The sequence below is a fragment of the Opisthocomus hoazin genome, chromosome 35 (assembly GCF_030867145.1).
Source record: "Opisthocomus hoazin isolate bOpiHoa1 chromosome 35, bOpiHoa1.hap1, whole genome shotgun sequence".
NCBI lineage: Eukaryota > Metazoa > Chordata > Aves > Opisthocomiformes > Opisthocomidae > Opisthocomus > Opisthocomus hoazin.
The window spans coordinates 12,018-82,915 of NC_134448.1; the positions used below are offsets into that span (position 1 = coordinate 12,018).

General features: G+C 52.5%; 2 protein-coding genes across 2 annotated transcripts; one reads left to right on the top strand and one right to left on the bottom strand.

The window, feature by feature from the left end:
• Positions 1 to 7,079: 7,079 nt before the first annotated feature.
• Positions 7,080 to 13,615, bottom strand: LOC142365320 (E3 ubiquitin-protein ligase RBBP6-like; the record flags this gene model as incomplete). The annotated part of the gene is made up of 3 exons (XM_075446048.1): positions 13,450 to 13,615; positions 7,941 to 8,040; positions 7,080 to 7,149 (listed from the first exon to the last, which is right to left on the bottom strand). Coding segments are annotated over exons 1-3 (336 nt in total), but the record flags the coding sequence as incomplete, so codon positions are not given.
• A 992-nt stretch (positions 13,616 to 14,607) lies between these two features.
• LOC142365276 (MAP kinase-interacting serine/threonine-protein kinase 2-like) lies at positions 14,608 to 51,192 on the top strand. The gene is given in 17 exon segments (XM_075445932.1): positions 14,608 to 14,645; positions 14,825 to 14,895; positions 15,020 to 15,140; positions 43,253 to 43,304; positions 45,399 to 45,459; positions 45,577 to 45,678; positions 45,825 to 45,922; positions 46,920 to 46,999; positions 47,526 to 47,599; positions 47,689 to 47,793; positions 48,125 to 48,180; positions 48,332 to 48,427; positions 49,950 to 50,150; positions 50,244 to 50,408; positions 50,515 to 50,558; positions 50,828 to 50,976; positions 50,979 to 51,192. Coding segments are annotated over 17 exon segments (1,632 nt in total). The 3' UTR covers positions 51,098 to 51,192.
• Positions 51,193 to 70,898: the final 19,706 nt, after the last annotated feature.

Genomic DNA, 70,898 nt, shown 5'->3' on the forward strand with positions numbered 1-70,898 from the left:
AAACAGATGCCCCAAGGCTGGCTGCAGGTAAACAGACGTTCTATGAATAGTAACCAATCATAGTCAAGTTCTGCCTATATAATCCGGGTGTTCTATTAATAGACGCTCTATGAATAGTGACCAGTCACAACCGAGTGCTGTACCGAGTGCTGTCCATATAATAAAGATTCTCTGCTAATAAAGGTGACTGTTATGGATCATATTGGTCGAGTCCTCGTTCCCACCGCAACAGTCCCCCACCACCTTACCCCACTTGTCGGGCAGTTCCTTCTATAGTGGCCTGGTTTTCCATAGTAACGGCAAGGGAATGATGATGGAGGTGGACCCACGGGTCTTTTCATGTAACTGGAGATTTTTGGGGAAAAAAAGAAAAAGGTATGCTTTGTCTCTCTTGCTAAAACAAACATCTCTACAACCTTTCCATAATCTCCAAAGAAAAGATTTGGCATTCTCAACACTTACTTGATGGGATCGTACTCCTGGCAAGACTGCACCATCATGGCCTTTATTTTATCCTCTTCAGAAGCATTGGCCGCAGCCAGGTTGGCAGTCTGTTGAGCAGACAGTTATTGGCACACACACTGGAAACACATTTCAGCCCACACAGCAAAGACAACATCACTCATCCCATCCTGCAAAGAACAGCACAGCGCTAGGTGGGGGGCATGAAGACAGCTGCTTCTACAAAAGAGAGTTGTCCTGGAGATGTTCTGGGGAGTCCTCACGCCACAGCATGGTCTTTGTGTACCTGTCAATCTACTTGACAGGAGCATTCTTGGGCACTCCAGTCCTTAGGCTCTGTTCGGGCCTTACAGAAGGACTTGTGTAACCAATCCAATTCTATTCCGAGTGGACTGAACCTGTGCGTAGAAAAACCTGTAGTATTCAGTGTTTTTAAACCGGTTTTTAAGCCCCAGACTATTTGAAGGAGAAGACATCCACTGCACATTTCACTGAGAAAGACGTATGCAAGTATCCTTATTTCCATTTTACGGCATTGAAAGGACACCCAGCTGAAGAGTCGGGGCAGTTGTTTCTGCTTGATGAAATTCAGCTTCAGACACGGAAGCATTAAAAACAATCAAGTTTTTTAAAGTCACTCAGCAAGACAAAAGATTCTTTTCAGTAGAAATTTGACCAAGCTCCCCCCCTGCTAACTTCTTGAACTACTGTAAGAAAAACATGCACTTTCTTCCAGTTGATTGTGCCCTTTTAATAGACAAATTGTAATAGAGCCCTATGCAGAACTAGATCTTCAAATCAGTGAAGCCAGCTGATTTGTTTTAAAGTCCTCTTTGTTCAAATATCTGAAGGGTGGGTGTCAGGAGGATGGGGCCAAGCTCTTTTCAGTGGTGCCCAGTGACAGGACAAGGGGCAATGGGCACAAAGTGAGGCACAGGAAGTTCCGTCTGAACACGAGGAAGAACTTCTTCCCTCTGAGGGTGACGGAGCCCTGGAACAGGCTGCCCAGGGAGGTTGTGGAGTCTCCTTCTCTGGAGATATTCCAGCCCCGCCTGGACAAGGTCCTGTGCAGCCTTCTCTGGGTGACCCTGCTTCGGCAGGAGGGTTGGACGAGATGACCCACAGAGGTCCCTTCCAACCCCTACTATTCTGTGATTCTGTGATTCCAGATACAAGCAGGCTCTAAGGGAGCGACTGTAAATGGTCTGGACCTTCAAGCACCTATCACTGAGATCAGTCACTCGTGGGTTTGGTTTTATACACGTTCATTCAGAAAAGTGCCCACTCGTTTCAGCGTTGTATTAAATGGTTGTTTCATACACACAATTTTTTCTGAACAGTAACATAATCCAGACCAACATCTTTGAAATCATTTCCATGAACTCTTACAGAAAACTTTATGGATACCTGACTAATTTGTTGGAACCCAAAGAGTTTCCAGAAGACATCCAAAACCCACAAAATATTTCTAGGAATAGACCACAATTCAAGTATGCCCTTTAATACACAGTAATAATAAACCAGAAAACTTTTGACTGTAACACACTGCCTCCATGCTAAGCCGGTCTGCACTGAAGAGGTCAAGTACGTAACAATTTTGAGCTGCTTTATCTTATGTTCCTGCACTTTTTGGAAATATTTGCGTTTTCCAGAAAGCTGAAATGTGTACACCACTTGGGCAGTGTTTCACATTTTAGAGCCAAACTTCACAGGAGTTTACAGAACCACAGACAGGTTTCGCGACAGCGCTGTTGTCTGTGTTACAGAAACGCCTCTGTTTTGGTTCTTGCAAACCCCACTGAAATGTCCACAACTTACAGGAATTGAATTCTTCGCTGAGAATTGTGGTAGTTTCCAATGCAAAATTAATGAAAAGTGTTAGAAACGGTAAACGGCATCTGAGGTTCTTCTTCTTTGTGTCTTGAAGATGAGTAATAGTGCCACATCACGTTGAGTCTGACAAGGTGCTCACCTTCTACCTTCCCAAAGTGGGAGCTTCTCTTTAAAGGACAGTGTCAAAAGATACTCATATTTTAAGATTCAAATAAATATTTTAAACTATTATAAATGAAAGTAATGTTGTGTTCAGATTGAAACAGTGATCCAGCTATAGATCACAGTATAAGATTTAAAAATATGAAGGAAACTCTTTTGATTTTTAAGGATTTGACAAGAATATATATGTACCTTAATAAGCTGGGCCAGAGGAAGAGATGCAGAAGAGTCATCAACCTGTTCACAAAAAATGAAACACATTTTGAAGTTCTACAACCAAAACACAACAATAGTTAACCTCTGCTGTAGTCTGAAAGTCTGCACTATATCCTCTGAGCGTCACTGAAAGAGGCATTTCCAACTTGGTGTGATTTGTACTTGTTCCAAACAAAGTCCAAACCTTTGACAGCCTGAGAGTGCCGATGTGATGAAGGAGAAGAAACTAAAACAACCAAAGCCACTTGAGATCTACTCATTCCTCCAGAATATCTCGGAGAGAGACCCTTGCCAAATGCTCAACACTGCTTAAAAGTCAAAGGAGTAAGGCAGCTGTCAATATTCAGCTAAAAGGGATTTTAAAAAAATTAAGTTTATTTGAGAAGGAAGCGTCACTTCAGGAAACTTTTTTTCAGTGTAGTTTTTAAATGAATCGGTTAATGTCTCATCATTCATAAATGCACAAGGTTAGGCTTCTAAGCACACAGTAGCTGCCTGTCAAAACAAAGTCCAGGCATATCAGCCCTGAGACATGAACGCTGCCCCTCCTGCCAGTAAGTGTAAAAATGCCAAACTCACCGTACCCCACAAAACCCCAATAAAAGCACCAATCCGAAACATTAGCCATAAAAGTAACCCACCACTTTGTCTAGAAAAAAACAAACTGCTCGAAGTGTTGAAATAAATGTGTTTCCCATGACAGAGTAGCCTATAAAAACTGAGAAAACTGATTTCCTGTATTTTATTAGACCACGGGCCATACTGCCCAAATTGGTTTGGAAAGTGTGAGAATTTAATCTTATTCTCCTTGCTGTCAGACCAAAACCAGTTTTTAATGATGATGAAAGCATGGATTCAGAGCACAATCCTGGAATTTTTCTCTCCATTGCAACCACACTCCTCTCTCCCAGATACCTACTGGAGCAGCTGCAGGAATGAAGTCCTCAGGCCGCTTGAGGGCTGCGGTGTTTATTGAGAACTAACATCAAAGTGCAGTTTTTCCAAGGGTAACACTTATCTGGTTGTTTTTCCAGGATATTGAATTCCATTATGCCACCAGCAGCAGTACAGCTTACACTGGTAAAATGATGCCAGAAAGACACTCAAATCACATGCAGAACGGCAAAAAGAGACCGTCTTTCCATCTCAAGTCTGACCAGAGGATTCGACTTCCCTTCTCTTCAGAACATTTCGTACCTAGTTCTGTTAAAAAGGAAGCCTGATCGTGTATTTTGAAGCTTCACGCTCCACATGACACTGCTTTTTACATGTGGAAAGACAGGCCTATGTTCTCTCACGGAAGCACAACCATTATAATTCTGTGGTTTTTCAGAAGCAAACAAGAAATTAGGAAAGCTCTCTGTTGGAGTCTAGCATTGAACAGTCTCCTCTTGACCAGTAATTGAAACACAGCTGTTCATAAACTATTACCTAGTTTGCGTTTTTTGCCAGGAAGCAGTTGTTATGTGGCCTGCAGGATATGGTCTAATTTCTTAAAGGAGGTAATAGCACTCCTTTCTACTAAACAGTTCTCAAAATCAGAAAATAGGTAACTTGGGTACTATTTACTATGTTTGTCCAACAGCCATCTTCCAATGATCCCACAATCTTGTGCCTTTTTTCCCTTGAAATTTCTACTATAGTATTTCCTGCCAGTTCCTCCAATCAGTCAAGTAGAAAAAACATCTCTGCGAAAGCTGTATACAACCTTAAGAAAATACTGCAGAAGAATTTGAAAAAAAACCCAAACACCCAAAATCAACAGTCAATATATTAACTCCCATTTCCAACAGAAGGCTAAAAAGGAACTGACATAAAGCGAGTGGGAAGGGGCACAGAAAATAGGAGGAAAAGGCTAACCTCACTGCTGGAGGGCTACATTTAGATTACAGTGCTTTCCTAAAACCTGATAGCCTGACTGCACTCAAACTTCAGCCAGGAAGGATCACCGTTGTGCTTGACAGTGCTCAGACAATGGCCAGGACTCTCTGCATTTCTGCAGCCTCTGAGGACAAATACCACCTCGAGATCCTCGCAGTCTGAAATAGGAACACTAAATCAAAAAGTATCCACTTCCTCGCTCTGGCTGTAGTAACAGTGGGACAGCAGCGCACATTTGGAAGTGTAGAATGATAGCTAACAGAAGAGCAAGACAAGGAAGAAATGTTCAAAGTATAAGTTCTTGTGCATGCTCTTCTAAAAAACATCGTAACTCCTTTTAATTTTGCTGCTTTACTGTTCTACAGTAATTGACAAGCTGTCCAGTGACTTCTTCCTACCACACTAAGATGCAGGTTCTCCTTGGAAATGTGTACAGAAATATGTGTATTAAAAACAAACAAACAAACAAAAACCCCAAACCCCACACTTTAGACTAAGACCTGAGCTAACTTTAAGAATAAAGCTAGTTGTGTCTCCAGCACTAGCAGCACCTGAGGCTGCAGCGCTTTTACAGTGCAAGAGGGAGAGGGGACTTGTCAAGAGAGACGCACGGCTTGCACCTTGGCTTGACAACCCAAATCAGGGACAGTCAGAGCGAACAAGAAGGGCATGGTTTTGCTTTGTCCTTCACTACCTTTCATTAGTTCTATCTCACGCTAAGTCTTCTCTCCCGCTCCAGGATTGTTTGGTTGTTTTTTTGTTGTTTTTTTCTGAGACGTCTCTGTTAGTTTATGGGAAAATGCTCCTTGGAAAGGTAATACGGACATGCCAGGGAACACGTGAGGCTAAAAGAATGTGAACTTTATTTATGAGCTTGGGACTTGTCTTTATAGGCATGGCAGTAAACAAAGAGAAAAATACTGTTTTCAAGAAATAAAACCCCATCTGAATTATATCAAATACCATAAACGTGGTTTATGTAAATGCATGAAATTTACTACGAGGGCCAGTTCAACTTACTCAAAGTCACAATAGAGAGGCACTGATGTCCAAAAAGGAATTTGAACCCACCAGTGGTAGAATTGCAGAAGTCAGGTTTAGACTTGGTGTTTTTAGACCTACATACAAAAAGTTTTCCATATGAAGTTAATTGCATACCATTGCAAGGAAATCAGAGGCTGTATGCTTCAGAAAACATAGACCCAGAGTTCATGAGTTTCTGATTTAAATTATCCTAACAGCTAATCAAGTGATCAGATCCAGTGATCCAGGGTTAGTGTAATGCCTCACATGATTCTAGTGAAGAAAAAGCAGTCATACTTCAAATAAAGATGAAAAATACAAATCACCACATAGTAAGTTTTTTACCATAAGGGCTATTTTGACATGCATAGTTACACATAGTCGTCGAGCCAAATGGCAAATCAAGGTCTAGACCATTACCAGTTCGATATTTCCTTGTGTTACTTGTTTCTATTTCAGCAGCAGAATGACAGTGCTTTGAAACCTGAAGAGCAATGCTGCCCCTTTTCCAAATATATCTTCAAAGCGGTGGCATACTAAAGAAAGGCTGAACCTCTGGGAAATTAAAGCAGCGTCCAACCCTTAAGTCACCCACACCCAAAAACGGACAGCAGGCAGAAGTTAGGAAAAAGGACAGGGCTCTTACCCACAAAAGCACCAGGCTCTAACCTGCTGCCAGAATTTGTACATTCTGCTTTATATGCTTTCATTTGCAGGCAAACTGTGAAACTAAACTGCTTCATCAGATAAAGTGGAAAGATTAGATGCAGAACGTGATAATCCCATTTACATTCACGCCAATCTATGAAAGACATTGATGTACTCAGCGGGGCCCAAACAATATCATTTCAATTACACAGGCTTAAGAACAAATACCCACTTTTTAAGGACGTGAAAAGAAATCATTTAGCTGCAAGAACTGGCCTCAAAACATATCAGGTAAGTTGGGGTTTGTATTTGTTTGAACCCCCAAGGTAGAAGTAAGAAACAGGACACCAGGTTTAACAATAATAGGTTCTCCATGGTTTTTGATAACATTGTCAAAAAACATTAGGCAAAAAAAAAGTATTTAAAAACAAAAGCTAAGTGATACAACGTGAAAATGGAAAAAAATACACTCCAAACAATTCTTCTTGCAAGAAACAAAAAGCACACAACAAGCTATGCAAGCGTTCATTTAACCAGCTACAGACAGACAGGTGTAGAACATGGCACCACGCTCAGCTGTGCAAACCTCGAACCTATGTGATCTAAAAACGATCCTGCATTATCTGTGCAACACAAAATCATACAGGAAGTATTCCAGCATATTCAATATGAAATACAATGCATCAGTAGGCACAAATACCATTATTCACATTAGAACTGTGCCAGTGATGGCATTCCTCAGCTTTTACTATGCTGAATCGAATACAGTGCATTTACAGCATATACCATGTTTTAAGGCAATGTGTGGAAAATTAGCACAAGGCTACACCGTTTAGAATTAAATGCAGTTTTACAGAAAAAAAGTGTGAGATTGGTTTTTTACGTACTGCTTTTGATGTTCCACTCCCTGGCTCAGTTCGACTTCTGGAAGAAGAAATAAAGGTGATCAGAAGTTAAAATAAAGCACTTGTACCCAGCTTAAAGCAGTGAAAGCAGATTACAGAACCTGAAAACCAAAACAATGTGTTCTGATAGTCTAGTGAATGTCGAAATGTATTTGTATCCAGAAACTGGTCTCTCTTGGGACATGCAGTGCAACTAAAACAAAACCCCTAAGTCACATGTCTACTTCATCACAAATTACTCTAAGAGTTCTAAACTTCTTGTTTGCACGGGTCACCAGCTGGCAAGCCTTGGTCTTTCCTCTATAGGCTCGTGTGCAAAAATACCCAGATTTGGGGCGTAAGAACACTTGCCATATCCCACCCCCCTCCCCCAAATGCAAGAACTAGTCAAACACTGAGAATCAGACTCTTTGGAGGATGGAGCAGATGGTAAGTTTACACTACAATGCAAATGCCTCTCTCTCTCTACTACAAAAGCAGTAAAAGCAAACACAGAGAATAAGGAATCTCTCCACACAGAGGAAACGGGATCTACAGCTTGGGTCTCAGAACAATCAAGCCCAAGAACAAACCCAACAGCATCATCTTAAAAGTTACCATTGTTGGAGTTTGAACCCCATGTCCCAGCAGGCCTAAAAATGTCTGTCTGCTTTGGTGGACACAGGTTAAAATCCACCTCATTCCACCAAAACCTAACAGCAGCTTTAGCAGGAGAGGTACAACCTGAACGCCTCTGTGAACTGACGTCCATAAACCAAGTTAACACCCTGAAACCCCTAACCGAGCAGGCAATGCTTTACAGATACCTACGCAGCATGTGTTTTGCTGGTAGCTCTGAGTCCTCTGGCAGGGATTCTTCTGACAATAACTGATGAGTTCTTCGGAATCAGGGCATTATCATCAGTGTATTCTGAAAAAAACATGAATTCAGAAAAAAAACCTTTGTGAATTCATAGGAATGTATATTCGTATGTAATTACATAGCACTTCAGAGAATACCTTTACAGCTATGAAAGCAACATTTTATATGTAACATCACGCTTTTGTTGTCTCAAACACACTAACAGTACATTTCAAGTAATCTTTGGGTTTGATCATCAAACACAAGCAGCAAAATCTTTTTCTTTTTTTTAAAAGTAGTTTCAATGCCAACAACAAAAGGGTCTCAGAGGTCACAAAAAGAGAGTCTGCTAATGCATGAAGTTCTTTCCTGATGGAGATTCAGTTGCTTTTGCTTCTGGTAGGCTACAAAACCAGTAGATCTTTGGAGAAAAACAAGGTCTCCCCTGCAGAAACCAGATTGTAACATCTGACTGGCTTGCCCTGCAACAAAACAGGCGCTTGGCTAAAGCATGAAGCTCTGTGCCATTGCCTTCCAAGGTGTTCACTAAAAGTGATTTCCTTCTGCTGCCAGTGCTCAGGACTGACAGAACAGAGAGGAGAGCCTGCCAACTCTGCTTCTGCGAGCTTAATCCGTCAACAGCCACACTTATCAGCTGGGCAGTGCTTCACATTTCAACGGAAACTGTTGGGGTTTAACGCAGCAGCCAGCAACGAGTTCCCGACAGCCGCTCGCTCACTCCTCCCCTTCCCCCCCAGTGTGATGGGGAGCAGAAATGGACAGAAGGGGAAACTCAGGGGCTGAGATAAAGACAGTTTAATAAGACAACAAAGGAAATACTACAGCTACTACTGCTACTGAATATGCAAAACAAACTCTATACAATACAATGTTCCCACCACCTAATGACCGATTCCCAGCCAGTTCCCCAGAAGCGATCACAGAACCTGGAACTTGCAGATTTCATGAATTTTGCAAAATTCCCGCTGAAGACCAAACTCCTGCAAAAGTTCGAACTCCCAGACAGGAGAGGATGCCAACTCATAGAAAAGCGAATTAAAGAAAAAGGATGCCTACCCCCCTGCTAGCCACCCTTACAAATTGAGCGTGCCATCCCTGGCATGGAATATTTCCGCTGCCCAGCTTGGGCTGGCTGTGCTCCCTCCCAGCTCCTGCACACCTGCTCGTCAGCTGAGCATGGGAGACTGGAAAAGTCCCTGACTTCATAGCAATGACTGAAAACATCCGCATCGTCAGCACTGTTCTCCTACTAAATCCAAAGCACAGCAGCTACTGGGAGGAAGATTAACTCTATCCAAGCTAAAACCAGGACAGTAATGAAACTGCAGTGCTAGGATTTGAATCACAGAAATGTTGGGGCTTTTTTCAGCTTGCTTTCACAAGGAAGGCAGAATTGGCTCAAAGTAAAGCTGTCTCTCCCCTCTTAAGCTAATCGTCTAGTTTGAATTAACCAAAGGGATGTGAATTCTTTCGATTCACTTTTCGCAGTGCAGAGACACTCAAACTAAATCACTTGCAAAGACAGGCTTTAACAGCCTTTCGAAAACAGAGTGTGCCTGAAGCTCTCCATGCTTTGCCTTGGCTTTCACCACGCTAGTCTTCTGCAGAGGAGGGAAGCCTTGTGACCTTTTATATAAAGCCCAAACAAAAAAAAACACTACCTGTGACACTTCGACTGAATAAGCTTAAAATGCAAAGGCCTCTCCACGAGAACAGTGTTTATCTTGTTCTTACACAAGCTGGATAAGATTAAATCTTTTAAAGCACTGTCAGCAGCCATTCCCTGTAATCTGCCGACGGTCTTCAATATCAAAAGCCCTTACCCTGACAGACGAATCGGAACGATACTCTGAAAACCAAAGATGATGTATGTCTAGTCAAGCTCCGTCAGGGTGGTTTTACTCAGTGATCACACACAGAACAGGAATATTTCACAATTTACACTCCATTTTTCAGCATATTATTCCTACAGGCAGGAACCTCTCTCAGACCAAAACATACCTATCAGAAGACAGTATTTCAACAACGAAATGAAAATTTTACTTCTATTTCCAAATGATGGAATCCTTCTTCAGAAAACTGGGAAATCTTTGAGACAAAACTAATTTCCGATCTTAACCCCTACGGAGCTGAACAGCAAGCTTCCTCGGGACTTTGGAGCAGTTTCAAATCATAGGAGAAAGGACTACTAATGACAAAAACAGAAGCTTTTACAGAAGTGCTAGCCTGAAGCCAACAGCTGGAGCTCTTCTCAAAAGGAAAATCTCACCACCACACAGCCACTGTCAAGAAAGGCCTGCCCTGGGGCTGTGTGATGGAGCAGGAGCTCAAACAGCTGTCGGGCCCAGACAAACCACTGCCAGGAGATCGTGCCAGCTGCAGTTCTCAAAGCCCAAAGCAGCTGCTTCTACCTGCTGAACGGAGTCACACAGAGCACTCCTTTTGGTCCACACCACAAACCACTGGACTGAGATTCCAGAGACGGAGGATAAGCAACAGTGGCTCCACAAAAAGACAGGAGTTTGCTGTGCCTGTGCCGGACTGAGGATGGTGGTTGTTCTGCGGATGACTACAAAGGGTAGCACCTCTCCGAGAAAGAGACTGAATATATGAGGATAGCTGGATATGACTAAATATTTTAAAGCACTGTCAGCAGCCATTCCTTGTAATCTGCCTACTGGCATCTCCCAGCAGGAACCTGTTCCCCGAGGGCAGCAGCATCCCCTGGCAGAGACTTGGCAACTCCCAGGACCTACAAAGTAGCGTCCCTCGGCCTCACCACACACCTCAACCTCTGCAAAGTGAGCAGTGACCTCCTGCGCAACAAGGCGACTTTTCACACGTGTCCAAGCAGAGCTCCAACAGAAATACTCAGCAAGCTGGAGGTAACAACATGGGTGATTCCTACTCCCTTTGAGCACAAAACTTGTTTTACTGCCAGTGACGGACAGTGAGTGGCTACTGGGCTTTTCTCAATCTGACCTGAGATTAAAACTAAGGATTCAATTCAGCAAGCTTGCAAAAGCAAAGGAAGATTTGGATGTTATAGTAAAGTCAGGAGCAGAAGAGACAGAACAGTCAGGAAAGAAGTATTTCAAGGAACGAGTGGAGGCAGGCAAGTTAACAGCTACTTTGACTGCTGCCTCATGATGACTTAGAAAGCTTAAATTAACAACTGCATTAGTATCCACAACCTTCTTCCTGCAAAAAAGTACAAACAACTCAAGCCACGCTCTGAAATTTATACTGCTTCACATTTAATGCACCACTTAAAAATTCCATTTTTCAATTCACCTATAATTCTAAAAATCTGCTAGTTTTAATAATTTGGGTCATATATACGGTATAAACAGGTTACTGAAAAAAGTTCCTACTTTCTTTTATGGCCTGCTTTAATCCACCATTTTGATGCTGACAGCATTGCAAAGGCATCTCTCTGAGCACTGTCTAGAGAAGTATTTTCACTCCGATAAAGGACAGAAGCTCAGCAGAAGTCATCAGAAGGCAAGCCTACATGCGAAACGACAAAGAAAAGCCTTTATTAGGCTTGGATGTCTTGCTCACCAGCTGTTACGTGACTGGGGAAGCGATCTGCAGAGTAAGAGATCAAAATGACTGCTGACATGCCAGACTGCCTCGACCAGAAAACAGGGTACTTCCCAAGAACACATTTTCTCCCTGCTGCTTAAAAATATGCTTTCTCCTCATCTCATTTTTCAACTCTGTTCTAATCAGCACCACTTGCACACTTTGTGACAAACCAGTCCTCTGTGTCGCTGGCACTGCCTCGAAACATCCTGATTAATAGACTGGACTGCTATTTCTGCATTTTCAGCTTCCACCAAAAGAGGATCCCAACCACAGTTGGTATCTCATCCTTGCTTGAATTAGCTAGTGCAGTAGGCCAGATGCTTCATGGAACTTTGATTTGCATTATGATTATACAGTACTGTGCTCCAAAAGAGCACCTGCATTGCTTTGAAAGGATGAGTCAATAAAATCTAACATACTTTCAGTCATTAATCTGATTACACAGACTGCCTGATGCCTTAATGCCTTATTGGCATGGCTTGCCACTTCAGCGTGTGACTGGGAAAGCGAAAGCCGAGCTGGACACCCCGTGGTAATGAACTAAAAGACACCTGCCCTAAGCCCCTGGCCAAGGGACACTGACCTCGCTGACCGCACAGCCCCGAGAGGTCCCAGCCTGCTGGGGACAGAGCCCGAGCAGCTCCTTCCCAGACAGACCTTGCATGGGCTCCACTGAAACATCATGGTTTTGGAATGGGCACACGGCTTACCCTCAGCTCACCCAGGGAAACGGGGAACTCCAAACCCTTTAGGAAGGCTCCACACAGCAATGCTGCCTGGCAGCCCAGGAATTAATTGCACGCTGAGGCGTAACCAAAGAAATCCCCCACACTAGCACATCAACAAAACGGCACGGGGAAGGGCAAGCCTTAAAAGCTGCTGAAGTGTCTGCTCTGAAATGCTCAGTTTGCGCAGTCTTGAAGACAGCAGCTGTGAGGCCAAATGGTTTCACTCAGAGTTAGCCTGAGGTTTTCTGAAGACATCACATCGTGGCACTACTACAGCTGTCAAGTGCGTGCTGCAACACTGAACTCCAGCAACGGCTGACTTCAAGAGACAGTCTGCCAAGAGCACTGTTCTTCCCTAAAACTATTCATCTAAGGCCAGTTCAGACACCCATTTTGGTGTTACAGTTTGTTGATTTTGCCTGATAAGCAGAACAGCACATTCTCCAAGTGTTCTGAGTCAGAATGTTACAGAAACCTGAGTCACGGAGTTTGCAGTTCTTCCACAATAATGTGAAAACATCTGTTATAAAAGACAGGTCATGAAATTCACATCAAATTTAATAGAGGCAAGTTAAAATGCATCATTCCTGAGAACAGGCTTTTGGAAGGGAATTCTGCCTTTACAGAACACGCGTCTATAGGAAGCAGGGAAGAGGGCACGCCACCCCCTCACACCCCCACTTTTTAAAACAGGTCCTGATTATCCCCACAGATATCCTCCCAAACCTTTTTAGCATTTTACCTAGAAGAATTCCAGGACACCAAAGCTTCTGTGAGCGCTAAATGTCGCCCATCAACCACATATTCCTCCATGCCTAGCTCTGCTCTAAAGCACGGATCCAAAGGCCGTCGTCAGAACAGCAACCCCAAACAAACAGCTCTGTGAGGCCTCAACACAAGTCACAGCTACCGGTCGTGGCTGAATGGCATTAACGCTGCCCACCCCGCGTATCCCCGGTGCCGCTGGCCCTCCTGATCCCCCGCACGCTGGCGGGACGAGCCCCAGGCTGACTCACGCTATGCTGAGTTGAGCTGCAAAGAGCAGAGCGGGGCTCCCGCAGGCTGCAGCCCCATGCGGTGGTCTGCAACTCCACCAGCCGGGCGGTCCCCGAGGCCCCGTGCCCGCCGCCCCACTCACCTTCTTTGCTCTGGGCGTCGGTGATCTGCAGGTCGCAGTTGGATGCCTTCAGCTGCTCGCGGCCCATGATCTGGCGCTTGAGGTCATGCAGGGAGATGTGGAGGCCGTGGAAGCTGATGGTATCAAAGTCCAGTTTGGCAGAGAACTTGTAGTGCACGCCAGGCATGGCTGGGGCCAGGCGGTGCCTGCTCCGCGACGGCGTCTGCTGGTGGGCGGGAGGACGATGGGGAGAGGCCTCCGCGGCCCCGGCTCAGCCTTGGCTCCCTCTCGTGCACCCAGCGCTGCCAGGCACGACCGCTGGCGACGGCACCAACAGAACCCCTGCCTCAGGGTTCCAGTGAGGGGTTTCCCGGCCGACAGCCGCAAGCACGTCACTGTGCACACAATGGCACACGGCAACCACCCCCCCGCACCTCATGTGACCCAGCACATTGTGACAAAAGGCCCCGTCACACGGGCGGGGAGTCCCGCCCTCTTCCTCCTAACACCTCTGAGAGCCATATTACCTAAATATAATAAAAAAGGCTTGTTGTAGTCTGGCAGGGCTAACGAGGGAGCTTCCATGACTGCTGGGTTTACATCTTTCAATGCCTTTTGGGCTGCCAGAGTCCGGAAACCCTCCGCATTTCCTCTTTAACCAAGGGATAGAGGTTTTTGCTCTTTGTGTCTGTTTGTTTCTCCTGTTAATGGGGATTTGGAAGCCTAGGTTTTCACATGGTAGCCTGGCTTATAAGCCTGTGGCGGAATACGGATTATACGTATTCATTCCAGAAGTCGGCCATAGCCACAGTCCAAACTCCAGCAGCAGAGGCAAACAAGCCTGGCTGTTGGATATGCACCAAAGCCCACCCTCTACCAGAAACCACCTCTCCTTGCTATCTGTCCCCTTAAAGTCTCAGTGGGACCAGGACAGGTACTGCATTATGAATCTTCACTGAAGAAAGCAAGCATACCGCCCTTATGCCAGGAGGGGTTTGTCTGTAGTCTGAAAGGAGACACCTGCATTTGCCTGGAAAGCCAACCTATGGACCAGCTTACCCGCTCTGCAGGGCTGCGAATTGCAAATGCCAACAGACCCTTAAAATTAATAGAATGGATGGAAAGGTACAGTTCTGGTCTTAGGAGCACACAGATGAAAAGGGGAATCTTATGCCTGGCATGTTCCACAGATCTGTTCCTACGCCTAACGGCAACGGGTACTCCTCCACAGATTTTTCCAAAACCTTGCTATGCCCCAGATCCACTGAACGTGGAAGGGAGATGCTCCAGAAGCCCTTACACAAAACCTATTGTGATAAGCCATCTCGCCGTCGATTTCTTCCTGGATGGAGTTTATCAGGCCCTGCCGACCCTGAGACAACGTGGTTATTCACAGACAGATTAACTTGGTACTCTGCAAGAGTCCATACCCAAACTCGAGACACCAAGGCCTTAGTCAGTGTGCAGGTACAGTACTAACTCAGACACGAACCCCAGCGTGTCACTTCATCCCAAGTGCCACATTCACCGCACCTTCTTCCATCGCCTCGCGCCGATGAATTGTTTTCCAGGCTCTTCCATCCCGTCGCAGCTCAGGTAGCTGCACTCTGGCTCAGGGCTGACTGGGGAACTTCTCAGTGCTTGAACTTTGCTTCGGACTTGGTACGAGCACGAGACTTCACCCCTTTGGCTTGGCCCCCAGCAGAAGGCAGGCAGGCTGCAGGTCTGCAAGAGGTTGGATAGAACTGAGCTTGTACACCTACCAGAGATTAAAAACCAATCAAAGGAAAAGCCCAGAGACACTGCGTTAGAGAGTGGCAGAAAGAAACATCGTGGCTGGTCACTGTTTACGACACAGGGTTTGGAAGTCAGGAGACTGGAGCTCCCAGCAGACTCCACTGTTTGAATGGAAACACCCCTGAGCTTTTGATCCGGACAGAAATATCACAGACTGCCCCCATCTCAACTTTGCAGTTGCCTGAAGCTTTTGGTTGTCTATGCCCAGTTCTCTTCCACGCTAACAGAGTATGTTTAACCTGCAAAACAGCACTACAAACAGGCAGCCAAACGCCTCTTCTCTCCAAGATGTGAAAAGTGCAGGTAAAGACAGCACAGGTACCATGACCAGTCTTCTGGTCTGAGTCAGGTTTTAAAAAGCAAAGTCTTCTGCACCTCTGTTTTCCAGCTGCTGCCAACAGCTGCAGAAAGGGTCTGGTGCTGATCGGCTGGAGGATCAATGCTCACTGCCAAACTCCAGAAGAGGACATTACACCTCAGGCTGCAGACTCTGAGCCCAGCCTGAAGGACTGAGTGACCTGTCTCTGGCCATCGGGCTGACTGCAGCATTGCACATGCCCTGGCTTCTCAAGCTCTTCCCCAGCAGTCCCCTCCTGGCCACTCTGCTACAGGCTGCCATAGGGTCTCAGGGACCCATATTCAGGATCCACTCTGGCATCTCCCATCAAGAACGTTATTGAGATGCTCTCCCAGCACACTGTGCTCCTCTCACCTCTTCTGGTCTCTCTGCATTGTCCGTTTCTGATCTCCTGCCACAGGTTCTGACCTTCCCTCAGATTCACACTGCTCATAACAGTCCCTCGCTTCAAGGAAGTCAACAAAATGACCACATTCTCCAGGTCCTTGTCTCTCATGGGAACTTCAGTCGGACAGCCAATACAGAAAATGGCAGTGTGATCACAAAAGCATCAAGGCTTGCCCCAGAGGTAGGCAGGGTGAGATTTTCTGGTGTTCTGCAGGGAAGCACAGCACAAAGAAACCTGGTGAGGTTTAAGCATTTACAACTTTACTGGGCTTTAACAGGCTTCTGCTGCCTTCTGCAGACCTCTTGGCTGTTAACACGCCAAACTTCCCAGCCCCCTAGGATGTGAGATGGCTTGTTTTGGCTTGGACTAGGCTATCAGTTAACACCTGCACTGCTGAACCCTCGCTGACCTGAGTGTGCTCCTCACAGCTCTGTCCCCTGCACCCTGTGGGAAGGGAGGCTCAGAGTAAACAGTGCTGCACAGATACAGGCTGATGGCAGCACAATGGGAATATATATATGAGATTGGTGGGGAAAAGGTCGAGTATCGACACTGGGAAACATGATGCCAGTTCAGTGTCTGCAGCAGGATCCAGGCAGCTGCAGAACTTAGCAGTGACTCTCTTTGGAGACCATAAGGCAACGGGGACCCTCACTCCCACAACTGGCCCTCAATGACATCCCACTTCTCATATCCCTGCTCTCCCTTTCCCCTCCAGCTTTCCAGACTGTGGGAGTTGTCCTCTAAGGGTAAGACAAGAGAAAGTGCCCCTTGCTGAACCGCCACCATTTCCCCCACTGGAACCACCCCAGGTCTGCACACAAGGACATCGGGCAGTGGCAGCAGTTCACTCCCGTTCTGCTCCCTCCATACCCCTTTGACCACTTGAATGAAGTCTGCTCCCGGGATCTTCCTCCTGCCCACAACAGCCTCCCTAAAGAACTCGACTATCGGCCACTTCTGTTTGCACAGGAGGTTATGCATCACGATGAGATCCTGGGGTGCACAAAGAAGGGGGAGCCGTCCTTCCCCTAGGGCCATAGGTCCTCTCTGGTGGTGAACACTGGAAAAGATCAGAAAACACCCTGAGAGCACCCATACCCACAGTCACTGTGCCAGCAGGTGTGACACCATCTGGGGTAAAGCAGCGCAACTCTACTGACCTGCTCTTCTCTCTCCTGTCTTCCCTTTCTTCTGAGGGTTTCCGTCAGCAGGGTTTGCTCCTGAGTTCCTGCAGATGTAACCAGAAACCCTTCTGTTACGGCCTAGGAAATAACTCACCCAGCAGCTATTTTTCAGAAAGGGCTGCGGTTACTTGTCTGACACCAGCAATGCCCAGACAGAGCTTCTGATGCACCTCCTGAGCACAGGGATGCAGACAAGGGGCTGCTAACACTTAGAGTAACCCACATCATTTAAGAACACACAACAGGGACTTGAATGTGAAAATGAGCACAAAGGCAGGCGTCTTCTCACAATCACTACCTCTTTGTTTTTCATGTCCATATTTTCCTCACCATGAGGAGGAAACACAGACTCTGCAGGCCCTGCAGTCAAATACCGTTCTGGGGGACAGGCGAGAGAAGAAAGCAGAGAGACCTGAACAGGGAATTTTCAAATGGATGATGAATCAAGTAGAAGCAATGGCAAAGTGTAGTACCAATTTACAGAAATTTAAACTTGACGGAACTGAGTAGTAGAAGTGAGTATTACAGAGAAGTAGAGGGCAGCACTGCAATCAGAAGGGTAAGCAACGCAGACAGCTCTAACCGCAGTTTTTCACCTGATTGCCTTAAACAAAACAGGCTTGAGATCCCCATTGCTCATTTCACCCTGGAACAGTCTCATTCCTCCTCTGACAGCCACTGTGCACCTGGCTGAGGACTGACACAATCCACACAAGGAGTAACCAAAGCTAAACACCGTACTTTCCTGGGTGAAATCTCACTGTTATTGCAGGAACCAGGAAGTAAAAAATCCCTGACAGGCTGACTGGAGCATCCCGGCTGTTATAAATCCACCCACCCTCGGTACCCCCATTTCCCAAGAGCTGGCAGCACAGCTTGGGTGGGGGGAAAGGCACAAATCAGACCTCGGGGCCGAGACTCAGGCACAAACATCTGCCAAGGGAGCCGCATCCAGCCAGGAGCGCTCCCCACTGGCTTCTCTGACAGCTCAGCCCTGGGGTGTGCTCCCACCAGGAGGGAGAAACCACTCCCATGTCTGGAAATCCCCGTTTATGACAGGCTGTCAGCAGAGAGGGGTGCTCCACGAGCACGAGCCCCACACGACAGCCTGGGGACAGCAGAGGCCCCGGTCTGTCACCACCAGCTGAGCCCTGGGGCGCAGGGCTGGGAACGGGGCCACGGCCGGGCCTGGGGGGAGAAGGGCTCCAGCTCCCTCCCCCAGCCCCTCCGCACGGGGAGATCCCTGCTGCTGCTGCTGCTGCTGCTGCTGCTGCTGCTGCTCCCCCAGCCCGGCCCTGCCCCAGCCCTGCTCTCCCTCGCCCCGGCTGCCCCCCCCCCCCCATCTCTCACCTCTTTCTTCTCAGGCCCCTCAGCCTCTGCCCCCCCCGGCCCTGCCCCAGCCCAGCTGGGACTGACAGACCGCCTCCGGCTCCACTGATTGGCTCAGCTGTGGCTGGTGGGCGGGCACAGACAGCCCGGGCCTCTCCTCACAGCTCCGCTGATTGGCTCAGCCATGGCCAGTGGGCGGGCAAAGGCAGCCCCAGGCCTGTCCTCACAGCTCCGCTGATTGGCTCAGCCATGGCTAGTGGGCGGGCACAGGCAGTCCGGGCCTGTCCTCACAGCTCCGCTGATTGGCTCAGCTGTGGCCAGTGGGCAGGCACAGGCGGCCCGGGCCTCTCCTCCCAGCCCTGTCAGGGATTTCTGGTTTCCTGCCCACACCTTCCCTTTTCCCCAGGGTTTTCTCTCCCCCCCCCCCGCCCCCCTCTCTCGCAGGCCATGGTGAGCTGACTCTGCACAGACCGTCCCGTGGGTGGCATGGGCTGTGAGCACAGGCTGGTCGGTGCCTCAGAGCTGCGGGCTGAGCTGTGCTGCCGCTGGAGGCCGGGTGGGTGTGGGCCGCGGGCAGAGGTGCTTTTTGCTGGTCGTTATTGCTGTGGGGGCCTGTGGCAGTGGTGGGAAGGTCGTCAGCCTGCAGCTCTGCAGCAGCTGAAGCTGCCCTGAAGGAGTTGTAATGGCAGGTGCTGCTCTGGGTGTTTTGTTTTCAGTAATGGTGTCACTGAGTTGGAATTGTGTCTGTGTGATCAGGTGCTGGGGATCTTCTGGTGCTGCTCTGCTGTTTCTGGAGCACGACCTGAGAGCCTTTGTCACCCAGAGCTTTCCTGTCTGTGCCCAGAGGAGCGATGGCCATGGCGCTGAATGACTCCCGTGAGTAATGGCTTCCCCAGTAGGCTTGGGGTTAGCGAATGCCCATGGACAAACAAATGCAGAATGTGTTTCCTCCAAGGATTTTGATGTGCTGCCACTCTAGAGTGAATCTGAAGATGTTTTGACCTCCTTCTCCTCCTCTTTCTCTTCTCTGTTCTTCCTTCTGCTTTTCCTCCTCCTGCTCCTCCTCCTCTGGTTCTTCATCATCCTCTTCCTCTTTCTCCTGTTCTTCCACATCCTGCTACTTCTGTTCTTCTTTGCCTTGTTTTTCCTCCTCTTTCTCTCATTCCTCCTTTTTCTCCTGTTCCTCTTCCCTCCTCCTCTGCCTTCCTCTTCCTCCGTCTCATTCCCACGCATCCTGTCGCTGGATCCCCAGGAGAAGAGCTCAGCACCTCCCTCTGCACATCCTCTCCTCGGGAAGCTGTGGAGAGTGGTGAGGTGGCCCCTCAGGCTCTTTTTCTCCAAACCAGACTATTGCAGTGCACTCAGCTGCCCAGCATCCATCTGCCGAGCATCTGCCCATGCCGGGCCCTTTCTCCACAGAGGAGAAGCAATGCTGGTGGCACCAAGGCTGGCTGGAGGGCAGCAGCACGGGCACCTCTCCCTGGCTTTTCCCCACCGGGCAGCCTGCTGCGTGTGCTGGTGCCTGGTGTTGTCCCTCCCCAGGGGCAGGACTCTGCGCTTCCTGGGCTGCACTTGTTGGGGCTCTGTTGGGGCAGGGTGTGACCCTGGGCTGGTGCAGAGAGCAGCACCACGTCATGACTCCGTGCAGGAGCTGGGGTTTGGGTGCCACCGTCGCGAGGCTGCACCCAGCAGTGCAGGCTGGTTGGGGAGCAGTGCCCCGAGATGTGGGGGCAGAGGGTGTGGGGAAGAGGGGGATGGGCTGGGTGGTGAGCGATGAGGCACGGGCTGGCCCTGGAGACCCCTGGGCTGGAGACACTGGCCCAGGGACCAGCCGAGAGCTGCAGGCCCGGAGCTGAGCAGCATTTGCCTTGGGGGAGAACAACAAAACACTGCCTGGCACACAGAGAAGGACCCCTCAGTATTCACATCCCACCCCTCCCTGTAAAAGAAAGCTAAAAAGGGTGAAGACAGCAATGCCATCTGCACTGTTGGTAACACTGAGGCTTTTTCTGTCGTTTTAATGAAATTTTTTTATTCGGATAATTGCATCTGGGGGGCTGGGAGCCCTTGAGGGCCAGCGTGTGCCGCAGCTGATGGCCCAGTCCCGGTTTGGTCGTCTGGTGAGGGCCCCTCCAGTGTCCCTGGTGTGGTGCTGGCCTCTTGTTGGCTGGAGAGTCCTCAGAGCTGCTGGTGCTCATCTTTCAGGGTGGCCGTGGCCCCCCAGGAGAGTTCCCTGTCCCAGTTGGAAGTGGAGAGCCTGGGCACAGCCTCCCTGGACTCCTCCTGGGGCTCTTCTTGCTCCGTGGGGATGGCAGCAGGAGCAGCGGGGTGGCTGGCGGGTGCCCACCAACAGCGGTGGATGAGGTGCCGAGGAGCTCGTCTGTGCCGGATATCGCAGGGCTGCCGGGGGAGGCAGAGACCCTCCTCAGGAGGCAGCGGGGCTGGGGGCATCTTGGTCAACGTGGCCATGATGGTGTCTTCCACCATGGCTGCCTCCAACCCCCTGTTGTCAAAGATCTGCTCCAGCTCCTGATGGACCCAGGGCTGCAGGGTCTGCAGGAGCATTGGGTGGTTCTGGAAAAGGTTCATCCCGTTCGGGGTACAATACAATACAGACAATAATAAACTGTATAGCGCAGTCCCATACCTACCATACCCACAATACCCACAATAGCTGCAAAACAATAAATACTATACAATACATACTGTACAGTGCAATGCATACTCTACATAGAGTAAACTACATGCAACATATTATAAAACAAAATACCTTAGAAAACTAAATACTCTAGAATGAATAAACTGTTATAAATACTATACCATACATTAGGACAGGACACATACAATACACACAAGGCAATGCAAGAAAAAATACAATACATGCAATACAATACCTACAATATGGTATACAGTACATACAAGACAATACAAAACAATACAAAACACAGTACCGTTTTTTCAATACAATACCAAAGCAATGCAAAATACAATGCACAGAATACTATAGAATGCACAGTGGAATACATCAAATTTAAAAAATACTGTATGATAATACAATACGTAAAATAACAAAATACCACACAGGACATGAAAATGCACAGATACGGTACAATAAATACCATCCCTTACAACACAACACATACCATACATTCCATGTCATTCACTAAACAACACAAAATATACAGTGCAGTGCAAACAACACAAAATGCATTACATACAATACAGAACACTATACGTACCATACATGCCATACAAGACACACCATACCATATGTAGCACACGGTACATAGCACACCATTCCGTACCATACAATACATATCATGAAATACATACCATACAGGACAATGCAGTGCAGTACATACAATTCACTGCATAGAGTAAGCTACGTACATACCATACCCTACAATACCACACGGTTCATAAAATACAACGCATACAGTACAGTAGATACAATCCAAGAGCACAAACAGTGCAATACAATACAATACATACAATAAATACGATAACGTCATATGATACATACGATACACAGTGCAATACACTCTGTACAATACATACCATACGGTACAAAATACAACACAAAGACATTCAATATGCCACAGAACACAATACAAAACAATAACTGCCACACCATACAATACAGTGTGTACAACACAACACACACAATGCATGAAATACAATTAATACCGTACCATACAGTGCAAAATATCATACAATACATACAACCCAATGCAAACTATAATGCAATGCGTATAACACAAAGCAAAATACCATACAGTGCCATGCCATATTGTACCATACCATGCTGTACCATACATTTCCATGCTGTACCATACAGTGCCATACCGTACCCTACCACACCACACCAGACCACACCATCCCTACCTGTGACGGATGCCCTCCTCCTGTCTGACCTAACTGAACTCTGGTCCACGCAGATGCTCAGCAAGTCGGCCTGGCCAAAGTTACTCCTGTTGTGTGAGCGGTCAGTGGGAGCTCAGCACCCAAACCAAAAAAAGTGGTTTGGCTGGAGACTTGCCTGAGAAGGGACCGAAACTGCATGAACGCAGCAGAAAATCTGACCACAAATCAACCACTTTATGCCGTTAAGTATCTGCAGTCATCAGGGTCCGCTGAGCTCTCCCTCCACAGCAGCTGGCTGCATGGCCGTGACCTCCCCTGGATCTCCCAAGGTCACTCCTCGGGGCTGAGAGGTCCCTGACCTGACCCCACACACCGGTGGCTTGGTAAGTGACATTTTGTGCATGCATGTGACATTTAAGATACACTTAGTAAGCTTACGCAATAGTCGTTGTTTCCCGTACTGACTTCCAGTGTAGCAGATGATAGCAGAGTATTGACCACCAGTCCTTCTGTATTTTATTAAATATTTTGCATACCGAAATGTAGTGATTAGAACTGAATGAATTAACTGCTAGCTCAGATCTGAGTGATCTCTGACTCTTCTCCTGTGTCAATACCATACCTACCATGCATACAATACCATACACGCCAAACAAAGCCATACATACCATAGACACCTCAATGCCGTAGCTTACCCTGAGGACCATACAATGGCATACCGTACCATACCATACCCACAGCATCACACCGTACCCACTGCATAGTACAAAAGACACCACACCTTACAAAACAAAACACTGTATGTACCATACCATGCCTCACACATACAACAAATGCAACGCAGAATGGAATACAATGCAAAATGTAACGCAAGACGTTCAAAACAATACCGTACCGTACCCAATGCCATACCATACCCACAACCAAAATACCATACCATACCGTATGTACCAGACAAACAGTAGAACATACAGTACCAGACCATGCCTACCATACCTACAAACCGTGCCACGGAAACCGCACCACACATGCAGTGCATACCAGACAATCCTACCTACCCTCACTGTAAATGCCATACCATACAGAATAACACAAAATACTGTATGAAACACGCTACACACAATGCAATAGAAACACGACGATACAAAAAATACGATACAATACAAAATACAACACGTACAATGGAGCCTATAGCCCTCCATCTCAGAACTCCAGCTGTGGGACTCATTCCGCCGTGTCTCGCTTATCCCAGTGGATCTGTGATGGAATACAGCACACGTTGTGTGCACTCTTGTACAAGACAGCCTGCAATACTGCAGGGCCATACAACACAAACCAAAGTCCAGTGCAAGCCATACACTACAGGCTGTACGGTACAAGCCACGCCACACATAAAACACACTGCAAAATACATTGCAACGCAAAATGCATTACAATACGTACAATACAATAAATATCGTACAGTAGAATACAGTATATAAAATACGATACAAAACCCCCACAATACAATACAGAATTCAATACAATTCAAAATACAGTACGCACAATGCAATAAATACAACACCATGCCCTACAGTACATACCATACAACACCACACACACAATGCACACCATGGAACACGTGCATTACAATGATGCCATAGCATGACGTACAGTACATGCAATGCAACGCAACGCAAAAACCACAGAGCACATACATTCAATAGAAAATACAACACAAGCAACACAACACCTACTATAGCACACACTATATATGTTACATACTATCAAATGCACACAATACAATACAAAATACAGTAGAAAAGAAATTACAGTACCTACAGCACAAAACACACAACAGAGAGAAGACAATACACACCGCGCAATGCAATACAAGGTGTACACAACATACAGTACATACAGTACCTACAGGCTGTACAACCTATACAGTCACAGAATCACAGAATCAGAGAATAGTAGGGGTTGGAAGGGACCTCTGTGGTCATCTAGTCCAACCCACCTGCCGAAGCAGGGTCACCTACAGCAGGCAAAATACAATACATACCATAAAATAGAATACAATCGATACAATGCACAACATAAAATACAATGCACACCATACCATACATACCATACCATACAATGCGTACCATACAACACAATTCCCACTGGACTAGAAAATACAATACAATAAATACCATGCCATGTACTACACCCAAAATAATACATAGAATACATACAATAAAATAAATACCGTAACATACATTAAAGAAAACACATAAAATACAGTATAGTACATCAAATACATAAAATTCAATGCAAAATACAGTACAATGCCATACCATACAATGCCAGACCATAAATTACCATACCATACACTACCATACCATACATTACATACCGTATGTTACAATATAATACAAAAAAATACATAAAATACAATAAAAAACAAACCATACAATACAGACAATACTTACAAAAAATAAATACCACACCTTACAATACATTGCATATAATAAAATAAATGCCATACCATAAAATAGAACACCAGACTTACAATACAAACAGTACAATGCAATACAAAAGAGAATCAAACCCCACACAATACACACAACACAACACACAGAACAGACCAAACCCAGTACAACACAAAACCCAGTGTAATACACCGCATACCATACATTCCGTACCATTCTGTATTCTACACACCATACATATAATACAATATGAAATACAATGCAAAACGAAGCACAGCATCCAAAATAAATACAATAGAAACAGTTAGACAACACACTGCATAGAGCACAACAGCATACTACACAATAAATACAGTGCAATTGCAATAGAAAAATAAAATACAAATTAGAAACATACAACATGATGCAGACAATGCCCTACAATACACAAAACACAAAACAATACCCACAGTACCGTACCATGCCTACCATACCACACAATACACACAATACACTACACAAAACAATAAACAATACAGCAGAAAATACATGATAGGATGTAATACAAAAAATAAAATAAATACGGTACAGTACAATGCACACAATACGATACACACTCTATGACACAATACATACCACACAACATATACAACACATACAGTACAATAGATACACACCACACAGCACAGACAATACGACACCATAACAAAACTTGCCTTTCGATATATAGCACACTGTTCATGCCAAACACCATACACCCCAATGCCACATCCCCAAGACCATACCCCCAACACCAAAACCACAAAATACACCACACTGTACAAAATACACAGCACAGAAACGCCGTACACACCACACCGTGCATACATTGAACGCAATGCAAAATCTGACACCACACAGAATGTAACGCAGACAGCACAGCACCATACCCCATACCATGCCCAGCGCTGTGCCACACGGGCAGTACAAAACTGAATACAATTCTTACAGTACAGACCATACCGTCCCTACCAGACAAAATACCCTACCATACCAAATAAAAAACCGTACTATACCAGATACGAAACCATACCATACAAAATACAATAATACACGATACATACCACACAATACATGCCATGGAGCACACACTGCACCATACAAGGCTTACCATCCTATAGCGTCCTGTACCGTTCAAAATGCCATCCACACCATCCAAAATGCCATCCACACCACAAATACCTTATCATGCACTAAACTCCACACCATGCAGCAGACCCAACACGCAGCAGAGGGTACAGCGCACACCACAGAAGACAGGACACAACACACACCGTCCCAAACAGCGCCGTGGCAGCCCTGAGCTCACCTCCAGCTCTCCCGTGGGTGTCCTCCGACCCCTCCATTCCCGCTTAAAGCCCTCTCCGTCCGTCCCGCCGGTTGACCGGGGCCGTACCCACACGCCTGGGGCCTCCTCCCGATCCCACCGAGGTCCCTGGGAGGGTGAGGAGGGTTCCGCCGACAGCCCCGAGCAGTGCCCTGCTGCCGCCCCTGCCCAGCCCTCCACTGAGCCTTGCTCCCGGCACACAGACGGCCCCTGGCCCTGCCGCGCTGGCCGTGCCCACGCCGAGCTGGGCTGTGCGTGCCGCAGACGGCAGAGCCCAGCTCCGCGGCTTGGGGTCCCTCCCGGACACCCCTCCGCCTGCCCACCCCCTCCCGCAGCTCGGCCCCCGGGCAGAGCCCCACGTCTGCCTGTGGCACCCCGGCCGGCTGGCTGGCTGTCACCCCTCCGGGAACAGCCCCGCGCACCCCTCCGCCGGACCCCCGGGCGGGCGGTTGCCTGCGGGGACAGGCGCTGGGGCCGGGCGGCTGCGGGGGCTCTGCCGGGCGCAGGCAGCCCCGGGGAAGCCGAGGACGCCGCGTTCCGCCCGCTGCCGGCGCCTGCGCTGCCGCGTCCCTGGGCATCGCCGTGCCGATGGGTGTGGCCAGTGCCCGCTGGTGGCCATTGGTTGCCGTTGGTGGCTCCGCCCACTGTGGGCGGTTCCCATTGGTGGCTCCACCCAGTGCTGGCTCGGCCAATCCGCGGCCTGGGCCCGGGGCTGGGGGCCCGCCCCCTGGGCCCCACACAGCACAGCAGCCAGCACAGCACCGACAGTGTCACACAGACCATGGGCACAGGGCAGTCGGTACCACAGAACGCAGCAGCACAGCACAGGGAACGCGACAGAGAGCAGACAGGGCAGTGAATCCCACAGCGCAGCACACGCTGCACACCGCGCAGTGCACAGGAACGCAGCGCAGAAATCAGGAACATGAAATAAAACGAGGAGCTGGCATGTGACTGCTAGTGACATGTGCTGTGACAGTTAACGAGTGCGTCCCGTGTAACACAATTCCTTCAGAGGATGATGTCGGAGTAACCCAGAGGTGTTTTTCTCCCCTCTCCCTGTTCCAGGTTTCCTCCAGTAATCGCCAGTCTGATGCGACTCATCCGACGGAAGCTTGCCAGCAGCCGTCACTGTTCCTGCTTGTGGAGGTGAGTTTCTTGTGACAGGGCTGTCTGCCCCAGCGTTTCCTTTTCGGAAGCATCTGATGTTCAGCTGAAAGAGAAATCAGAAATCTTCCACTAAAATTCACGCTTTTCTTTGTTCGTTCTGGTTGGGTTTATGGTCCTGGATCGTTTATCAGCTGGGTAGGTGCAGGAGCGCGTGTGTAGGAACACGGTGGAAACCCTGGAGCAGTGATGGAGCTCTGGTTTCAGCAGCAATGGAGGGATGTGTCATGCCTGCACCCAGTTTTGAACCAGCGTCGCAGTAACTGAAGTTTTTGCATGTGTTACATGATGGATGTTACATGATGTCCTTCATCTGTTGTGGCTGCTTTAGTTCTTGACTCCATCAAAATCAGCTGTAGTGCTGGAAGTTGCAAAACGTTCTCCTCTTCTTGTGTTATTTGGTGGTTATTCCAACCACCAAACAGCTCTGTGTGGCTGTGCTTTAGCTTTGCAATGTGCAACATTTATGTCAGCAGAGTTCCAGTAATTGCTAGAAATGCAACTGTGGTGTTTGGCTTGGTTGTTGCTTTTTTTTAGAGTATAAACTATTTCCTCAAAGTTTTAGTGGATTTCATTGGCCAAAGTCACAAGGCATGATTGCACCTTGATTTCATTCAAGCTGTTCCAAGGGAAAGTACTGAAAAATGCTACAGAACCTCTTTCAGCTTCCCCTCCTCCCCACCCCGCTACTAAAGCTGCTGTTGCTCTTTCAGACAGAAGGGCTGTCATTTTCACAGGGTGTCTTTGTCAAGTTTGGCAAAAATCCCGTTCCCGGCTGTGCCACTCCTTCCTGGGTCCTGTCTGTGTGCACACACGGCTGCATTCAGTGGGCGGAATTACGGGAAGGAGTTTGCAGCAGGCTGCTGTCGGCCATGGGCAGTGCTATGGAGTAGTTATTTCTGCTGTAGCCAAGTAGAGCTGTGTCCTGGGTTTGGCCAGGACAGGGTTAATTTTCACCAGACACCAGGAAGGGGCACAGCCGGGGGGTGGGGGCTGACCCCACCTGGCCATACAGAGCCGGGTATTCCATACCATGTGACGTCACGCTGGGTTCCGGTGGGGGGAGCGGCGCGGCGGGAACGCACTCGCGGCTTGGGGCGGGCGCAGCGCCGGTCCGGTTTCGGGAGAGCGGCTGTTGTACGGTTCGTGGTTGTGTTTTCTCCTTAGCTGTATCGTTGTTGTTCCTGTTTTCCCTCTGTTTGCTGTTCTGTTAAACTGCCCTTATCCCGACCCACCAGTTTCTGCCTCTTTCTTTCCATTCTCCTCCGCACGCCGGCGGGGGGAGGGGCGGCCGCGTGGCGCTTTTGTTGCCGGCGGCAGCCGAAACCAAAACATTAAATTGGCGCCCAAACGTGGGGCGGGGATAACGGCAGGGCTGAGCAGCGGGTGTTAAAACTGTTTTCTTAGATTTGCTTAAATTTTGTTATACGCATTTACTGTGTTAGTTAAAGTCGCCGGCAAAAATGTTTCTGACTTTGATCAAATATCTCTGCTACGTAAATCCTTACTTCCTGTATGTGTTTGTGGCCGTGCTGTTTGTTACCTCGGGAAAAAAGATCAGGATGATGATTTTGCTATACTGTACGATATCGACTTATGATATGATAACATCACTGTGCATGAAATTAGTCTTGTATTTGCATGCGGCACTGCGGTCATTTCCGTACCTCGGATCCTATGTCTTAGATTTTGTTAATAATCAAACCCAGTCTGTGGGGAAAGCCGAAGGGGATACCTTCCCCCACTCTTTCGCCCCCCCCCTCTCCCTCAGGCTGGTCCTAACTGCTTTTGAGAATTTCGAGTACCCGTGGGATGCTCAGGGCAGCACTCTCCTTTTGTTCTGCCTCCTGAATGGGTTGCAGGTTTTGTTTAGGGTTAAGCAAGTCGTTAAGAACATCGTGCAGAGACCTGCCCCGGGGCTGGATAGCTGTGAGTGGCTGGGTGTGTGGGACAGCATGGGCAGATGTCTAGAGCAGTGGGCACCTGCGGTGTGTTTTAAACTCACCCCTGAACAAATACAGAATCCGGACAATCTGGTAAAATATCTGAAGAAAGTGTGCTGCCACCCTGGGAATTCCAGAGAGACACAGATCACCACAATGTGCTGGGGTCTGGCCCATGCCTACCGAGCCCTGTTCAACACTGTTCAGTGCCTTAAAGGGGAAAGGGGGGGAAGCAAAGCGGCAGGCGCTGCAACTGGCGCTGCCCCCCCAGCCGGCCCTGCAGCCCCTCCAGCCCAGCAGGCAGTCACAGCCCCCCCGACTGGCACCGCCGCTGCCACAGCTGCAAGGTCTGCCTCGGTTTCCCTGGCAGGAACAGCAGCTGCTCCAGCCCCAGCTCCAGCTGCAGGCAGCGTGGCTGAGCCCAGTGACCAACCTGTGCCCGTAGCAGTCGCCCCTGTAAAACTAAAGAAAGACGCAAAGAGAGCAGATCGCTCTGGGAGGGATGACGATGAGCCAGGGTCATCACGGGAGATAGAGACAGAGATCATCACCCGGTCCCTGTCCCTGGGTGAGCTGCGAGACATGCGGAAAGATTTCAGCCGCCACCCAGGCGAGCACATTGCCACCTGGCTGCTGCGGTGCTGGGATAATGGGGCCAGCAGCTTGGAATTAGAGGGCAAGGAAGCCAAGCAGCTGGGATCCCTGGCCAGGGATGGGGGCATTGACAAGGCCATTGGGAAAAAGGAACAAGTCCTCAGCCTCTGGAGGAGACTTCTGTCGGGCGTGAGGGAGAGGTACCCCTTCAGTGACGATTTTGTATGCTATCCTGGCAAGTGGACCAATATGGAAAGGGGTATTCAGTACTTGAGGGAATTAGCTGTGCGGGAGCTGGTTTACTGTGACACAGACGATGAGCAGGTACCCACAGACCCAGATGAACTCCAGTGCTCACAATCCATGTGGAGGAAGTTTGTGCGGAGCGCACCCTCCTCGCATGCCAACTCACTGGCAGTTGTAAACTGGAAAGGTAAAGACGCACCAACAGTAGACGAGGTGGCTGTCAGACTCCGCCAATATGAGGAAAGTCTCTCTTCCTCCCTTGTCTCAGCCGTGGAGAAACTGGTCAAGCGACTAGACAGGAATATGTCCTACTCCCCACCTGTACGGGCCAGTGTCTCAGCTATTAGGGGCAGGCGTTTCTCTGCTCAGGAGAGGGAATACAGAGGCTATACACCCTGGGGCACCCTGTGGTTCTACCTGCGTGACCACGGAGAGGACATGAGGAAGTGGGATGGAAAACCCACCTCAAGTCTAGAGGCACGAGTACGTGAGTTGCGAGGTAAAACAATCACAAAAGGGGACTCTGTTAGGAAAAATGCCACTCCAGTTTCTAAAAGCCAGCTCTCCAGACCAGGTAGACAGTTTGACCTTGATTCCGATCCTCTGGAGGGGACCTCCAAGTCATTTTTACAGCAGGTGAGCAGCAATTTCTCTGACGAGGATTAGAGGGGCCCTGCCTCCAGCCAGGTGGAGGAAAGGGACAACCGTGTCTATTGGACGGTGTGGATTCGGTGGCCTGGCACGTCAGATCCACAAGAGTATAAAGCTCTAGTGGACACTGGTGCACAGTGTACTTTAATGCCATCAGAGTTCAAAGGGTCAGAGCCCATTTGCATTTCGGGAGTGACAGGGGGGTCCCAAGAGCTGAGTGTACTGGAGGCTGAAGTGAGCCTCACTGGGCAGGACTGGCAGAAGCACCCCATTGTAACTGGCCCCGAGGCTCCGTGCATCCTTGGGATAGACTATCTTAGGAGAGGGTATTTCAAGGACCCAAAGGGGTATCGGTGGGCTTTTGGCATAGCTGCTGTGGAGACGGAAGAAATTAAACAGCTGTGCATTTTGCCTGGTCTCTCGGAGGATCCTTCCGTTGTGGGGTTGCTGAGGGTTGAAGAACAACAGGTACCCATCGCGACCACAACGGTGCACCGGCGACAGTATCGTACCAACCAAGACTCCCTTCTCCCCATTCATCAGCTGATCCGCCAGCTGGAGGAGTCAAGGAGTGATCAGAAAACTTGCTCACCCTTTAATAGTCCCATATGGCCAGTGAGAAAATCTACTGGAGAGTGGAGACTGACAATAGACTACCGTGGCCTGAATGAAGTCACACCACCGCTGAGTGCTGCCGTGCCAGACATGCTAGAACTTCAGTATCAGCTGGAGTCAAAGGCAGCCAAGTGGTATGCTACAATTGACATCGCTAATGCATTCTTCTCCATCCCTTTGGCAGCAGAGTGCAGGCCACAGTTTGCTTTCACCTGGAGGGGCATCCAGTACACCTGGAATCGACTGCCCCAGGGGTGGAAACACAGTCCCACCATTTGCCATGGACTAATCCAGACTGCACTGGAAAAGGGTGAAGCTCCAGAACATCTGCAGTACATCGATGACATCATTATATGGGGCGACACAGCGGAGGAAGTTTTCGAGAAAGGGGAGAAAATAGTTCAGATCCTTCTGAAAGCCGGTTTCGCCATTAAGCGAAGTAAAGGGACCTGCGCAAGAGATCCAGTTTTTGGGAATAAAATGGCAGGATGGGTGCCGTCAAATCCCAATGGATGTCATCAACAAAATAGCAGCTATGTCTCCACCCACCAGCAAAAAGGAAGCACAGGGCTTCCTGGGTGTTGTGGGTTTTTGGAGGATGCACATCCCAAATTACAGCCAGATTGTAAGTCCTCTGTACCACGTGACCCGGAAGAAGAATGATTTTGAATGGGGCCCTGAGCAACGACAGGCATTTGAACAGATTAAACGGGAGATAGTTCATGCCGTAGCCCTTGGTCCAGTCCGGTCAGGGCAAGATGTTAAAAACGTGCTCTACACCGCAGCCGGGGAGAATGGCCCAACCTGGAGTCTCTGGCAGAAAGCACCAGGGGAGACTCGAGGTCGACCCCTGGGGTTCTGGAGCCGGGGATACAAAGGATCCGAGGCCCGCTATACTCCCACTGAAAAAGAGATTCTGGCAGCATATGAAGGCATTCGAGCTGCTTCAGAAGTGGTCGGCACTGAAGCACAGCTCCTCCTAGCACCACGATTGCCGGTCCTGGGCTGGATGTTCAAAGAGAGGGTCCCCTCTACGCATCATGCCACCGATGCTACGTGGAGTAAGTGGGTCGCTCTGATCACCCAGCGCGCCCGAATGGGAAACCCCAGTCGCCCAGGAATTCTGGAGGTCATCATGGACTGGCCAGAAGGCAAAGATTTTGGAGCATCGCCAGAGGAGGAGGTGACACGTGCTGAAGAGGCCCCACTGTATAACCAGCTGCCAGAAGATAAGAAACAGTATGCCCTGTTCACGGATGGGTCCTGTCGCATTGTGGGGAAGCAGCGGAGGTGGAAGGCTGCTGTATGGAGCCCTACACGACAAGTCGCGGAAACTGCCGAGGGAGAAGGTGAGTCCAGCCAGTTTGCAGAGGTGAAAGCCATCCAGCTGGCTTTAGACATTGCCAGTCGAGAGAAGTGGCCAGTGCTCTATCTTTACACTGACTCTTGGATGGTGGCCAATGCCTTGTGGGGGTGGCTGCAGCAATGGAAGAAGAACAACTGGCAGCGCAGAGGCAAACCTATCTGGGCTGCCCCATTGTGGCAAGATATTGCTGCCCGGCTAGAGCAGTTGGCTGTAAAAGTCCGTCACGTGGACGCCCACGTCCCTAAGAGTCGGGCCACTGAAGAACATCAAAACAACCACCAGGTAGATCAGGCTGCTAAGATTGAAGTGGCTCAGGTGGATCTGGACTGGCAACATAAGGGTGAACTCTTTATAGCTCGGTGGGCCCATGACACCTCGGGCCACCAAGGAAGAGACGCGACATACAGATGGGCTCGTGACCGAGGGGTGGACTTGACCATGGACACTATCGCACAGGTTATCCGTGAATGTGAGACATGCGCTGCAATCAAGCAAGCCAAGCGGGTAAAGCCTCAGTGGTATGGAGGACGATGGCTAAAATATAAATATGGGGAGGCTTGGCAGATTGACTACATCACACTGCCACAAACCCGCCAAGGCAAGCGCTATGTGCTCACAATGGTGGAGGCCACCACCGGATGGCTGGAAACCTACCCTGTGCCCCATGCCACCGCCCGGAATACCATCCTGGGCCTGGAAAAACAAGTCTTGTGGCGACATGGCACTCCCGAAAGAATCGAGTCAGACAACGGGACTCACTTTCGCAACAGCCTCATAGACACCTGGGCCAAAGAACATGGTATTGAGTGGGTGTATCACATCCCCTACCATGCACCAGCCTCTGGAAAGATTGAACGTTACAATGGGCTGCTAAAAACCACTTTGAGGGCAATGGCGGGTGGGACTTTCAAAAACTGGGATACCCATTTAGCAAAGGCCACCTGGTTGGTCAACACCAGAGGGTCCACCAACAGGGCTGGTCCTGCCCAGTCAAAACCTCAGCGCCCAGTAGAAGGGGATAAAGTCCCTGTAGTGCACATGCGGAACATGTTAGGGAAGACAGTTTGGGTTAGTCCTGCCTCGGGCAAAGGCAAGCCCGTCCGGGGGATTGCTTTTGCTCAAGGACCTGGGTGTACCTGGTGGGTAATGCGGAAGGATGGGGAAGTCCGATGTGTACCTCATGGGGATTTAATTTTGGGCGAGAATAGTCCATAAATAAATTGTATAAAGTTAGTTGTTAAATAACCCTGTCACTGTCTGTTATCACTGTTATAATTGTTATATGTTGTACCAGTAGTAGCATAGTAAGAATCGTCCAGATTAAAGAAGGATGGACTTTTTCAATGAAAACCTAGCAGAGCACGGTGATGATGGAACTGGACCTGGTTTTCAACAACTGGCATCCAGCGACTTCATCAAGATCAACATCTCCTGCAGACTGTGGGCACGGGCTGCACCAGATACATCAGCCGTGAGCTCCGGATGCAGCAAGTGACCGCCCATCACCACACATCACCTCTCCCGCCATGGAAGACCATTACGACAGATGGAGCCTGAAGTCATGGATTAAATGAACTCAACGGACACTTTAGAGTGATGATCCATAGATTAAAGGAATGATATCTGGAGACAGGAGAAGTGGTGGTGATCAACTGGACAATGGGGGACCTGGGCATGACGTAGATGGTATGGAATAAGGGGTGGATAATGTCCTGGGTTTGGCCAGGACAGGGTTAATTTTCACCAGACACCAGGAAGGGGCACAGCCGGGGGGTGGGGCTGACCCCACCTGGCCAAACAGAGCCCGGTATTCCATACCATGTGACGTCACGCTGGGTTCCGGTGGGGGGAGCGGCGCGGCGGGAACGCACTCGCGGCTTGGGGCGGGCGCAGCGCCAGTCCGGTTTCGGGAGAGCGGCTGTTGTACGGTTCGTGGTTGTGTTTTCTCCTTATTTGTATCGTTGTTGTTCCTGTTTTCCCTCTGTTTGCTGTTCTGTTAAACTGCCCTTATCCCGACCCACCAGTTTCTGCCTCTTTCTTTCCATTCTCCTCCGCACGCCGGCGGGGGGAGGGGCGGCCGCGTGGCGCTTTTGTTGCCGGCAGCAGCCGAAACCAAAACAAGCTGTGAGGAACTGGGAAGCGTGCTGAGGTCTGACGTGCCTGGAGACATTTGGTGATGTAGACGTAGCATGGGGTTCTTTCTTCCTTACAGCCTCTCATCTGTCTGTCTGTCTGTCCCAAGGGCTGGAGGCGTCAGTTAAACCCAGTGGCTTTCCACCACAGATGGTGAAAATCTCAGGAGTACGACTTTGGTGGGTCCTGTCGGCACGCGGGCAAGGGCACTGGTCTGCCAAGATGATGTGACATCCTCAGAAGAATTTGGTGTCTTTTCTCACTTTTGGAGTGTTGCCAAGTTACACTCTGGGCTTTCTCATTCTGCTCTGATCTTGCAGAAGCTCGGTCCTTCTTTGTCCCTCTCCTGGGTACCTTTCTGGAAAGCCATTCCAGAGGCCCGTGGTGTCTGAGCAGGGGCTGTGTCCCTTTTCGCGGTGGCTGTTGGCGAGCTGCCAGCTCACAGGGGCTGGTGGCTGTCACCCTCCTTGCTGTGTGAGGGACAGGGAGCAGATGGGACCCCGTGCTCTCCTGGGCTGCCTGGATGTGTGCTTGGCAGATGTGAGCAGATGGAGATGGCTGCTTTGTTGAGAAGAAACAAGAGTACCTCTGAGATTTAGTCAGTTAAATGCTCAGCTGTTAGGAAAGAAAGAAAAGGCTTCCAGAGGGTGGAAGGCAGGGTGTGGGGGGGCGCCCCGGGGCATGCTGGGAGCTGTAGTCCTGGGGCCTGCCCTGGGGCAGGGGCTGCTGCTGGCCATGTTGGTTCCCGGGGCATGCTGGGAGCTGCAGGCCCGGGGCAGGGGCTGCTGGGTGGCCATGTTGGTTCCCGGGGCATGCTGGGAGCTGCAGGCCCGGGGCAGGGGCTGCTGCTGGCCATGTTGGTTCCCGGGGCATGCTGGGAGCTGTAGGCCCGGGGCAGGGGCTGCTGGGTGGCCATGTTGGTTCCCGGGGCATGCTGGGAGCTGCAGGCCCGGGGCAGGGGCTGCTGGGTGGCCATGTTGGTGTGGCAGGGACAGGATCCACTGCAGGCCCCGGCTAAGGTGAGGGCTGGGGCTGCCCGTGAGGGGAGCGGGGCCGTGGGGCGGGCACTGGGGGCTGTGCTGCCTGCTGGCCACGCGAGGGGGGCGGGGGGGAGCTCCCCGCTGGAGCTGGGCGCGGCCGGGGCAGCCCCGGGGGGGAGCCCAGAGCTGGGGAGGGGCAGGGGACGGAGACGGAGCCCCTGGGCACAGGCACCAGCGGGCTTGTGGGCTGAGCAAGGGAAGGCAGAGCTGCTTCTCTGTGTGTTGCCTTTCCCTCTGCTCCCTTCTCCCCTCCCTGTGTGTTGCCTTTCTCTCTGCTCCCTTCTCCCCTCCCTGTCCCTCGGTGAGGCTGGTGTCCTTCCCTGGTGTCCTTCCCTGGTGAGGTGAGCTCCCAGCCCGGGCTGAGGGAGAGAGAAAAGGGGTGAGGGGGGAGGGGTCGCAGCCCTGAGTGTGCAAGTTTCATACAGACGCCCGGTTCTGAAGATACAGCGTGTGTGTGGGTCAGCGTTACCTGAAGATTTTTTTTCCTGGTTGATTTGATGCAGCGTGGTACATTTTGGTGGGAACACGGGGATGATGTATCCGAAGTTGCTGAAAATGAGGTGATCCTGGTCATAGGTTTTATTTCTTTGCCTGTTCTGGGAGCATCATTCTGCATGTATTGCTAAATGTATGTCTTCATTTCATTGAAACTGCAGTGTAAAACTGGAAATATTGTACCTGCAAAAGAATGGGAACAGCTGTCCTTGTTCGCCAAGGTGAGCAGAGAAGCAGTGGGGAGCAGCTTGCAGGATCAGAACTTCAGCCTGCTGTGGGTGATAGACCCTCAGGTGGGTAAAGAGAAACCTCGCTTTTTGAAATACAACTCTTCCTATCATGGTATTTCTTTTGTTCGGTTGTGTTGGCAGTCAGACTCTAAACATGTGATTAAACTGTTAAAAATCAAGCTATTTAAGGATTCTTTACTGTCTTAAATCCCATTACAAGCAGTGCACTGTGTTGCCCTGTGGATACTGCATTCTCATGAGTGACCTGACTGGAAGTTTTCCTTTTCTTTCTAGTACAGGGATGCATTTATGAAGGCAAATCCAGGGTACAAGTGGTACCCCACAACAAACCACCATGTGACGGCTCAGACATCCCCTGTTGCAAACAGGAGAAATCCATGGGCTTTGCCTCAGACTCTGGGAGAGATTCACTAAGCCTGAGGAAAGAGACTACAAGGTGAAGAAATACCCCAGCGTCACTTCAGCGTGGCAGGTGAGATTTCCACCCATGTTGCTCAAACACAGCAGCTTCAGTTTGTTTGAGGATGCGGTGTTGGAATTGAACTGCAAGAGCAGTTTTCTCTACTGCACGTAGTACTGTAGTGCTGATACCTTTCATGTCCCAAATGCGGTTGCCAAGACTCGAGTTAAAACTCTGCATAACAACCTAAAATTTTCCTTAGTGCATGATTGTTTTGAAGAGTCAAGTCCCGATCTGTGGCATATCATAACGCACACCCTGTATTGGGTCCAGATTTGACTGAAGCTTATTTCAGGGCTATCTGCTGTTGAAGATTTTCATTTTCTAGTCAAAAGGGAAAACGCTGGTTAGAGTGATTCACAGATCCGGTAATAACCTAACAGCACAATGTATGCTGTTAACCAGGTGTCCTTTATTACGGCGCCGGGCACATGGGGGATCTCTCCTCCAAACGTGTGCGCCAAACACCCTTTAATTTCAGGTTAAATAGAACTACAATATGCATATTAATCGTTATATTTTTGAGAGCGTATGAATCTATTCCAATTCTCCTTTAGCAGGTGTATTAGAGCTCCTGGGTAGTCTCTGGTGGTCTTAGGTCGTTACTTCATCTCTTTCAGTAGTCTTCCTCATTTGCCCGTGAGTTACATCCGGGGCGCTGCGCATGCTCGGTTCGTTCTATCTCGTTGCAAAACTGCAAAGCTGCTTTTCGCTGGTTCTTGGTCGCAGCTCCTGCTCTTGTCACAGTCTTGTCCTTGCTAAGTTTGCTAATCTATAAGGAGAGCTTGCAACTTCCACACAGGTGCTTTGTTAAAACTAAAACTAGAAAATACCACTGCAGCTAGTTTGGTAAAGTGTCATGTTTCTTATTATTCCTTCTATCAAGAGGTGTTAAAGTTCTTGTGGATGAATGTACCACAGGTGAAAACTTTTTGTATTTAAATCAGTAGAATTGCTATTTAACTTCACTTAAAGAGTGCCCTGTTGTCTATTACATCTTGGAGAGGAAAACATAAAAAAAAAATCAGATCTGTGACTAAGTGTAGGTGCAGTGCCTGAACGAATGAAAAGCAGGTCATCTCTCACTGGTGTCCACAGACAGCAGAACTGTTGCAGTCCTGACCTTGAAATACAGAGACATTGACATTAAATACTGGCACCTTAAGAACCTTGGCTTTTACATTGTCTTTCTACATCTCATTTTAGTTTGCTGCCACTCTTTTGTTTCGTTTGTCCCTTGACTTCCTTCATCCTCCTCCCTACTTAGATCTTGTTGAAGGCTAAGTTTTTGAAATCATTGCCTGTATTTGTAGGTATTGCTTGTTTTGCTGTAGATCTCTAGCTTTTTGCATAGCCTTGCTATGTCTGTGTTTGTGTGCTGCCCTCAGGTTTTTAGGTTTTGCCTTGACTTCCTTAATCTTCCTCCCTAATTCAGTTTTCTTTCAAAGTCGAAGGGTTTCCAGAGTGCCCTTGCTTTCTGCATTGTGTTTCTGCAGCGGATTTAGTTTGCTGCCATGGGTTATTAGATTTGCCCTTCCTATAATCTTCCTCCCTATTTCAGTGTTTGTATGAAGTCTGAGGATTTCACATATTGTTGTCTTCAAGAGTTTTGTGTCATTCCTTAGTACCTACCTTTATTGTTCTATTATTTTTTTCTTTTTTCCTTTAATCTCTGTCAGTTTTTCACTTTTTGACATTCATTTCTTGGTCTTCCTTTCTGCTGTAGTCATTCTGTCTTGGTTTGTGTCTTTATGCTGGCTTTTTGCATTGTCTTTCCACAGCTGTTTCAGTCTGCTGCCACTCTTTTGTTCAGTATTTCCCTTGACTTCCTTCATCCTCGTCCCTATTGAGATCTTATTCAAGGCTAAGTTTTTGAAATCATTGCGTGTATTTGTAGGTATTGCTAGTTTTGGTGTAGTTCTTTAGCTTTTTGCATATAGCCTTGCTGTGTCTGCCTTAGTGTGCTGCCCTCGGTTTTTACTTTTTGCCTTGACTTCCTGAATCTTCCTCCCTAGTTAAGTTTCTTTCTAAGTCGAAGGGTTTCCAGAGTGCCCTTGCTTTCTACATTGCGTTTCTGCAGCGGATTTACTTTGCTGCCATGGGTTATAAGGTTTGCCCTTTACTTCCTTAATCTTCCTTCCTTATTTTAATGTTTGTGTGAAGTCTGAGGATTTCAAATCTGGTTTTCTTCAAGAGTCTGGTGTCATTCCTTAGTACTTACTTGTATTGTTCTATTTTTTTTCCTTTGTTTCTTTAATCTCTGTGGGTTTTTCACTTTTTGACATTCTTTTCTTGGTCTTCCTTTCTGCTGTAGTCATTCTGTCTTTGTTTGTGTCTTTATACTGGCTTTTTACATTGCCTTTCCACAGCTGTTTCAGTCTGCTGCCACTCTTTTGTTTAGTATTTCCCTTGACTTCCTTCATCCTCGTCCCTATTGAGATCTTATTCAAGGCTAAGTTTTTGAAATCATTGCCTGTATTTGTAGGTATTGCTAGTTTTGCTGTATATCTCTAGCTTTTTGCATAGCCTTGCCATGTGTGCCTTAGTGTGCTGCCCTCGGTTTTTAGTTTTTGCCTTGGTTTCCTGAATCTTCCTCCCTATTTCAAGGTTCATTTGAAGTGTTAACGTTTTGAAATCGCTGTCTTCAAGAGTTTTGTGTCATTCCTTAGGTCGTTAGTATTACAGATTTTCTTTCGAAATCTGTCTTTTAGTTTGTGGTCCTTGTATTTCCCTATAGTTTTTCTTTTGTTCCCTAATCTCTGTTGGTATTTCACTTGTTGACATTCATGTCTTCGTCTTCCATTCTGTTCTAGTCACCTTTTTGTTGTTTTTCCAGAACACCTTGGCTTTGTACATTGTCTTTCTACATCTCATTTTAGTTTGCTGCCACTCTTTTGTTTCGTTTGTCCCTTCACTTCCTTCATCCTCCTCCCTACTGAGATCTTATTGAAGGCTAAGTTTTTGAAATCATTGCCTATATTTGTAGGTAGTGCTTGTTTTGCTTTAGGTCTCTAGATTTTTGCATTGTCTTTCTATGTCTGTTTTAGTGTGCTGCCCTCAGGTTTTTAGGTTTTGCCTTCACTTCCTTAATCTTCCTCCCTAGTTAAGTTTCTTTCTAAGTCGAAGGGTTTCCAGAGTGCCCTTGCTTTCTACATTGCGTTTCTGCAGCGGATTTACTTTGCTGCCATGGGTTATAAGTTTTGCCCTTTACTTCCTTAATCTCCTTCCTTATTTTAATGTTTGTGTGAAGTGTGAGGATTTCAAATCTGGTTTTCTTCAAGAGTTTTGTGTCATTCCTTAGTACTTACTTGTATTGTTCTATATTTTTCCTTTGTTTCTTTAATCTCTGTCGGTTTTTCACTTTTTGACATTCACTTTTTGGTCTTCCTTTCTGTTGTAGACATTCTGTCTTGGTTTGTGAAACTCCCCCAGGCACCAGTACAGGCTGGGGCGGCCCTGCTGGAGAGCAGCTCTGCGGAGAGGGACCTGGGTGTCTTGGTGGACGACAGGCTGACCATGAGCCAGCAGCGTGCCCTGGCTGCCAAGAAGGCCAATGGCATCCTGGGGTGCATTAGCAGGAGTGTGGCCAGCAGGACGAGGGAGGTTCTCCTTCCCCTCTACACCCTAGTTAGGCCTCATCTGGAGTGCTCTGTTCAGTTCTGGGCTCCCCAGTTCAAGAAAGATGAGGAGCTACTGGAGAGAGTCCAGAGGAGGGTTAGGAGGATGATGAGGGGACTGCAGCATCTCTCCTACGAGGAAAGGCTGAGGGAGCTGGGCTTGTTCAGCCTGGAGAAGAGAAGGCTGAGAGGGGACCTTAGAAATGCCTCTAAATATCTGCAGGGTGGGGGTCAGGAGGACAGGGCCCAACTCCGTTCAGTGGTGCCCAGCGATAGGACAAGGGGCAACGGGCACAAACTGGAGCAGAGGAAGCTCCAGCTGAACACGAGGAAGAACTTCTTGCCTCTGAGGGTGACAGAGCCCTGGCCCAGGCTGCCCAGGGAGGCTGTGGAGTCTCCTTCTCTGGAGATATTCCAGACCTGCCTGGACGTGATGCTGAGCAGCCTGCTCTGGGTGGCCCTGCTTGGGCAGGGGGTTGGACTAGATGACCCACAGAGGTCCCTTCCAACCCCGAACATTCCGTGATTCCGTGACCCACAGAGGTCCCTTCCAACCCCCAAACATTCCGTGATTCCGTGACCCACAGAGGTCCCTTCCAACCCCGAACATTCCGTGATTCCGTGACTCACAGAGCGCCGTGGCAACCCCCAAACATTCCGTGGTTCCGTGGTTCAGTTGAGTGTGCAGGGAGCGTGCAGGGAGTGTGCAGAGAGGCCAGGCGTGCACAGGGAGCAAGTCGTGAGCGTGGAGCGTGAGCAGTGACCATGGAAGGAGCACGCGGTAAGTGTGCATTAAGCGTGCAGTGAGTGTGCAGACAGGCCAGGAGCGTGCAGGGAGCTTTCTACGATGGCACGACTGGCTGGGTAGAGGAGGGGAGAGCCGTGGGTGATGTCTGCCTCGACTTCAGCAAGGCTTTCGACACGGTCTCCCATCACATCCTCCTAGGGAAGCTCAGGCAGTGTGGGCTGGACGAGTGGTCGGTGAGGTGGATTGAGAACTGGCTGAATGGCAGAGTTCAGGGGGTTGTCATCAGCGGTGCTGAGTCTGGTTGGAGGCCGGTAACTAGCGGTGTGCCCCAGGGGTCAGTACTGGGCCCAGCCTTGTTTAACTTCTTCATCAGTGACCCGGATGAAGAGTTAGAGTGTACCCTCAGCAAGTTTGCTGATGACACCAAACTGGGAGGAGTGGTGGGTACACCAGCAGGCTGTGCTGCCATTCAGCGAGACCTGGACAGGCTGGAGAGGTGGGCAGAGAGGAACCTGATGAGGTTCAACAAAGGCAAATGCAGGGTCCTGCAGCTGGGGAGGAACAACCCCAGGCACCAGTACAGGCTGGGGCGGCCCTGCTGGAGAGCAGCTCTGCGGAGAGGGACCTGGGTGTCCTGGTGGACGACAGGCTGACCATGAGCCAGCAGCGTGCCCTGGCTGCCAAGAAGGCCAATGGCATCCTGGGGTGCATTAGCAGGAGTGTCGCTAATTGGGGCGCCCTCGTTAGCAGCGCTAATGTAGAGCAGGGCGCTGATTGCCCCGGCTGCGAGGGGGGCGGGATTTGGGGGGGCTTGGGGGGTCCCGACCCCCCCGCTGTGGCCCCACTGGCACTTTGGGGGGGGGGGGCAGACCCGAACTGCGGGGAGGGGGGCGGAGCGTGACGCGGTGCCCGGGAGGGGCGGGGCACTGGGGGGCGGGGCGATGGCGGCTCGGGAGGGGGCGAGCAGCCAATAGGCGGTGCAGGCGGTGACGTCATGCGCAGCCATTGGCCGAGGCACCGCCGCTCGGCGCGTGCGTTCTGAGCCCGGGTCGGCGTCAAGCGATACGTGGGGTGGGGGGAGGGGAGGGGGGGGGACACCCGCGCCGTGACAGGCTCCCACGGTGCCACCCAGCCGGGGTGGGGCCGGGGTGGGGGGGGCTGTGCTGTGACCCCCTGCCGCGCGCAGGCCTCGCGGCTGAGCACCGCCCCGCTCGTGACATGTGTGGGCTGTGGGGAGGGGGGAACCCGGGGGGTGTCTGTGGGGCTCCCCGCACCCCGCCCGGTGCAGCCGGGGGGGGGCTGTGGGGGTCCCCGCCCCTGGGCGCAGCGTGGAGGGTGGGGTGGGGGTGTGTCACCGCGGGGGGGCGGTGTCACACGGCGGGGGCGGGGTGGGGGGCGGAGCCGCCGCCATAAAGCTGCGGGGGGGGGGGCGGGGGCACGTCCCCTCCCGGCGGTGCGGAGCGATGCGGAGCGGAGCGGGCTGCGGTACCCCCGGCAGCGGCGGCTCTGCGGGGCCGGTGAGCGCCGGGGGGGTTTTGGGACCAGGAGGGCTCCGTGCGGGCCCCGTGCGGGCCACAGCCCCCTGACACCCGCCCCCCCGGTCTCCTCTCTCCACAGGTCTCGGCCTACCCTCGGCCCCCTCCCGATGGCTCTGCCCGCCCCTCCGCATCCCTCCCCCCCCTCCCGGTTTATTTTCCTGTTTTTGTTGGTTGGTTGGTTGCGCTTTTTCCTACCCCGCACCCCTCCCTTCTTTCTCCCTTCCCCCCGCCCGCAGCAAGGTGGTGCAGAAGGAATCTGAGATCCCCGGTTTCCACCGCTCCTTCAAGGTAAGGGGGTGCTCCCCGCCCCCGTGATGCTCCGGGGGGGGGGGAGGGGGTTGGGGTGCTCCGGGGGGGATGGGAGGGTGCGGGGTTGGGGTGCGGGTCTGCGGCGGTTGGATCCCCTGCCCGGAGTGGGGGGGGGGGGCACGGACACACATCAGCGACCTCCCCCTTCCCGCCCCCCCCCCCGAGGAGAGAGGGGAGCGCTCAGGGTGCTGCCACCCAACCCGGGCCGCAGGACCCACATGTCCCGCTGGCCCGGGGGTCGGGGTGCTCCCCGAGGGGGGTCAGACACCCCCCACACACACCCCCCCCACAGCAAGGCTTTGCTCACCCCGCTGCAGCTCCCACGGGTGTCCCCCGTGGGGTGGGTCAGCGGGTGGGCTGCATGTTTCCCCCCCCCCCAGCTGCACTCATTCACCGCACGTCTGCGAGCAGGGGGTGGGGGGCTGCTGGGCCCAGCCCGGGACCTGTTGTGCGAGGGCCAGATCCTGGCAGGGGGGCTGTGGCCGGGGCACCAGGACCCCCGTCCCTCCCGGCCGCTGTCACGCGAGGGGGGTGCGAGGGGGGGGTCTGGGTCCCCCAAACGCTGGCTCTCGTCAGCCGGGCACCTTCGTGGGAGCTTTGTTTAGTTTGGCTCCCGGGGCTGCGAGGGATGCAGGGACCTCACCCGAAACCTGCCCGGCTTATTTTAGCTGACACCTAATCCTGCTTTGAGGACTTCTGGCTGGGGTTTGGGCCCCCCCTCCATCCCCCCCTCCCATCCCCCCCTCCATCCCCCCCTCCATTCCCCCACCCCGGGTGGTTGGGGACCAGGACGGGGGGGACACGGGGGACACCTCGGATGCGCTGCCGGAGCCGCCGCGCAGCGTCTGCCCTGTGTGTCCCATCCCCCAAACCTTTTGTGCGCCGGTGCTGCGGCAGCGGGCAGGGCCCCCTGTCCCCCGTGTACACCCCTGGTGCCCCCCCCGGGAGGCCTCATCCTGCCCGTGGTGCAGGGACTTGGGCCCGAGCCGTTCATCCCCGCCATGACATGGGGGCCTTGGGGGGGGCTGGAGGGTGACACCGCACTCCGCAAACCCTGATACTGTCTTTTTTTAGGGGGGTGGGGGGGGAATCTGGCCAAACGCTGCGCAGGAGCGTTTTCAGGCATCAGGAGTGGTGCTTGGTTGGGGGAGATGCTCGTGGCATCCCCGCACCGCGATGGGGACCCCCCGGCCCCTCGAGAGCCGCCCCGGCAGCAAACAGGCGCTTTCGGGCTGTTTCTGGCGGCAGTGGCCGGGGCTGGCTGCTCCCGCGCCGCGCTGGGGCTGGCAGCCGGCCCGGGCACCGGGGCACCGGGGCGGGTTGGGGAACGCCGCCGGGAGCTGCTGCCTCCACCCAAACAGATTTCGTAACCCCGCGGAGGACAGGGCCCTTTCGCCTCGCGGCCAGGTGCCCCCGGCACTGCCCCGTCCCGCGGTGGGGTGGCTCGGGGGGGGCTGAAGTTCCCCATGTCCCCTTTGGGGTGCTGGGGGCGGAGGCGCTGGGTTTGGGGTGGGGGAGGCAGTGGTTCCCACACCCATCACCCATGCGGGGTGCAGGGAGGGTTGGGAGCGGGGCCCGATCCTGCCAGGTCACAGGCATCACGCAGCCACGGGCACGGCGCTCACCGGAGCGGCGCTGAGTGGGCTCCGGCCCCCCGTGACCTTGCGGGGAGGTGGGAGGACGCGGTGCGGTGGCTCCGGAGCCCGTCCTGCCCTGTGGCTCTTCGTCCTCCCCCCCTCGCTGTAGTTCAGGTCAGGGTGGATATTCGGGGCTGGGTTGGTACGCGCAGCCCCAGTCCCTCTCATCATCGCCCGCGTGCCGGCCTGGGGCTGCTGGCACAGAGGCATGACCCCGCGGCAACATCCCCGGCAGGAGACGTGGTCAAACCCTTCCTCCTCCTCCTCCTCCTCCTCCTCTTCCTCCGGCTCTGCTGCATCCCTCTGGCAGCAGTGCCGTGAGCCGGTGCCCTGCACGAGCAGAGCGTGTGCCAAGGCCAGCGGCGTGCCTGGACCGGGCGGGCGGCGGCGGCTGGTCCAGCAACTGCCGTCTCACTCGTGTTCTTGGCCCTTGCAGGAACAAAACCCCTCCGAGCTGGCGTTTGACCTGGAGCCCGTCTTCGAGTGCCCTGGACCTCGGGATGTCGGCCCTCTGCATTCCCCCGAAGGCGTTGAGGGGCTGCCCCAGGGTTGGCGATGCTGGGGGGAGCGCAGGGTGGCTGGGGGTGACTCAGGCCAGTGGCTTTGCTCCGGCGCAGATGTGCCTTTGAGTCAGCCCATCGACATCCCCAGCACCAGGAAAAGGAACAAGAAGCAGCACTGCAGAGCCACCGACAGCTTCTCCGGCAGGTTCAAAGGTGAGCGGGGCTGCCCAGGGACCCCAGGGGTCCCCCCCCGGGCTGCGGCAGGGCTGGGGCCCTCCTGGTGTCCCCAGGCTCGGGGACAGCCGTGGTGTCCCGTGCCGCGGTGGGGCCGGCAGCTCAGGCGCCCTCTCTCCTGCCAGATGTTTACTGGCTGCACGACGAGGTGCTGGGAGAAGGGGCCCAAGGCAGAGTCCAGTCCTGCGTTAACCTCGTCACCAACAAGGAGTACGCAGTGAAGGTAAAGCTCTGCGGCTTGGGGCTGCAGAGCCGGCTCCTGCCCACCCCCTGTCTCAGTTTCCCCTTCTGCCCTTCACATCCTGGGCTCCTGGCTCTCCTGGCTGTGCGGAGCTGGCACAGGACGACGGTTTCACGGGGTAGAGGGGATGGAGAGGGGCAGGAGCGGGGCAGGGCCAGGCCACGCAGGTGGCACACTGTCCTCTGCCACCGCCCAGCTGCAGGACCTTGGTCAACCCCCTTAGCCACGCTCCTATCCCTGTAAATTAGGGCAGACACGAGATTAAATTAACGCTTGCGCCGCGTCTAGGGACTTGGGGCAAGCAGGGGCATGTGGTGCGGCAGGGTGGCCAGCCCCCGCTCGCCCCAGGGAGGTCTTCGTGCCCCTGTGAACAATAGAGGGGTCAGGGGATGAGCCAGCTGCTTTGGGGTCGGGGATGGTGGTGCCGCATCCCTGCACCCCACAGGCTCCCAGTCACGGCGTGGGGGGGCTGGGACAGGCCCTGTGTCCAAACGCAAGGGGCACTTGGCTTCCCCTGTTGCCCCGGGGTGCTTTTGGGTGCCCAAGGAGGGAAACTGAGGCAGGGGGAGGGCTGCATGGTGGTTGGGTGTTCAGTGTGCCCCGAAGGGCTGGGGGTCAGTGAGACCACCCAGCTCTCCCCCGCGGGTGGAGACCCCCTGCTCACCCCATGGCACGTCCACCAGGCACCCACTGTGCCAGCGCCCAGCGGGGCGAAGGGCCGTGCTCCGCTGCCGGGGCGGCTGCGCCGGGGCTCGGCCGCAGAGCTCGCCTTGGCTGCGGGCCCCGGGAGGGAGCGGCTTGGCCCCGCTGCCGGGAACAGCCTCTTCTGCTGCCTTAACCCCTTCGGGCACCCCCCGCCTGCCTCTGCCCGGCCCCGGGGGTCCCCAGCGCCGGGTGGGTTGGGGCACGGTGGCTGCCAGCCCCGGTCCCTCCCCAGCAGCGGTGCCTCTCCCTGAGTCTCGCCCGCTTTGCCTTGCAGATCATCAAGAAGCACCAGTTCGACGTCTGCAGCGGGGTCTTACGGGAGGTGGCGATGCTGAATCTGTGCCAGGGACACAGGTACCGCAGGGCAGCCGCCGTCCCCATCCCCCACCGTGGGCACAGGGCGCGGGCTGAGACCGGGCTGACGCTCGAGACACCCATGGGCGGCAGGCAGGCCGCCCTCCTGCGCGGCTCTCCCTCTGCGTGGCCTCGCCGGGAGCATCCCGAGGCGACGTGGAGCCGCTTGCCATGACGACGGGGCCACGACGGCCGAGTTGGAGCGGTGCCGAGGGGCGAGCCGAGCTGCCGCCGCGGCGTTCGCCGTCCCGCCGCAGAGAGCTGCTGAGCGGGGCTGTTTCTGGAGCGGGGCGAGCGAGCCAGGAGGGTCTGCGAGCAATTAGGGAGCGGGGCCTGGCGCTGGAAGCCCCTCTCCCCGCTGGAATGTGGCCGGGGGCCCCAGCCGCGTGGTTTCAGTCGCTGGAAACCCGATTTTCTCCTCCGTTGGCCCTGCCCCGGGGAGCCGTGCGGGGTGGGGGTCTGCGGGGAGGGGGGGACCCCGCGATCTTTTTGGGGGGATGCCAGGCTGACACTGCTGTCCCCGCAGGAACATCCTGCAGCTGATCGAGTTCTTCGAGGAGGAGGAGAGGTTTTACCTGGTGCTTGAGAAGATGAGGGGAGGTGAGTGCGGTGCCGGGCCGGGGGGAGCGGGGGCGGCAGGAGCCCCCCCAACACCCACGAGCCCCCACTCCGCTCTCGCCCGGCCGCAGGCTCCATCCTGACCCACATCCAACGGAGAAGCCGCTTGAACGAGCTGGAGGCCAGCACGGTGGTGCGGGACATCGCCAGCGCCCTGCACTTTTTGCACAGCAGAGGTGAGCCGAGCCACCCCGGGGTGCAGCCGTGCCCCCCCCAAGCCGGGGGGTGCTGCCCCCCCCTCCTGCCCGGGGAGCAGGGGCCGGTGCCGGCCGCGGGCGCGCAGGGTCAGGCCCGGCTGCATCGTGTTGTCGCGGTGCGGAGCCTGCTCCTCCGGTTTGGCCGGGACTCGGGGCCAGCAGCAATTTGTGCCCTTCGCCATGACGCGGGCGGTGATTTGGGGTGGGGAGGGAGAGGTCCCTGCGCCGCCCCCAGACCTTCTGCTGTGGAAATCTTGGGGGGAGGGGGGGGCAGGCTTTTCCACTCATCGCCTCTTCTCCCCCCTCCCAGGAATTGCTCACAGGGATCTAAAACCGGGAAATATTCTGTGCGAGCGCCTGGACCAGGTGAGCGGGGAGCAGGGGGTGGTGCCGGGGCTGGGGGGGCCCTGGTTCCCCGCGGGGGATGCTGCTGCGGCAGCTGGGGCGCGAACGCGGGGCTGAGGGTACCCGGGGGCTGCTGGGGGGGGTCACTGACCGCTGCTCCCCCCCTCCCCAGGTCTCCCCGGTGAAGATCTGTGACTTCGGCCTGGCAAGTGGCATCAAACTGAAGGGGAATTGCTCCCCCATTTCCACCCCGGACCTGCTCTCGCCGGTAAGCGTGCAGACCATGGGGCAGGGGGGGTATAATGTCGATGGGGGGGGTCCTGGGGGAGGGGTGGGTGTTGTGGAATGTCCATGGATGGGGGGAATGTCCCTGGTGGGGCTCCCCCAGGCTTTGGGGCTGCGTGCAGCCCCCCGCTGCTCGTCGCTCCCGTCGCTGCGGGACCCCCCTCGGCAGCGGCAGGCGAGATGCAGTTCCGTAACGCGGGGGGGCCGGGCAGCGCAGGGGGGGCTGGCGCAGAGCCCGGGCTGCCGTGAGCCTTAGCAACAGCCGGCCCCGGCGGAGGCAGCTGTGCAGAGCCTGCGCTTTCGGGGAGAAGTGGGTCAGGCGAGGGGCTGGGGGGGCCACCGTGATCCCCCCCACTCCGGTTGTGGGTGAGAGGGGGCTGGGGCTGCTTGCGTGCGGTGCAGCCCCTGCAGGGTGGGCACCCTGAAAGCTTCTGGGGTGCCCCTGCGTTGCAAGGAGCTGTCTCACATTTGGGGGGGGGCACATACCAAGCCTGCCCCCCCCTGCAGAAAGCCCTGCTCCCCTTATCACCAGCAGCAGGGCCCCCCCCCATGCAGGTGTTGCCCTGTGCCCCGCTGTTTTCGGGGTGCTCACGGTGTTTCCAGGGTGCTCACGTGCTGGGGGGGGGCAGACCCTGGCCCACGCGGGGTGCCCAACAGCAGAGGGGGGGCCAAAACACCCCCCCCCCCCCCTTGTTCCTCCGCGTTTCCCCTCCCCCAGGGGGAGGACCTGAATTTCTGAGGTGTCCCGAGTTTCCCGTTCTCAGCAGCGGGGGCAGAGGGGGGTGGGTGCTGTGGTCCCTGCCGGGTGGAAGCCCATGCAGGGTTGCTGCGGGTTGGGCTTGCGTGGGTGTTTTTCTTCTTCTTGCGGTGGCATCAGCTGCCGAGGCCGGCGAGGCGTCTCGTTTGGAGGCCTCTCGTTATGTTACGGGGTGATTATCTGCTGGCTGCAGCTCTGCTCTCCCCTGGTCACGAGGCGGTGCGGGCTGCAGGTTGGGTCACGTGCGCTGGAAAGCCCCAGAGCCCCGGGAGCCGTGGGGGAACCATGGGGGAACGGGACCGCTGGCTCTCGCCTCGCATCAGCGTTAACTCCTCCGGCACCGGATCCGGCGCCCGCTGCGGCGGCCCTGCCCGCGTCAGGCAGGGGAACAGGCAGAGCCGGCTCCGTCCCCGCCGCCCGCCCGCCATGTCCCGGGCGATGGGACGGACGCTGCCCCGCTGAGCCGGCCCGGTGGCGGCAGTGCTGGGGGTGGTCCGGGGGGATGTTGCACCCCTTTAGGGTTTTATTTTTTTTGGGGTGGCAGGGCTGTGACATCCCCCGCGTGGCGATGGGAAACCTGGCCGGGATGATCTGCCCTGCCAGGACCAAACCCGGGAAGCGGCCGTGTCTGCACCCTCATTTTGGAGGGGGTAGCCCCTTAGTTCTGGCAGACACCCCCCCCCCTGCCTCTCAGCTCTGCCCCATCGCTCCCCTGTCCTTTGGGGCTCACCCCCGCCTCTCCCCGCAGTGCGGCACCCCCGAGTACATGGCCCCGGAGGTGGTGGACGCTTTTTACAAGAATGAGGAGGCACCCACCTACGACAAGCGCTGCGACCTGTGGAGCCTGGGCATCCTCCTGTACTTCATGCTGAGTGGGTACCCCCCCTTCGTGGGCCACTGCGGCTTCAGCTGCGACTGGGACGACGGCCAGGCGTGCTACGTGTGCCAGGTGCGTGGCGGACCCCAGCAGTGTCGAAACCCGCCGCTGGTTTGGCAGCACCCCTCCCAGCTCAGCCGCTTTTTTATTTGCCCCCCCAACCAGGGTATGCTCTTCAGGAACATCCAAGTAGGGAAGTACGAGTTTCCTGACAAGGACTGGGCGCACATCTCCTTTGGGGCCAAAGATCTCATTTCCAGGTTGTTGGTGCGAGATGCCAAGAAGCGGCTCAGTGCGGCCCAGGTCCTGGAGCACCCCTGGGTGCAGGGGGTGAGTGCTGCTACCCCCCCTCCCCCCCCTCCACTCCCCAATGCCGGGGTGGGGGGACACCCCATTGCGGGGTGCTCGGCTCTGACCTGGCTGCGTTTCGTTGCAGTGTGCCCTGGATAACACCCTGCCGACCCCCATCATCTTGTAGAGGTGAGCGTGGGTGGCCCTGGGGTGGGGGTGGGGGACACATTCCAGCCCCCCAAATCCTGGCTCCTCTCCCCAGTGAGCTGCTCTCAGCTCTGCGTGGCTGCAGCTCTCGCCATCTGGGCAGCTGTTGCAGCACGTGATTCGGGCTGGAGCCGTGTTTTTGGTGCCTGACCCATCTGGCGTGGCATGCGCGTGAGGGGACACCCCGATATTTGCCCCCCAACCTCCCTGCAGCCCCCCGCATCCCACCCTGAGCCGCTTTCTCCCCGCAGGAAGAGCAGTGCCAAAGAGCTCACCTCCTTCGCCGCAGAGGCCGTCGCCGTCAACCGCCAGCTGACATGGTGCGACAAGGATGAGGAAGAGGAGGCGGAGGAGGAAGCACGGCCCGTCACCATCAGTGCTACCTCATGGGCCATGCAGCTCTACCCCCTCCTGAGTCCAAGCTGGTGGCCAAGCGGCGGCAGAAGAGCAACCTGGTCAAGGCGGTGGCTGCTGGGCAGCACCCAGTAGCCCCCGTGGTCGTGGTGGCTGACCAAGCGTGAGCTGCACCCCTCGGACCTGCTGTACCCCACGTCCCCCCCATCCTCCTTCTTTCTTCCCTCCCCCCCCAACCCCCACCATTTCTGGCTAGTGACAAGATCAGGACTCGTCCCTGTGGCTGGTTTCCAGGGTTTTGCTGATCTTGTAGGTCTGGGGTTGGGAGGGTTTCTTGAAGATCTGTTTTTTAAGTTATTAAATCATTAAGGTTGCTTCACCCAGGACATCTGACTGACACACGGACTTTTGTTTCCCCGACTCTTGGTTTCTGCTCTGAGATTTTTTCCTCCCTCCCTGACACCAAAGGACTCTTTGTATCCGCGGCCGCTTTGCCGAGTTCAGCTCATTTCATGCTGTGAACAAAAGGCCCTCGGTCGCGTTTTCGACAACGGGAGTTGCGTTTTAACCTCGTCCCTCCCTTCGGAGCTGCGGGTCTTTCTCCGATGTTGGGGTCGATCCCACAAACCCCCCCTCCCGGGGGTCTGGGAGGCATCTCCCGGGCGCAGGGACCCCCGCCGTCCCGTGCTCGGGGGCATCCCCGGCTGCGCTTCGAGGGGCTGCGGCGGGCAGGGAGCAGCTAGGGCCGAGGAGAGACGGTGCCAGCGAGGGAGCAGCTCCCCGTCCCACTGAGCCGCCCTCTCTCCTCGGCAGCCTGCTTTCAGAGTAAGCTGTTCACCCCTTTTTTTTCTTTTTTTTTTTTTTTTTTTTAAATTGTTGTTTTTAAACTGCTAGCTGTGCTTTTCTGCAGGGCATGGAGAAATGTCTTCCTTTGCCCCCGCGCTCCGGCCGGCGGCTCCCCGGGGGTAAGGTCAGAGCCGGGGGGATGCTCAGGCGCCTGGGGCCGTGCTCTTGCGCTGGGTCGGGCGTTGCACCCCTGTTTGTGGAGGGGGGGGCTCACCAGTGGCTGGTGGAGGTGCAGGGCAGGATGAGGTCTCCAGGGCGGCTGGAGCAGCCAGAAAATATTACCCCTGCGGGAATAGCGGGGTGCTCTGTGGGAAGGGAAGGACCCCCCTTTAAAGAGCACTGGGACTTGTTGCAGGGCAGTGTGACCTGGCGTGGCTTCGAGCTGTCCCCGAGGCTGCCGTGGCCGGAGGGTCTGGGGGTGCCGAGGGTGCCGAGTGCCCCAGGATGTGCCGGTGGGCGAGCGGCCGGGCTGGCGGCAGCACCCGAGGGCCACGGCACTGGGGAGCAGCTTGGGAAGGGCTCGGGATGCGGGGCCGGAGGGTTTGGGGTCGCGGCGGCAGCGCCTGGGCAGTGCAGTGTGGGACGGGTGGCTGGGGAGAGCTGGGCATGCGTGTTCATGTGTGTGCATCTGTGTTCATGTGTGTTCATGCATGGAGTCACGCTTTCCTCGGAGCTTGCTTTGGGGAAGGGAGGGAATGCTTGCGGGGGAGGGCCTGGGGGTGCTGAACTGGGACGAGGCCCTTGGCTGGTTTCTGCGGAGCGGGGCCGGATCTGTCCGGGTGAGCCAGCAGCGCCCGTGCTGGGGGCCGGGCTGGCCTCCAGCTCGTCCGAACCCCCCCTGGCACCACGCCGGAGGGGCAAAGCCCCGCTGCCTGCCGCGCGTCGTGCCACCGAGCTGCGCCCGCCGCCGTCCCCGCGCCTCACCGGGAGGGAGGGTGCCCCTTCGTTAGCGATCTCCTCTCCCTTCCAGCTTAATGCTTTGAGCTGTATACTCTGAAAAAGCAGCCTCGGCCCATCGCGTGCACAGGGGAAGGCTTTGGGAGCTTGCTGTGAGCCGGGGAAGAGACTCCCCCCAGGTCTTCAGCCGAGGACAGTCACTGTCTCTGGAAGCAAAACAAAGTTCTCCTTTTTGTTTGAAGACTGCTGACAGCAAAACTATGCAATATCTGTTGTTTTTTGTTTCAGGGAGGTGTGTGTGAGTGAGCTTGGGACATGGTGATCTTGGGTGTTGATGGAGCTTGGGGCAGGGACCGTCTTTTCTGGCCCTTCCCGGCCCTTCTGCCGAGCGGCGTCGGTGGGTTGGGAGGGTGCTCCCCCCAAAACCGCCTCTGCTTTCTCTCCTGGGTGCCCCCGGTCCCACCACACAGGGTGGGGAGGAGCAGGGCAGCAGCGAGGGGAGACCCCCAGCACAGGCACCGCGACACCCCAGAGAAGCCTCCTTTAAAGGAAAAAAAAGAAATCCATCTTGATTGTACATTGTTACTTTTTATAGCTTATTTTGTCTTATCAGTTGTCGATAATTCCTTATTGTCTTATAGTAAGAAATACCGAACGCTGTACAGTACGCGATGCCTTGAGCTGGTGTTGTGGAAGCTGTTGTTAATGCTGCACGCCGCAGCCTTTTTTAAAAAAGAAAAAAGTCTCGGGAAGGGGATGGCAGGGGGAAGTCTCTCCCGTGTTTTTTTGGCCCCCGTGCTGGTGTTGGCAGACTGAATTTCCCTCTCTTCCCGTGCGTAAGGCCGAGCTCTTCCACAGAGAAATGTGGTACACGCTCTGCCTGCGGCGGGTGCGTGGCCGGGGGGCCGCGCACTGGGCCGGAGCTCGTCCCCGTGGGCGCGTTGCCCACGCGTGGGCATCCTCGGCTGGGCCTTTGCGGCGAGGCGGTGGACGTGCCGGCGAGCATCCGAGCTCTTCGCTGGTCGCTCGGCCCAGGCTTGGCTTTGTGTTGCGGCTCGGGGGGGTCGGTTTTGGACCCGGCGCTCCTGGCGTGGCACTCGGGGTCTGGAGGGGACCTGTGCCGCGGGGCTGGCGAGCTCCTGGCAGCTCCGGCGTGCGGGGCAGGGTCGGCGTCTCTAGAGAAGTTTTAAGGAAGGGAAGGGACCGGCATGGCTGAGCCGAGACCGTCTGGTCAGACCAAAGGGCAAGAGGGAACTGCCCTGGCAGTGGAAGCAGGGACAGGTGTCTTGGGAAGAGTATAGGGATGCTGCCCGGTTGTGCAGGGACGGGGTCAGGAGGGCCAGGGCGTGGCTGGAGCTGAACTTGGCAAGGGATGCACAGAATAACCAGAAGGGCTTCTACAGGTATGTCAGCCAGAAAAGGAAGGTTAAAGAAAGCGTACCCCCCTGATGAACAAGAGTGGTGACCCCGTATCAACAGACGAGGAGACGACTGAGGTACTCAGCAACTTTTTTTGGCTCAGTCTTCACTGGCAGCCTCTCTGCTTGCCTGTCCCGAGTCCATGGACTGCAAGACGGGGACCGGAGGGGCAAAGCCCCCCCCCCACTCTGAGGAAAGGTTCGTGACTACCTGAGGAACCTGAACAGACATAAGTCTATGGGACCTGATGAGATGCACCCCAGAGTCCTGAGGAAATTGGCTGCTGTAGTTACCAAGCCACTCTCCATCATATTTGCAAGGTGATGACAATCACATGAAGTCCCTGGTGACTGGAGGATGGGAAACATGGTGCCCTTTTTTGAAAAGGGTAGAAAGGAGGACCCTGGGAACTACTGACCTGTTGGCCTCGCCTCTGTGCCTGGGAAGATCATGGAACAGATCCTCCTAGCAGCTATGCTAAGGTAGGTGGGGTCAGGGAGGTGATTTGAGACAGCCAGCATGGCTTCACCAAGGGCAAGTCCTGCCTCACCAACCTAGTGGTTGGTCTTTCTATGGTGGAGCGACTGCATCAGCGGACAAGGGGATGTCATCTACCTGGGTTTCTGTAAAGCCTTCGACACGGTCCCCCACAACATCCTTCTCTCTAAATCGGGGAGGTATGGATTTGACGGGTAGACCGTTCAGGTAGATAAGGAGTTGGTTGGAAGGCTGCAACCAGAGGGTGGTGGTCAATGGCTCGATGTCCAGATGCACAGTGGTGACAAGTGGTGTCCTTCAGGGGTCTGCACGGGGACCGGCACTGTTTAATATTTTCATCAATGACTTAGAGAGACCGAGTTCTCACTGAGCAAGGTTGCAGACAACACCAAGCTGAGTGGTGCAGCTGACACGGCACAAGGATGGGATGCCGTCCAGAGGGACCTGGACAAGCTGGAGAAGTGGGCCTGTGTGAACCTCATGAGGTTCAAGAAGGCCAATTGCAAGGTCCTGCATCTGGGCCAGGGCAAGTCCCCGCTATCAACACGGGCTGGGGGATGAAGGAATTGAGAGCAGCCCTGTGGAGAAGGACTTGGGGGTCCTGATGGATGAAAAGCTGGACGTGATCTGGCAGTGTGCGCTGGCAGCCCAGAAGGCCAACCGTGTCCTGGGCTGCATGAAAAAAGGGTGGCCAGCAGGGTGAGGGAGGGGATTCTGCCCCTCTACTCTGCCCTGGTGAGACCTCACCTGGAATCCTGCATCCAGCTCTGGAGCCCCAGCACAAGAAGGACATGGACCCGTTAAGGCTGGGTTGGACGGGGCTCTGAGCAAACTTCTCCAGCTGAAGATGTCCCCGCTCATTGCAGGAGTTTGGACTTGATGAGCTTTAAAGGCTCCTTCCAACCCAAAAGGTTCTATGATTGTGTGATGTCTAAGGACTCTTGTCCCTGTCCAAGAAATTGCTAAGAGTGAAATCACCAGGATCTTCCCGCAACCCCCTACAAAAGTTTGAAATAGAATATAATCGAATAATTCCGGCTGGAAAGGAAGCTGAAACCATCATCTGACGCGGCTGCCTGACCGCTGCAGGGCTGGCCGCAGGCTGAAGCCTGTTGTTCAGGTCACTGGAGACCGCAGCACCGGGAAGAGGGGGCGGGAGCAGCGCTGGTGCCATCGTGAATAGCACCGGGCGGCGGGCGCTGCGCCTCGGCCCGCGGCTGCCCGGCGCCGGCTGCCCCGGGGCCCGCGGCGGGTGAGGGAGGGGCGGCCCGGGCTCCGGCCGGAGCCGCGCGGCGAGAGGGCCCGGCTGGCGGCCGGAGGGCCCGGCGGGGAGCGAGGGCGGCCGAGCCGGGGCGGTGCGCGGCGCCTGCGGGAGCGGGTCCCGGCGAGGGCCGGGCGGCCGGGCCGGGGGGCCCTTCCCCGGCGGGGGCTCCGTGCCCCGGGCCCGGCGTGTTCCTCCGGGGCCCGTTCGCCTGGGGAGGCCGCGGGCGGGGCGGGGCGGGGGAGGCGTTCGCTGCCGCCGGGCCCGGGGCTTGGTGAGGGGGGGGAGCGCTCGCCGGTGCGGCCGGCGGCTGCGGGAGCGCGGGAAGGCGGCGAGCGGCGACGGGCGCTGCCCCGCGGCTTCCGGCCCCGCGCGCTGCCGCGGGGGGTTCGGTTCCCGCCGGCGTGCGGGGCGCGGGGCGTCTGCGGCGCGGGTGGGCGGGAAAAGGTTTCGAACTGAGATGGTTCGGGGTGGGCGCCGCAGGGGCGAGGGTTGGCGGGGCTCTCGAGTTATGGTGATTGATCTGCGGTGCGGTCCTGGGGTGTGTAGGGCAAAATAAGTGACGGCAGGCGTGGGGGGATTGTTTAAATTCATGGAGTTGTTAGTGTTTAGCGTTACGGAATGCATTTTAAATTAAAAATTTGTACTCCGTAATGCAGTAAAATGAGTTGAAGATTTCTGTTTTCTGTTTGCTGATAGGAGGAAGAAGAAATGGTGCCGTAATGGCGGTGAAAGCAGTGCGGTTGAAGAAAGGACTCTTATTTCACCTGAAACTGGAGGAAGAGATCTTATTTTTAAAGATCAGAGGATAAGGTAACGTAACGATAGCAGATTAGTGGGGGAGAAGCTGGAATTGCGAGTATAGAAAATGCTTCCCGCAGGTCGGCACAGACAGCATGGCCAGAAGTTTCCAGCAATTGGGAGGAAGAATTCGGGGTTCAGTTCCCCGTGGTGCTTTTGTAGGTTATGTACAGCTGAGCAGGTCTGGCTTTCGTGTTGTAGTTTATCTGTCAGTGCACGGGAAACAGTATTTCTTGAATATTTTTATATCAGTGGGACTTTTTTTTGTAAGGCACGTTGAAGCCTTTAGGGTTTTTGTCCTAATTAATGAGAAGCCGTAGTGAGTCCGTGATGTCTTCTGGGTTTAAAGCTGCTCATGTGCTGTCTGGATTGAACCAGAATCCCAATACACCGTTAGCTTTTCAAAGTTTGAGCTGCATCCCAGTTTTGTGCGCTTGGTTTTTGTGGTTTTTCATCATTTTTTCTTCTCGGTTGAGTCTCTGGGAACGCTACTGTGGTTGCAAGCCACTAGTCTTGACCCCTTTTAGACTCCGGAGAGAGTATGAGTGTCTGTGCTGTTAGAAAAACCTCCTGGTAAGTGGCCGTGGTGTTTTGTTTTTTTAATCTTTCTTAGAACTGCTGTGCATGTTGTGTCTTTGTCTGATTTGGGAATTTTAATAGCTTTTCTGGTCTGGTAATAATTGTAATTTCATTCAGCAAAGGGTGTGTTCAGTAGATTAGTGGCTCGTGTCACTGTGTGTTTTCTGTAGCAGCCGTGCTGCCTTTCGTGTACAAGCATTCAAAACACACAAGTTTCACAGCGTGCTGCTGTCGACTGCAGTCCAAAAGATGCTCGTGGAGGACTGCCCAAACCATCGCATGAGTCCAAATTAAGTTTACTAGCTAATCAAATCTCTGGCTTCACTTCATAGCTCTTTTAGTTTATGCGAGTGATTAAATTAATGGACATTTACTTCTTCATTTCAGCAATCGCATGATGGCCATGATTCCGGCAGACCATTCCAGAGCAGCATTTCATCGTGTGCACCGAGTGTTACTCATCGGACAACCAAAAGTGTGGATTCAAGTGATGAAAGCTTTTCTGAATCTGCTGATGACAGCTGTTTGTGGAAAGGAAAACGGCAGAAATGTTTCAGCTTTCCTCCTGCGAAATCTGAGCCTTTTCAGCTTGGCCAGAAGCACCAAAACCAAACTGCTCTCAGTGGGTGTGGTGCTCCAGGAGCAGAATCGGGATGCAGTGGCTACTGAGCTTGGGATTCTAGGCATGGATGGTAGTACTGACAGAAGCAGGCAGCCTGAGACTTACAGTTATTTCTTGGCTAAAAAGCTGATGAAGGAAGCTCAGCAAAAGGAGGCAGACACTTTAGGTAAAGAACTGGATGAATACATGCACGATGACAAGACAACATTGCCAGTGGAAGAGGAAAATGGGCAAGGCTTTCTCAAACGGGAGCGGCCTGTGAAAGATAGACTGGGTGAAAGACAAGAAATGAAATATAAAGGAAGGTATGACACAACAGAAGAAGATTCAGAGGAAAAAGTGGCAGATGGCTTATCGGTAAGTTTAGTAACCCCATATCTTCACTTCCTTAAGTACTGGTAAACTGCTGATGGAGTAGTAGTTTTCCCCCTCTTGGGGGAAAAAAGCTTTCTTTCTGCTAAATATGTAAGGTGTCTTACCAGATTACAAAAAGTGTGAGTGCCTTGTGTGTATTTCCAAAATCTGGGATAAAAATGCAGCATTAGGGCTGGTACCTTGTAGAAGCATCCAATAGTACTGTTCTAATTTTTTTTTTTAAAGATCCACCAGATAGTTTGTTATTTGAGAACAGTGGCAAGGAAAAACAGTGTTTGTCACGATACAGATTTAGTAGTGACATTTTTAGGAAACACCCCGTGAGTAAAGATGTGTGTTTGGAGCTGGACACCAGTGAACACCTGCAGTGGTCACCATGAAAGTCTGGCTAAGTTATAAACCTTTGGAACTGTAGGTGACTGGGCCTGTGTACTGTTTTGGAGAGCACAGCTTCTGAAATCCCTGTTCTTTACGCGGAACCTGCTTGTCTGAACAAAATGTTTTGCTGCTGTAGTAATGAAGGGCTGCACCAGGATGAGACAGCAGAACTGAAATCCAGCCTTGCCTCTGCTCTGTTGAGAAGCTGAGCTGCAGTTCTGTGCTAGGTCATGGAAGCCGCTGTTGGGGTTACCAAGCTCCAGCCGTGTGCGCGCTTGCCGCGCTCCAATTCTTTTTCACAGTCCTGCTATTGAGTTGTTGTACACTGAGCTGAGTCAGAAAACTGAACTGTCCAAAAGCCTGTTGCTTTTTTTAAGGAGTTAGTTTGGAGAGAGATTTGTTTCCTTACCCAATTTGCTGTACAGTTTCCTTAGAGCTGGCACTGGCAGCGCTGGTTGTGTGAGAGAGGGCACCTGACTGCAGTCGTTCTTCCTTAGATTGACTTAAACAGCCACACAATCCTTTTTCGGTGGTTCAGGGGAAGAAAATGATGTTAAACAGGGGAAAAGCAGTTACAGGATTTACTGACCCTAAGTTTGATGTTTAGATGAAAGCTGGGTTTATTGATCATTGTTGATTTCTTACATGGGATACATAGTATTGCCAGATGCTGAAATACAGCAATTAGACCATTATTGAATTATTGATGCTGTTATCAGTTCTCAGTAGCTTCTCCTTTATGGATTTGGAAAGTTTGAGTATGTCTCTTGTAATAAACTCTTCTTTGTTGTATTGAGCTTCATCAAAATAGGGCAGAAGGCTCTTTTTTCTGATTGTTTATAGCAGTAGTGGCACTGAATAGCATCAGTAGGATTGTGTTTATAGGCATCACAGCACTGTTGCTTGATCTGTGCTGCACCGTCTGTGCCTGGATTCCTGACCTTTTGTTGTGGTGGCCCACACAGTGAACTGAAATCAAAGGGGTTTTCTGACTGTCTGTTGCAATGTTTTGCCCTTTCTCTTGTTTTCCTGTTGCAGTGCACAGCTGCTTGTTTAAAGCAGCGTACGGGAGGGTTGCGCAGGGCCACAATGAGCGCGGGGTGGGGATTTGACTGTTTAAGCTGCTGCTGCTACTAACAGAAGGTCTATTTCACCAGCTCTCTGAGGACTCCTGGTTATCTTAAAGTTCTCTCCATCTTTGAGAAATGCTTCCATCTCTTCCAATAATTCATAATTTAGAACTCAATCCTATAAATATTTAAGAAAGCATGTACATGCTGGTGCCTGATCATTCATTGAACTCGGTGAGACTAAACACAAAGTGTAAAGTTGAGCGGGTTGGGTAATCCCTTTTGTGATGAGGACAATTGTCACTAAAATGTGAGTTTTAACATTTAATTTCAGGTAACTTCAATCATACGGTTGAAGCTAGGCTGGTTGTTCACATCTGCGGTCAGATCCCTTCTGTTATGCAGTCACTGTAATGTATGCAGCTGTAGAGCATGGCAATGTCATCGGAAGCAAGGAGGCCAGACAGCAGTCTTCAAGAAACTTAGGAGGTGGTGGTGGCCTGTTGGTCCCTGAAGTGTAAAACCACTGAGCTGTCGTGCTCGGGACTGTGCTTAGTGAGGAGCTTTGCCACTGAGAACATGAGACTTTAGCATCTGAACTCTTGCTCTGGACAGGAGGTGTTGGTGTGTGGGGTGATGATGTTTTCCAGTGGGAGCACGTGCTTCGGCACAGTGAATTGATGCTGTGAGAGCCTCTCCCTTCATGCAGACTGAGGATGAGAACTTTTGTACGAGGACGTTGTTGCTAACAAAAGAACCCAATTTAACTCGGTCATATTGCAGTGTTTTGTTCTTGTTTGCATTTTGTAGGTTGTCATAGATCAGTCAACAGAATGGTTTAATTTTTATTCTGTATGTTTGTCTGAATGGCACACGATACAGGAGAACTTCAACAACTAGCTACAGACAACAGCAAGTGTAGATTTAACTATAAAAGGTGCTGTACTGTCAACTGCTAAATGCACAGCAGACTTTTATAGTTCAATTTCAGAGATTTATACAGGTCTTTAGAGTTTCTCATTTGGTTTAATCTTTCACACATCAATAGAAAATAATAATCACTCAGTGCATTTTAATTGAAACAAATTTTTAAAATGCATGCTTTAGAAAAAGAAATCTGGTTCAAGGAGCCACTGAAACACATTTAAATGTATGGACTCTGTCATTTTAGCACAGTTTTATCTCCCACAGAGTGAACTACTCATTATGGAAGTTCCATGGTCAGTTTTACTCAAGAAATTATGCTGACAATAAGTGTATCTTTTTTTTCCCCTCCTCTCAGGCTTTGTGAGCCAAAGAAAGATTTAATTGCCCGAGTAGTGAAAATAATTGGGAAGAGAAAAGCTATTGAACTGCTTGTGGAAACAGCTGAAGTGGAACAAAATGGTGGACTGCTCATAGTGGTAAGAAAAATGTGATATTGTGGGTTTGCGGGGACACCCCCCCCCCCCCGACTTTTTACTTGTAGAATATTTACGTAGTATGATTGCGCAGCTTTCACATTGTACAGGGTTCTCCCAGAGCCTCGTGGCCTTCCCTCCCCATGGAACTTGCTTAATAAATGCTAATGTAACCTTCCAGCGGGATTTGAGTGAGCAATGAGGTGAATGTGCCTGGAAATTGCCGCACTTTTGTATTGAGATTGGTGTCTGTTCCGCAGTGCTAACGCTGTATCTGTTACTCTGCCCCCCCTCGGGGTCTCTTGCTGGCAGACTGAAGAGTGGAGGGTTCTGAAGCTTGAATCAAAGCTTGTGGTGTTCGGATGGAGGTGAAGCCTCTGGCCCAGTGCTGCCGTGAGTCCGGTGGGTGTTTGGCAGCACGGACAAGCCTGCTGGGTTAATCAGCGTGCCGTCAGAGGCCCGCGGGCCCAGGGAGCATTTCTGATGTCGCATTTGAGGAGTGACTTTCAGAAGGGAATCTGTTAGCTTGATTAGAGAACCATTGGCTTGTGTTATCAGTAGATCAAAGCTCAGTACTGACTTCTGTTACAAATCATGGTAAAAATCCTGTACTTAATGGTTAGGTTTTCAATTTCTCGGTATGTTTTGTGGCTATTAAATAATGAGCCTCAGTGCAAAAGTTCAGCAACAAAAACAGTGGGAGGAAACTAAGAAATACCTTCGGGCATTTGTTCAGAATTTACATCTGTTAAGTTCTGTCACTGGAAGTAGAGAGGAGGAAAAAAGGGGTGGGGGGGGAAAGGCTGTCAAAAACAAAAAAAACCCAGCACAAAAAAATTACCACCTCCCGCCTCAAAAACGAGATATTGAATTGCTGTGACAGAGCTCTGGTGAAGTTCAGGCGGAGCTGGGTGCCGGGAAGGCAGTGAAATTTGTGCACTAAGGACAGGAGAGGAGGAGCGAGCCAGCGCGCAGCCTCCCCCCATCTCCCCCGCTGGCCGAGGGAGCTGAGTTTGTTCCTCGGCCGCTCTGCCGCAGCAGCCGGAGGGGGTTTGGCCCCAGGGATGGGGGCTTCCCCCCCCCCCCCCCCCCGTACAGGAGGCTGCTCCTGCTGCCGCTCGCGGGGCTCAGCTGCTGCTGCCGGCGGTGCCGGTGCTCGCCCCGCCGGCCCGTCCCCCCCTTCTCTGTCCCAGCGGCTGTCCCGTCGGGTTTCCAGCCCCCGCCTGCCCCCGGTCAAACCCCCGCAGGTGCCTGCGGGGCCGCAGAAGGTCGCCCGTGGGGGGCAGCTGACGGCCCCCCCGCCCTCCCGGCGCTTCCCCCGGGCCGCGGCTGCTGACCCGCTCCCGGGGGGGGGTGGGGGTGCCTGCGGATCGCCCTCCCCCGCCGCCTGGGTGCGGACACCGCCTCCGCGCCCCGGGGCCGCTGCCGCCCGTCAAGGCCCGGTCCCGGCGGGGGGGCCGAGATGGCGGCGGGGGGGGGCCGGAGCCTCTCCCGGCGCGGGGGCCGCGGGCGCCGGGGCCCGCCCGGCCCGTTGCGGTGCGGTGCGGAGCGGCGGGGAGCGCGGCCCCGTTCGCCGGGCGCCCCGGAGCCGGGCGGGCGCGGCGCGGGCGGTGCCGCCGCCTGCGGGGGTCCCGCGGGCCGGGCCGGGGCCGGGGCCGGGGCGGGAAGGGTCCCCCAGGGCCGGGCCGTCTCCGCTCGGCCGAGCCGCGGGGCCGCGCCGCCCCCCTCCCCGCGGGCTGCGGGGCTGCGGGAGGGGCCCGCCCGAAATGCCTCGGCGGCGGGGCTGGGTGTGCGGCTCTGCGGGGCGGGCTGCGGCCGGGAAAGGTCTTGTCCAGCGCGGGGCGGCGGGGGAGCGGCGGAGACCCGGCTGCGGGCAGCGGCTGTTCCGCTGCTGCGGAGCCGGCGCCGCGGGCGGGGGCCGGGAGCGGAGGCGCGGCCCGGCCCCCCCGGGCTGCGGGCAGGGCGGGCGCGGGAGGCCCCGGCTGGATCAGTGCGATTCCCGTTCGTGTCTGCGTTTCAGGCCTGGAAAGTGCCCCACATCTGTCATCCTGGACCAAGGGCTTTCGGGGAGGATGGTGCGTTAGGCCGGTCCTCCGTCCCTGGGAGTGACTCTCAGGGCTGGGCTGGTTTCTAGGGCTGCTGAATTCTTGTGCAGAGTTCGACCCCTGCACGATTTACTCTTGGTTCCGCAGAGCTCGTAACCAGAGGGAGGGCTGGGTCTCTGCTGGGGGGTAGGTGGGCGCTGAGAGCTCAGCTGTGCCTGTGATGGCTGCTGCTGCGGTTCCTGGGCTCACACAGCAATGAAATCTGAACACGGTCTCTGCTAACAGCTGTTCTCGGTCTGCAGGAAAACCAAATGCTGAGCCTGAACTACTGAACCTGAAGCTGCTTTTTCTTCCAGGGAAAATGCTGCATGAGGCTCAAAGCCTTGTCACTGAGGAGCCAAGGTATTGGCTGGATGTTCTCTCCACCTGGAGAAACCTTCACGGGTGTGAGGGGAAGAAAGGCAGCGTCTCTCCAGAAGACCGCTTGCCTCTGAAGAGGAAATCGGCAGAAGAGACAAATCCTGCAGCGCAAAGGCAGCAAACGGAACAGGTGAGAGAGCCCGTGCCTGAGGAGGGTCGAGTGGAAGCTGGAGAGAGGTGTGTGGGACCGGAGAGAAAGAGCCCTCAGGGCTGCTGGGCTGCAAGCCAGGCTTCCTTAGGAGACCCTCCCAGAAGCAGGGGGAGAAACCTGCTGCGAATGAGCAGCTTGGCAGCAGTTTCGGAGTTTCCCGTGGCTGTCGCGGGGCGATTGCCAGAATACTTCCTTCACAGGTACGCTCTATGCTAAAGTGTCTGCGTGTTAGAAGGAGGTAGCGAAGGGGAAGAGAGATGTGTAGTTCATTTGTCATTTCAGCTGTGTGTTGTCTGTTTTAGAACAGCAAGCGGATTGGAGCTTTTTCTGCATTTTCTCAGAAAAGCCCTTAACCTGCATTTACCTTAAACAAGTAGAAATCCAAGGGCGGTTGTTAATTTGTGGGCACTGTTACCCTGAATTTGTTTCCAATCAATGCCTGTTATTGTGGACAAGTAAAGGCAAGAGGTTGGGGTGGCCGGGCTCGTGGAGCCTGAGGAGTGATCTGATGGTGGTTTGCAGGTGCTTAAAGGGCCATTGCGAGGACAATGGAGCCGGATTCCTCTCAGTTGTGGCAGACAGTGGAGAAGATGGGGCAAAAGGCAGAATGTGCAGCTTCGCTGTGCTCTGGGTGGGTGTTGGGGAGAACTTGTTCCCCAGGAGGGTGGTGCAGCCCTGGGAGGTGCCCTGGGGGCCAGATGGCATTAGTGGCTGGGAGAGGGTGGTGGCACAGACACCTCCAGGGGCCCTTTCCATGGAGCACTTCACCCATCTACGGTATCTTTCTACTGTGAGGAAAAGAAAAAAAAATCGAAAAGAAACCCAGTGTAGCTGCAATTTATGCAGATTTCTCTTACTCGAAGATAACAGTCGTTTAGCGAGATCTTTCTTTCTTTGCTGCTAAAGCTGGTGCCTTGGGAAGGTGGGACGCATCAGCCTGCCAGCAGGAATGTTTGCTTCAGTTTGTGCTGTGCGTGTGAGCTCTCCTGCTCTGAAGGTGTTCAGAGCTTTCTGGATGCCCTAACAGCATTAAAATTGTGAGTTGCAGTTGTGCCTTCACAAGTTTGCTCTTAGGTTCTCTGGGTTACAGCCGCCAGAAATGTTTTGTGCGCGATACACAATTCTAAAACGATGACAGCTTTTGTTGTGGCTTGGGCAGGACCTGAACTTCGGCCTCCTGCGCTGGAGCTGAGTGACCGTCGTTTTGTCCTGCCGTGCCTCTGCTCTGCCCCTGGCTCACCCGCTGTGCCCTGGGGTGCCTCTTCTGGTCTTTGTACCAATGTTCTTGTAGGGATAAAAGAGACCCTTTCTCTCCCCAGGTGTCTGTGAGGATGGTGCAGGCAAGGCTGTGATCTGTAGTTTTCTTGACCCCGTTATTTCTGCTGCCTGTGCCTGTTCTCTCCCCTCGCAGGAGATGGGAAGAGCCGCTGGCGCAGCGCTCTCGAAGCAGTGTGGGTGGCGGGCTGAGCTGCGGGACCCCGATCTGGGGGTCGTGGTGGACGGCCTGTGGCTGCTTCCAGGGTTGCCCCTGACATCTTTTGCTGTGTGTTCTGCTCCCTTTGCACGTGGGGCCGTGGCCTCTGCCTGTTTGTCTTTGTGCCGCTGAGTTGAGCTAGAAATGATCTGGTAGCGCTGAGCAGAGCTTTTTGGTAGGCGCTGTGTGCGTGCCGTGCAGAGCCCTCAAACACCAGCCCGGCCAGCGTGGGCCTGTACGAGAGGGGCAGGATCCACACAGGCGCTGTCTTGGGATGCTTACGGACTGCTGGGCTCCGCTGGAAACGGAGATGGCCCGAGCCACTGGGCAGCTGGTTCAGCCTCTGTAGGGGAAGAGAGCGGGCAGCAAGGCCATGTTCTCGAGGAACTGGACTTGAGAATGCCCATGGTGGGAGAGCCTCCTCCTAGACCCTCTCCCCGACAAGCAGCTTGCTTAAGGAACCCTCCCTGGTGCGAAGCTGTCTGGAGACCTCGGAGAGGACTGGCTGCTCATGACAAGCTGTTTCTCCATGCCTGTGCTTGGCGTGTGGAAGCTGCTCTCAGCACTGATGCTGAGGCCGCCTGTGAAAGCTCCGAGTTCATCCACTGGCTCCGGTTTTCCCAGGCTCTGCATCAAATACGGCTTTGCTGAGCCTCAAGTGGGGCTCTTGGTCTTGTCCACATTTCTGCTCTGAAAACGTTCAGGTGCTGAGGACTGGGACGTTTCAAAAGCGTCGTGTTTCTCTGTGGGCTTCCCGGGGAGGGACTGCGGTCATGCAAGACCTGTTGGGGAGCTCAGTCTGCTTTTGGGATGCTCTGAACGGCACAGGAGGACAATTTCTTTGAGGTGCCTGTACTTCTGGAAGGATGACCCACACCTGCCTTCCATCTGAAATATGGCTTGGTGGCACTCATTTTTTGATGGGGGTTTGTTTTGGGGTTTTGTGTGTTTTTTTTGAAAAGGGGGTGTATGTGTGAACAGCTCAGTGCTAGTAGCTAGCATAGTGTGAAGAATCTTCTCCTGCTTAGAGTGAGTGGTTTTATAATTAAAAATACCCATTCAGTGTTACAAAACTCGGCTCCCTTAGATTCAAGTGCTTGCTGATGGATTCCTGGCTGACAAAATTCCCCTCCCTGCTTGCTTGGATATTAAATCCTCTTTAAAGTGGCCTTCAGGTTACCTAGTGTGATTTCTTCCAGCTAATCACAATTGTCGAAAGTGTGCGTTTTTGTTCTTAAAAAGTAGGATCAGAAGTTTGTAGAAACATCTTCTGTGTCTGGTTTAAATGAGTTAAAGCTGTTGCTGTTTCACGTTGAGGGTTTCTAATGTAATTTTTTTCCTCTTTCCAATCTTTGTACATCTTAATGACATTCACTCTGTGGTGGGGATTCCTCTTTTCAGGTGGGCATTCTCCTCACCAGATTTGTCTAGGCAGTGTCATAACGGGCATAATTTCTAAATACTCTTGCTGTGAGTGTTTGTCTTCTGGTTTAACATTCACTGGACTGTCACACTGGTCTTGTGGTCTGTCTGGAGCTGAGCTGAGCACGTAGGCCAGACTTTGCAGGGGGTTATGGATAAAAGCAGAGTGTTGACGTGTGGAAAGCAGACTCCACAATCTGTCAGACTGCAAAGCAGGGATGTTTATTCGGCGCCGGGCAGCACGGGGGGCAGTCCCACCAAAGTCGTGCGCGCCGAGCAGCAACGTGTCTCTTCAATTTATACAATCGAATATTACATATACATTAGATTTCCCAATACGCCTATAAATATGCATCTATCCTCGTTGCATATCAAAATCAGTTCCGAGAAATAATTTCCGTATTATAATTAGTTCCAAGAAGTAATTTCCATAGACTCCTCCCAGCTGCGCTTGCGCAGTGCCTCCTGGTGGTGGTCGTCGGGGGTCCCAAGATGAAGGCCCATCCTCTTCATCACGGTGTTCAGTATTCTTGACATATTTTCAGTTATTTGTAAATAGGTGTTTTGGCTCCAGGCTTCCCCTCTAGGTAATGTCCATCCTAAAAATACAATTTTTATCAATGCCTTGATACTTTGAGCTTCAAGGGTCCAATTTCTCGCGATGCCCGTGGCTGTTTAGGTGCCCTTTTGACTCTGGTGTGATGAATCCAGGCGTTCTGTTCCTTGATCCTGATGGCCGTGAAGGAGGTGAGCAGTACTTGGTATGGTCCTTCCCACTGTGGCTCTGAAGTTTTTTCTGCAAGAGACTTTATATATACATAATCTCCAGGGTGTATATTAAGTACAGGTCCATCTAGACCCCTCCCCCGGGTTCCAACCACATGTTTCCTGATTTTGCTTAATTGTTTGCTCAATGCCACCAAATAAGAAGTCATAATTTCATCCCCAATTTGCGTGGATATCCCCTTCTGTATCCCGTAGGGTCGTGCATACAGGATCTCAAAGGGGCTCAGTCCCTCCCTTGCCCTTGGCCTTGTCCGTATACACAGGAGGGCTAGAGGGAGGGACTGAGGCCATGCCAAATTTGCTTCTTGCCCTAATTTCACAATTTGTTGCTTGATGAAGTGGTTCATTTTCTCCACTTGGCCGCTCAACTGAGGGCGGTATGGGGTGTGGAGTTGCCAATCTATACCCAGGTGACGGCTAGTTTGTTGTAGTATTTTTGAAACAAAATGTGGTCCCCTATCAGAAGACATAGTTGCTGGAACCCCAAAATGTGATGTTATCTCTTGTATTAATACTTTAGTTACTTGCCGAGCTTTAGCTGTCCTGGTTGGGAATGCCTCCGGCCAACCTGAAAAGGTATCGGTTAATACCAGTGGATATCGGTACCCCGCTTTTCTTGGGAGTTCCGTGAAATCAATTTGCCATTGTTGTCCAGGCCCATTACCTTTTCCAGTCTGACCCATTTCTGGTTTAGGGTTATTTTTTGGATGAGTCTGGAGGCAAAGATCGCACTGCTGAGTCAGCTGTCTCACCGTGGTGTATAGGTTTCTGGCCACAATCTCTCTAATTAGATGTTTATACAGAGCCTCTGTCCCCCAGTGCCTTTTCCTACGTTCTTCCCTTAACAGATGCCATATCAGACAGGAGGGAATGATTAGTTTTCCCTATGGGGTTTGAGCCCACCCCTCCTCATTCTATGACCCTTCTAAATCTGTAATAAGTTTCTGATCTTCCTTAGTATATTCTGGCTTACCTGCTAGGGAGACTCGTCCATCAGGGATTAAAGCCCCTTCAGTTCTTCCCTCCGTTTTAGCCACCTGTTTTGCCTCTCTGTCCGCCAGCTCGTTTCCTTTTTCCAATTCTGAGCTCACTTTCTGGTGCGCCTTAATATGCATGATTGCCACTTTCTCGGGGAGTTGAACTGCCTCCAGTAGTTTCAGAATTTCTTCTGCATGTTTGATGTTTTTCCCTTGAGAGTTCAATAGTCCTCTTTCCTTCCAGATCGCTCTGTGCGCATGCACAGCTCCGAAGGCACACTTCGAGTCTGTGTAGATATTCACCACTTTGCCTTGGGCCAATTCCAAGGCACGGGTTAAAGCAATTATCTCTGCCTTTTGCATGGAGGTGTTTGTGGGCAAAGGTCCTGACTCTGTGATTTCTTGACTGGTGGTAACAGCGTGCCCCGCGTGTCTCCTGCCACTCAGAACATAGCTGCTTCCATCTGTGAACCAGTTTTCTCCGTTTTCCATAGGGCTGTCTCTCAAATCCGGGCGACTTGCATAGGTTGTTTCAGTGGTCTCCAAGCAGTCATGATGCACTGGTTCTCCTGTGTTTCCACTGAGAAAGGCAGCTGGATTGACATTGTTAGTAACTGTAATCTCCACATCATCCTGCTCTGCCAGTATAGCCTGATATCTCAGGAATCTTTGTGGAGAAAGCCAGTGTCCTCCTTTTGCTTCCAATACTGTGGATACCGTGTGGGACACCAAGACAGTCATTTTCTGGCCCAAGGTAAATTTTCGGGCTTCCTGTATATTTAATATTACAGCTGCAACTGCTCGCAGGCATCCAGGCCAACCCTTTGCAGTTGCATCCAGTTGTTTGGAGAGATAGGCAACTGCTCGTCGATACGGACCCAGATCTTGTGCTGATATCCCCAGAGCAATCCCCTGCTTTTCGTGAGAGAAAAGGAAAAACGGCTTGCTCACATCTGGGAGCCCTAGGGCAAGGGCCGACATCAGAGCCTTTTTCAGCAGTTCAAAGGCTTGCGTGGTCTCCTTGTTCCATTCAAGGTGATTTTGTCCAGCAGCTGTTAGTGCATACGGTGGTTTAACAAGCAGCCCATAATTATAAATCCACAGCCGGCACCAGCCGGTCATTCCCAAGAAAGTCCGTAGCTCTGTCACTGTCTGAGGTCTCGGAGTTTGGCATATTGCCTCTTTACGGGCCTGTCCCAGAGTTCTTTGTCCAGCACTAATCTCATAGCCCACGTAAATCACCTCGCGCTGCATTATCTGGGCCTTCTTTTTAGATACCCGGTACCCTTGGAGGCCAAGAAATTTAGTAGACTCACCGTCCAAGTGATACAACCACACTGTAGCAATTTCCCTTCTTCAGACGGGATTTCCCAGGACTCCAAGTCTTTTGCAAGTTGATTACCGAAGATGGTAGGACTGTTCTTAAATCCTTGTGGCAGCACCGTCCAAGTGAGCTGAGTCTTTCGACCACTTTTGGGGTTCTCCCATTCAAATGCAAATAATTTCTGACCGGCTTCATGGAGAGGGAGGCAAAAGAAGGCATCTTTCAAATCTAAAACAGTAAACCAGGTTAATTTGGGAGCCAATACGGTCAACAAAGTATATGGGTTTGCTACTACTGGGTAGAGGTCCTCTGTTATTTTGTTTATGGCTTGCAAATCCTGGACCACCCGATACGAGCCGTCAGATTTACAGACAGGTAGTATAGGGGTGTTAAAATCCGACTTGCACTCTTTCAGTAATCCTAATTGTAAAAATCTTTCTATTTCTGGCCGGGTTCCTTCTTTATCTTCCTGTCTTAGGGGATATTGCTTAACTCTTACCAGTTGCCGGCCTTCTTTGAGTCTGACTTCAACGGGTGGAGCATTCTTTGCTCTTCCAGGGACATCAGTGGCCCATACCCCAGGGTACACCTGGTTTAGGATCTCCTCGGGAATTTTTCCTTCTGTGGGAGGACTGGTTAGAAATAGACTCAGTACCTGAATATATTGTGGATCCTTTACCTCCAGAGTAATTTCTCCTTTTTCAAATGTAATTTTTGCACCCAGTTGTTCCAACAAATCCCTTCCCAGAAGTGCCTTTGGGGAGTTGGGCATATACAAGAATTTGTGGATGCCCCATTGTTTTCCTGATTTATACTTCAAAGGTTTACAAAAGTATGCCTTTTCACTGTGGCCAGTTGCCCCTTTTACCACGATATAGTCACTCCCCAGGGGCATCAAGGCTTGATTCAAAAGTGAGTATGTTGCCCCCATGTCAACCAAAAATTCTACCTCTCGTTCCTTCCCTAGCTTCATTATAACCAGTGGATCCGCTAGGGTGGATTCCACAGGTCCCCGTCAATCTTCCTTTACATGGGCTATTTTTTCTATCTGGCGGCCTCGTCCCTTTTCCTTATTTTTTGGACATTCCCTTTTCCGATGACCAAATCTTTTACACAGCGCACGTTGGTCTTTACCCAACCGGGACAATTCCTGTCTAGGCCTTCTTCCTTCCTCTTCCCTAACAACTGTCACTATTCTCTGGCCTTGCCTGCATCCCTCTTCT